The 72089-nt window shown below is 35.0% G+C and overlaps 3 protein-coding genes across 3 annotated transcripts; all 3 read left to right on the top strand.

Moving 5' to 3' along the window:
• Positions 1–22755: 22755 nt before the first annotated feature.
• On the top strand, positions 22756–23748 carry LOC106673980 (thrombin-like enzyme gloshedobin). Its single transcript, XM_014406391.1, has one exon. The coding sequence runs from the start codon at positions 22756–22758 to the stop codon at positions 23746–23748; it is 993 nt and encodes a 330-aa protein (XP_014261877.1).
• An 18286-nt stretch (positions 23749–42034) lies between these two features.
• On the top strand, positions 42035–43151 carry LOC106674037 (trypsin alpha-like). Its single transcript, XM_014406473.2, has one exon. The coding sequence runs from the start codon at positions 42115–42117 to the stop codon at positions 43108–43110; it is 996 nt and encodes a 331-aa protein (XP_014261959.1). The 5' UTR covers positions 42035–42114; the 3' UTR covers positions 43111–43151.
• Positions 43152–65414: 22263 nt separating this feature from the next.
• Positions 65415–66947, top strand: LOC106673979. Its single transcript, XM_014406390.2, has 4 exons — positions 65415–65821; positions 66319–66558; positions 66621–66823; positions 66890–66947. Exons 1-4 carry the CDS (start codon positions 65525–65527, stop codon positions 66945–66947), a joined length of 798 nt encoding a protein of 265 aa, XP_014261876.1. The 5' UTR covers positions 65415–65524.
• Positions 66948–72089: the final 5142 nt, after the last annotated feature.

Genomic DNA, 72089 nt, shown 5'->3' with positions numbered 1-72089 from the left:
AAGGTTCTAATAATTGTGTTGTAGATTTTGTTATAAATAATGTAAACATGTTAAAGTTAAAAACATAAAACCAGACTGATTGGGGAAGCTGCAATGAATGAGTGTTAAGCGGTGATCATATTTTTTTGCTGCAAACACGGCTTTTGGATGTCCGTTGTTTCTTCAGTCTTATCCAACCACTACTTACCTCGCGCAGTAGTCAATCGCTATGATTTTAGACTGGAAAACTTTGGTTTACCGTCAGTTCGGTCTTTGGATTTATCACAACACTCCAGCCCTCGTGCCGTTGTCGGTTTTGGAGCCGTCAGTGTACCACTAAGAGCTTGCCCTTAGCCGTCCGTGTTCCCTTGGCTCATTCTTCCCGTTTTCAGTACACATTCACGTTAATAAATACATTCAGACTCAACATACACTAAGAAACACAGATCGAGATTTCTGTAAGCATTATATACTGTTTCCTCAGAACTTAGCTTAACTAAGATTTTCCGCCTTTTCTTGTACAGTTTTTGTGCGGTCTACTTCGACTACAGCTGTAGCTTGGCTGTCTTCAACAGCAGAAGATTTGCCACCATCTTCCTTATTTTAAAGATCAGAAGATTTCTAATAAGGAATGCTGCTCTTAGGTTTCATTTATAGTTTCCTGCCCCCAAACATCGCTAAAATTTTGAGCCCTTTCGCTCAAGTTTTGCACTTCTTAATAACTCAAGGTAATAAAATTTACGTATTTTATCTTTTATCAAGTTGAGACGTTTAACCCGGTGGCAGAGGTTTATAAGTAAGCAGCCCAAACGCAAAGAGAATAAAGTACCTTTTTATTTTCAAAAAAATTACACGAAAAAGAAAATCCAGCATATTTGCACGACACCATCCCGGAAAAAAACAATTCCACGGTTGTATAAATATGTCAGAAATGTTAAAACCGGGTTTAAGTGAAACAAAGGGCACATGTCGGCCAACTCACACATCATGGATAATTAGATGTTTGCCGATAACCCCCAGGCACGCCAACCTTTTTTCCCCTCAACCAGATTCGTTCACGTATTTTCGCGTATTTTCTCAATCTTGATTCCACGGTATCAAAGAATTACATAAAAAATTTTCTTTATATTTACTAAAGTCCCAGTTTTCATGAAATGGCAGAACTTTCTTTGTTAGTTAATTGTTTTAAAAATACATTATACATGACTTACTATCATTACACATCACCTATATACATGATTTTGTTTTTATTATATTTTTACGAATGAATTTAATCTGGCGTCCAACAGGGGAGGACCTTGGACCTTTCCTTTACACGATATATCTGATGATAATTCCTATTCTCCCCCAAACCATACCAATACAAACTTCACTTTTGCTGAAAATACAGCATCCCTTTCCCGTATAAAGATTGAGTAACGGAATTCATAAACCTTTAAATCCATTTGCAGTCGACGTATTGTGCAGAAAGAGTAAAATTTAAAAAAAAGTATTCAAAAAGAACCAATACAGCATCAAACTTAGAGGGATTACACTACCACCTGTTTACTTTATTGGAAACTCGCTATCCTCTCTTGAACACTACAACTTGGAGTTTGACCTCTGCTGAATCACTACTCGACAGACGGTCCAAATTTCTACTAACCTACAAAATGTTGATATGCACCATGATTATAAAATTTATGTGAAATTATCGTGATAACGAGCTTTTGGTTCAACAACTACCAGCTTACCCTAAGTTCCTATTTGAAAGTTCTAAGAAAAATTGTTAACACTCCTTTCTGTGAATCATTCCTCACCCTACGCCGATATTTTAATATTTCTTTTGTCTTAAAATTAAAGAAAGCCAATTACAAAAATTTTCATCAATCCATTTGAAGATGTCTTGGTATAACAGTTCATTTCTACTACCATCCCGGATGAGGGGGCCGCGGTAGCCGAGTGGTTAAGGCGTCAGACTCTCGGCTAGTAGATCCCGCAGTCGTAGGTTTGATCCCCACCGTCGCCTCTGGACTTTTTCTGACGCCTAAGGCTACTCGTCCATTGGAACCGAACTAAGACGGCCGTACAACAGCCGAACTATTTGACCAAACGGACGACCAACAATACGGCCGAACGCCGTTGTCCACTGTAGCCGATTTTCGTCAGTTCACGACACAGCCCAAATGGATGTAGAAGATTTGTTGCTGCTCGAAAATTCTTAGTTTACATATAAATGGAATGAAAAAAATAAACAAAAATGTTGGAAGTTCCATTTCTAAAGCTATCGTTGACCACAACTTACGCTGGACATCTCTCCGATGATAGACTGGATCACGCATGTCCCAAGAGCCTGCTCCTCAATCGCACTTATCAATTTTTCGCAATCCATCGAAATGAAAACGAAACGAAAAGGTAAGCAAAAAGCAAAGAACGGCGTTAAACAATGGTGAGCGTTTGATGTCACGTGGTTGACAGTTTAAGTCGAAGTAACCATTCGGCCGAGTAGGACTGGAAAATCAAACTTTATTTGGATCGAAAAGTGCTTCGGCCGTAGACGGCCCAACACGACCGAGCGAATTGGTTCTAATGGACGCGTGCTCATTCGTTTCTTCGCTTTTGGATCATCCAGCCCTATTCGGCCGTGGAACCTACCTGGGGACCGGTGGCCGCAATTGAAAGAAATTGACACGGCACTCATCAATGGAATGGGCGGGATCGGATCTCAGCGACCCTGAATTTGGTCCCAACCCCCTTCAAAAATGAGTTTCTTCGATGGAAAAAATGAAAAAAAAAGACTAATATGTCATGTGATGCGCTATGAGACAAAGAAAATTGAAGAACACAATACAAATGGCAGTTTTTGTTTAGTAATAGTTATTATTTAAATATGATATATTACTCTATAAGGGGGCGACCACTGTAAGGTTCACCTCACTTGTTTAAGTTTGTTTGTTTTGTCCTTACTGTTTTTTGACTATGTAAATACTTTACAAGTAATGTAAAAACCAATAAAAAAGAAAAAATACAATGTGTTTAGCGACATTTTGTAATTAAAATATAAAATGTCTACTGTTTCAGTAAAATGTTATGAAGTTTAATTGTTTTAAAGGAAATTAAAGCTGCTAACAAAAAATTATACCAGTAAAATGGTAGTATTGCATACTTTATCGTTTCATTCATCAGATTTTTTTTGGGAAAAATTAAACATTGTAAAGTTATCAAAGCCTTCCTATTTTACGTTAATTTTGTAATTGGCCTGCCTTCCCCTGTTATATTCATTGAGAACATAAGGAGCGTCAATTCTGTTGCGACGGTTTAATTCTACGGCTTCAACCTGAAAAACTTCATTGAAATTTGAAACCTTTGTAAACAATTTCGTTAATTAACGAACCAATAAAAGAGGTAAAGTAAAGTAACTCCTGTAATATAGGAAGGCATGAATACACGTTGGGAGTCGCGGACGATGGCCAACTTCACAGTACATTTTTTCTCAATAAAACTACCAAATAATATATATAAAATATTAAACTAACCTTGCTCACTGTTACTTGTTACCTACTTTAAGGTAGTTGTAATGTACTACAAATTATTTTAAAAAAAGGACTATTAATTTTTTATAAACGTACAAAAATCTAGGAGATGGTTTGAGATGTAGGCAAAAAGGTCTAATTTCTGTATTAAAAAAAGTAATTAGGGGCTTACTCCCAATTAACCCGAAGAACACCGAGTCTCCGGTGATGTGTGAACGAAGTCTGGTGTGTGAATATAATTCATTAGTGCGAATGGAGGTGCACATCCCTAATTACCCAAGGGATATCGAGTAATTTAGTATCCAGACCGAACTAAACCCAGACTATCATTTTTTTAAATCTTGTTTCTGTACTTTCTATTTTTTATGTGTTATTTTAACCACAATTGAGGAGGTTCAGAGAGGATAAAAAAAGAGTTGGTGACTTTATATCATAAAACATCATAACTTGGCCAGAATCTCTCATTTCTCAAATTAAAAGAAGAATTTTGTAAAATATATTTTATTTTATATCATTTTTAATTTTAATTGAAATTCATTTTCATATGTATTTTAAAAGCTCAAATATTTTATATTTTAAAATAAATCTCAAATAAAAGAATATTCATTTGTTTTGATGTTTAATTTTATTATATAGTTTTTAATTGAAGTTTTAATGAATTTTCATATGGTCTTCAAAGAACCTAATTATTATTATTATTATTTTTTTTTTTTTTAATTCCAGTAAATAGGAATTTGACTTTACCTACTTATATTTCATATCATCTCCTAATTTTTATTGCTTTAACTAAAGGGTTAATGTTAATTTGAAATTAGACAGTATTAATTTGAAGTTAAAAAGTATTAAAAATAATTCAATTATTTACATTATTAAAAGTTAGTAGTAAATGCAAATTAAAAATGGTTATTATGACGGAAAAACTATTAGTTGAATTCTTCCCTGTTTTGAACCAATGTTTATTTAGACAGTTAATAGTTTACACACTCTGAAAGGGATTATTTTACGTATTTTTATTAAACAGTTTTTTCTATATTTCTTATTTTACAAAGTGTCTTGCTTAAAATAGAGGAAAAATGGAGCACGTTTAACATTTATTTTTTTATAACGGAAAAGGAAAATTGCAGCTCAAACTGCTGGAAAATTTGTAACATGGATGATGGTGTGATGACTCTTTAGGAGAAAGTACTTCAATAAGTACTGTGCTCGTTTCAGAAGCAGAAATTTTGATTTTGAAAGAAGCTGTTGATGATAACGAAATTCAAGTTTTGTCACAAATAACCCATACTCAATGGAACGACAATCAATGCATCTGAGAGAAGGATACATTTTTCGGGACGATTTCACATGTTGATTAGTTAGAATTGATTAGACATTGGACTACAATGCAGTCGGCTAATTTTAAAATATTGATAACTGGAGATGCACAGTGGACCCATTCTAATTTCCATACAGAAAAATCTATATTTACTGTGGAAAACACATCGAAGTGTTCAAGGCTCAAAAACCTGAGATGTTCTGCGAAATGGGAATTATAAAATTACCGCGACGATGATAACAGCAGGAGGAACAAAATATTTTATATATTGTTCATCAATTTTGTTTACAAATACTTAAAAATTGTTATTGAATTTATCATTGACAAACCCTCCGGACTTCTTTTACGACCCGGCAATACCGGACCATTTTTTCTAAATTTCTACACAGAAGATTAATTGGTTCTACCTGTGTTACAACAAAATTGTACCATTGTTGGCGATTCAATTTGTGCAAAATTGAGAATTCAACGTGGTGTAATCCAAGAGCAATATAGCCATTGCAATTACAACGATATGAAAATTAATATCTCTCAATTCCCAAAGCTTAGCATGTACGTGACAGAAATATCAACTCATTACGTTACATTCTGGAGCATTGATTACTCCGAGTGTATTTTCCAACGAAACTACTTTTTCAAATTTAATTACTGTCCTATAAACTAAACATTGTCATTCGTCTAAAAGAAAGTCTTTCTGGGGGGGGGGGAACGCACCATTCTCCAAATGGACTAGTAAATGTTTTAATTTATTAAGTTTTGAACAGAATTTTTTCACTATTTAAAAATGACTTTTAATCGGAAGTATTGCCACTTTTAGTTTTAATGACTGGTTCCATACTCCTGATAAAATGCGTTTGGCCAAAAATCCTGTGGTATGTTGACCCACTGATCCCAATACATCCGCCATAAGCATGTCAAGGGTTGTGGAGACCTAACACCCTGACCAAACTTTTGAGATTATCGTAAACATTTTCAAGTATGTGGACATGTGCGGTGTTCAGGTACTCAGAAACGTTGCGTTATAAGAGAAATTCATAAAACCCATGATCTTGTAAGATCGTCACCATACATCTTAAGTCAATCAAATTGGATTGGTACCAACTAGGTAGTTGCGGCCAAGGAAATGATAAACCAACCTGCAAATTTCACTGTTTCTAAGTGCAACACTGACTGAATCGTTCTCCAGGTCTTCTCCAGATCCTTTCATGGGGCTTTGTTCCATTTCCTCTAATACCCATGATTAATGATCTCTTGCAAACCTTAGTCTCTTTCTCTATATTGGTCTATGATGAAAAGAAGGCATTTCACGAGCTTTCTTGATCTAAGGTTTCACCCTCTTAGTCTTTTATCAGTTGGCTCTTAGGTGGATATCCTCTAAGTATAAACGATCAAGTTTTTAATGACAGAAGCCATACTAACTGAGTCTAACATTTACTTCGCAGAAATGTACGTATTTGATATGCGTTAAGTTATCTATATTGGTTCGAGCAAAAGGCCTAATTTTTCTCCCAAAATAAAATTAAGTTGACGACATTCAATAACTGTATAATCTTCGAGATTCTATCGAATATTCACTTACTTAAGGCCATTAAAAAGCATTAAAATGGCATGGGTGGCGCTCATACTGGTATCCAACACAAATTGGTTTGGCCAAACACGTTTCACCACGGGGGAAAGAATCAACTTTTCTTTTAAATTATACAGAATTAATCAAGTAGTTCAATGTCAAATTCAAATATGTCAATATAAATATTTATAGTCGGAAAAGGATATTTTCTGAAAAAAACCCAAGGCAAAAAGGAAAATTAGTTGGCTTAAAAAAATCAATATCTTAGCAAAGAATTTTGTAGGGCCATATGAAGACTTTGATTTAATTAAGCAGTGTGCAACAATACTTAACCAAGGGTAATAAGACATAGATCAATATGTGTGATTGTTGTTTGGTAATAACGTCAATAGAACATATTATGTACAAAATTCAATGAACAATGATAACAATATTTTTAATGAAGTAAGTTGCTATCTTCCATTTTATCTTCCATTTGACTATGGTGTGATCTTGTCCTCAAGAATGGGGGAATTCTAATGGGATCCCTGGATGCATGACAATGGGTTTTGTGCTAACGCAAAAAAAGCTGCTGAATTGGCTTTTGGATTGCTTGTATTTTAATTAACGGTCTTCTAAGGGATTGCTGATTATGATACCACCTAGATTTAGTTGCATTGAGGGAATTCTAGACTCCTGGAATTTTTTAATGGCACTTGAAATTAAGGAATAATGAATTTACGCAATGTAGCGCATGATTTCCTTTCTCTGTGAAGAAAGATAAATGACCGTTTATGACAAACACACACACACAAATTAACAGAGCAATGAAAACGAGAAAATTTAATACCCTTGGTTAAAAAGTAAAATCTGACTTATAGGAAATATAAAAACTCTGATCGTTCGTTTGTGGGTGAACATTGATTAATAATGATATGATTAATCGTCATTGTCCCTCATGGAACAAATAACATTACTTGAAAAATAAATAAAACAGAGGTTAAGATCAAATTATTATCATGTGATTGCTATCAACCTTAATATTACAATTATATAAAAAAGCGTTTATCGAATAATTCATTTTAATTTATTCTAATATTTGAATATTTTGATTGGCATTATTAATGTGGTTATTTTTTACAAATTATGAAAAATGGGCAGATGTGTTGGTTTTAAGAAATAGGAAAATGAGGCAGAGATTACAGTTATAATGCATTATGGACGTGTGAAAGATGGTCCACTTTACTAAGCAAAATGCATGAGTTCAATAGTGTAAGTAGATATTCATTTTTAAAAACCGTTTAAATCATTAGAAATATTTTTAAAGCCCTGATATACGGGCTATATTCCTCCAAACCAAGATAAAGAAAATGAGTGTTTTTTTTTTAATTTGTCATATCTCAGATCTTTTATGTAGAGTTTATATGGAGATTTATAAGTGTTGCGATACGTTTGATTGGAGAGTGTAATTTGAAAAGATTATGGTACATATGTAGACATTACTGAAAAATTATAATGTAATTTTTTTAAACAATTGTATTTGTAATGGTTTTATTCATATCATTTATTTACATCATCATTAAAATTCCATAAATGTCTGGCAATTTTATCTAACTGAATTATAGAAATAAAAAATATTTTCTTTTGAAATAACGTATATCTGAGTGTAGAAATTATTCACCAGCCAATACAAAATGGGTTGAAACAGTGAAAATTCCTTAGTAATAGCGTAATGCATGCAATATTAGTGTAAACAATCAATGTAATGATCAAAATTTTAAACATACGGCACAAAGAAAAAAAGTAAGGCATGTTAACAGGATATTACAATAAAGTTAAGAAAAGGAAACGACCAATTCTTTAATTTCTTCTCTTTCCTCCCACTCCGGAAATCTCTCCACCTTGTTCGAAAAACTTTTGCCGTTACAACAACAACCCGGCTTTCCGAGGAGGTGGAATACATTTTTACAAGTTAAGAAATGCACCGGCTAACATAATTAAAATGCCGGCACAGTTAGTTTACTTTATTCTTCTTGTTTTTTCTTTTCTTTTTTTTATGACAACAATGCGAGTTGCTGAACTGCCAACAAAAGCCCCAGGGCTCCTTTACAAGCTGGCTCACTATGTAAAAGGGCCTCTCTCTGCTCCCTTTCATTTGGTTATTGTTATTACAAAAATTTTAGAATAAGAAAATAAAAATGTCGCTTTCTGAAAAGTTCTCTTTTTTAACAAAATACTTATTCGAAGTATCTCTTTTTATGTACTGTAAAAATTATCAAATACGCTATTAAATATGTTACTTTTAAAAAAGTACTTTTACATTTGCATTTTTCAAAAATTCTATTAAATTTTAAAATCTATCATATGTGTCAGCTTTTTGACTTTCGAGATAATAGAAGGTAGTGTAACACAGCGGTCACTAATTATATTTTTGTACAGAACATTGCGCAAATAAAAAAAGGCAAAATTTGAATCCCTAAATATTTTAAACCACACCGCCCATCCTATTTCCAAACCACCGCCCTTTGCAGACGATACAGCGATCCTCGCAAGAAATCTTGATAACCTCTCCACTACTGGAGACTTGGTATAAATAAATAAAAATACCTGGAAAACTTTACTCACATAACCTTCCTTACTTGCAGTTCATTTCAAAAAATACCCCTCTCAATTTCAGACAAGGTACTGTATCTAGTACTAGATGGATTAGTGTGGGTATGTAGCATACTGCGCACTTTAAGAGCTATATCTATTATAGAGGTATTATACCGACAAACGTTGGACGTTGAATCCTGATATACGATTTAAACGACAAGATCTTATTAAACGTTAAAGAGCGATTTCACGACTTCTTTATAAACGCTCTAACTTACATCTCTTAAACATAACGCTCCTTTATCAAGTTGACACCATTGTCAAGCTGATATGGACTTACTGACTGGATGTAGGGTTGAGAAAAACATTCCAATGTCTAAAGAGCCGTCCCAATCATCGGAATGCTCCTTTTCATATGTCCAACGAAACTGTTCAAACAGACCTATTCTCGTGTCCAAGATGTATGTACTCCTCTTATAGCCAATTGCATACATACCTCCCAACTACCATAAAGTCAATTAAATGGAGAATACTTGGGGCTCATAAATACTGTCAATGGGTAGCTTCTTCTCTCTTGTTCATTTATTCTCTGTTACTTTTTAAATTTAAAATAGTTGTAATTACTGCAAATAAATAAAAAAAGTATTTTTAAAAACATAAATTAAGTATATTAGGAAATTAATTTGGTCAGTTTAATTTCAACCAAAATTTAATGATTCGTCAGATGTATTAAATTTCTGGTCGTATATTCCATGGATATCAATCGCTCCGTTTAATTAATGTTTTATCTTGAGATTGAAAGCGTGCCCTTATCTGAATTGGCCTAATGGGACTAGAAACTTGATTTGCATAGGAATAGACATTTCAGGAAACTGATTTGTTGGTATCATTACATCAACTGCAGGCTGACGATGAGGTAGCTCATCTACTATATCAGGGAGTCGATTTACATAAAATTCATAAATCTTTAGTTAAACATAATTCGAAGAAGGATCATACGAGCTCATAAGGAACGTCCTCTTCAAAAATAAATCCATGAATGGGACACTTATACACGTAGATTACATAAAAAAGACGGCCGAGATTCGGCTTATTTCTCCAAAAGAAATAAGAGCCGTATTCCTTAATTCCAGCACTGTATCCTTCGGCTATTGTGGATACTGGGGTTCAGCGGAAAGGGAAAAATTCGAGTTTTATTTCTGGGTTTTTAACGCTTCACCGGCCAACCGAGCCGACATTGTTATATATCTGGGATTAGGGCAGTGGTGGCATCGGCTGACCAAGCAGTACACGCACCCTCTGCAAGCAGAACCGTCTTTTTTCCGTTTCTTTTGTCACCGTGAAAACATAATCTCTGCTAGCCGATGAATCCTTTCTGATCGTTGACAACGTTTTCGGTCGTTACTATGTTAGAGCCCTTCAAATAACATCATTTATATATGAAAAAATATATATGTAATAACTGCCTACACATATTCTCTTTTATTTTTCAATTCTTTTTACACTTTTACGTCCTTTTTTCTATACATTACTTCTTAATCAAGACAAAAGATATTCTAAATTTATTTGGAGATCGTGAGATGCGGTCTGGTGTGATGTAGGTTTTAGAAAAACATTTTCTTTATCGAGCCAACGTTTCCATCTTTATTGAGATCATCTTCAGGGCCTGGGATTTATAAACATTGTTTCAATTTGACAAAATACATGTAGGATGTGAAAAAAATGAATTTAAACATATTCTAAATTTCCTTACTTTACTTTCAAAACAAGCAAATAATTTGCTTTTGCAAGTTTTTCTAGTAATAAGATGCTTCAAACGTGGGATCACAGATTTTCATATAATTTTTTTAATGATATTAGGTCAAAAATATTAGAACGTGTTCATGCGTTCATGCCCAGAAGCTAAGGAGAAAAGTTTTTCAATTAATTTTTGAAAATATGTTTTTCTTTCTTTGTTGTGTATGTATATCTGCAATTATCCTGTTGCTTTTAAGGTAGAGCATGATAAACAAGTTTCATTCATTCAACTTCCTTACAAAAATGTTATGGGGTAGAGCAAATATTTTATAATATTTATAAAAGTTATGCTGAGTGGGAATGTACGTGTGGTTAGCTATGATCACATAAGTTAACCTTTCCTCAGGGGATACCTGCTGTTCCCACTGTATATCACATTTCTTTCCCCTCTCGACTGTGGAATCCCTATTTTACTCTTCAGAAAACGCCAGCATACTTTATCACCGGGGAGCCTCGTTAAACGGGCTTCAAAGCCGGATGATGATGTGTAAGTGGACAGATGTCCCAAAACGCCCCTCACCGAACGGGATGACAAAAGCAGGTTTATCCCTAGGATTACCGCAGATCTGACCTCCTAACCCTCTGAACCGGCGGCCGGCCACCATTAAGAATCCCATTCCGGCCACTTGCCGCATGATTGATTTTACACAATCTCAAAAATTGATTTAAAAGCCTTTTCCACACAGTGATGTCGTCAAGCCCTCAAAGCAAAGCCGCTTACAGCCTGTTAAATATATTTAGTTTTTGTATGAATACGGTTTGAGTATGAGCAAGGCTATTTAAATAGATATCTATTTTAAGGGCGGTACAACCTTTGCTGGTCCTAGCAATTTATCAATCGTATTATTTATCCGAACTGAACTAAATAAAAATGTCAAATCATTAACTTTACCTTAATTATTATATACAGAAAACTAAATTTAAATTTTTATGGAGACGCTTAGGTTATAATCCGGTTAGACGTCATCAGTAAATTGGAACTAGCTGCTGGTTTTTTTTTTTTTTTTTTTTTTTTTTTTTTTTTTTTTTTTTTTTTTTTTTTTTTTTTTTTTTTGATGGCCCTGGACGAAGCCCTGAGGAACACCCTGCTTGCTTTGCTAGCAATGTAGAGATTGTTTATCTCCCTAATTGTCTAAGAGCTTTAAAGGAAGTACATTTGATAGTTTTCAGTGGCGATTATATAAAATACACAATTATTACCCAAAACACAAAATAAGGGTCAAGGTTGAAAACAGCCTGTAACCATTCAAATAGTCACTTCAAGTAATCGGAGTTAAAAAAGAAAGAACAATTTTATTTTGATATATTATTTTGAATTTATTTGATTTTCTTTACGTTTAGCAAATAATTAGAGAATTTCGTTTACTAACTTCATAGGTTGAATAAAATCTGTCAGTTGTTTTATCGAAGTAATTCTGGCCAGTCTTTTTCTCTTTGACCTCACTCGTGGTAAGTTATACGGTATGCCACTCCCATTATCCCATTATGGTGAAAAAGTAAATATATTTTTATTAATTAATCGATCTATTTATTAAAACTGGACTAAATAAATTTGTCCAACTATTAATATTTTAGATTGGTTAATATATACATTACTAGTTACCTTTATGCTTCACATACTGGTGTCCATATTACCTTATTAAAGTTCAAAGTGAAGACTTATAGCCCACGTGCGCAAGGAGCTAAGAAAAGAAGAAAAAAAGAAGTAATTATGGTATTTTAGGTAATATGTTTATCTGTTTTTGTTGTGTTCGTATATCTGCAATTATGATGTTGTTATTAAGGGAGAATATCTCGCAGAGCTTAAAAAAGCAAGTCTTGTCCTCTTCAGTCTTCTTACAGGGTGTGTTTGTCTTTGGAGGAAAACATGCTTTTGTAACAAAGATGTATTTCCCTTATTGGCACTCATTTATTTCAATTTTCTAATCTTTTGACCACCGACAGTTACTGTAATTTTGTGTAGGTGTTTCAATACTATTTTCTACTAACTAAGCTGCGGCATTATCCGCGAATGCCTGTTGGTCCTAGGACGCTTCCATCAGGAAGACCAACGTTTATTTCTAAAACTTTGGAGTTTTCGTCTTCTTGCGTTAATCGCAATAGTCTTTCTGAGAAATAGGAGGTGAGAGTTTTTTAAGTTAGAAGCAACGAAGCTTAAAAGATACGTCAATAAACTCAGCAGATTTGTTTCTCTTCTAAAGTTCTTATTTAAATATATTAATAATTCTGTTAACTTTTTGTTCTAAAACCAAATTTAAAGATTGGTATGAAACTATTTTTTGTATGAGAAGCTTCATTTGTATAGTAGTTTCTCAAAAATATTGCTCTATATGACGAAACTTCATTCGATGGTTAACCAGGGTTTACTATCATTGTACTACCAGGTTCCAGGAGTACGTTCTAACTTTATTGCCACAGTATAAATGGATTAGTTTGGGGGTAATTTTGTCAAAATTTCTTCTGTTTTGAGGTTCTTTTGAATAACCTTAATTAATTAAGTCTACCAGAGGCGTATTTTCGTTACACAGGGTATCATATTAGGTTTCATTTGGCTTTAATATTTGTTCTTAGTAATTTGCAAAAATATTCCCTTTATCGTTTTTTTTTCTCTCACCGTTCTGCTTGTTTTATTGGCGGTCTTTAAGTAACATGTCAGTCATTTTATTTGGTATTAGGTTTTTCATATTGACGCTGATTTTTTCTTCTCTCGGTTTTTTAAAGTCTCGTTTTAGATTGTGGGTAAGGTTGCTAAGTTTTGTTTTATCTGCTGGGTTTGCTAAATTTTCCTTTTATCATTAACTAGTTACCTGATTTTTGTTGGATATTAGTGCCATTTTTTCTTTCTTGTGTATCAACAAATTGAATTGTGTGTAAACATGAGAGAGAATAGGCAGATCAAAATGTTAGGTAATGACCAAATTATCGTCTGAGCCTTGACACCTCAGTGGAAAATATAAATTCTTCTTTATACAATTGATCGAGGTACTTAATGATAAATAATTCGTTTCTTTTAGCTTTCTGTCCCGCATGTTCGCTCTCGTCTAATGCCCTATTGTGTCGCCAATTGATTCCGTACCACAAAGTTAATATAAAATAATATGCCACCGGCTGAAGCCTGCTAAATGCCATTGTCTTACCCCATGACAAAGCGCAAAGCCACGAATCATGATTTCAAATTAAATTAAGTACCATCATAAACTGGCTAAAACCTGAATAAATTATAAATAAATAATTTTCCTGTCATAAAAACTTTAGAGAAAATTTATGTATAAACGTAAACATTTTATGTATAAAATGTAGCGTGTCGGGGTTAAAATTTTATGTTCGTTAATAATCGTCATAAAACGCCTTAGTTAATCTCAGTTTTGAACCAAGTTTTACCGACGTTCAATACAGACTGCGAGCCACGGAACCCATTACTCTACTATTGTCTTAACTTACGATCTGCAACTTTGTTTTGGGAAGACTTAACCCTACTTAATTTAGTAGCAGATGTTATGCTCATAATTCACTGCCTTGGGTCAAAAGTGGCCTTAATAGGTTTGTATAACAGAAGAGAATAGTTTATTTCAAAATGGCTTTTCTCATCCTAATTATTTCTACTCAGATTCTTAACGTACTACATTAATCTTAATTTATTTCCATAATTACTCATTTTTTCTTTATTATAAAGACATGTACAACCCAACATTTTACTTAATTTTGATTAAATAAAATACTTCTGAGTAGTTCTAAATGTTGGATATTTATTCAAGTATATCCAGCTTTTGTCATCTTTAATTATAAATTATTTATGTTAGCGTCTCCATGTGATCACCACATGTTTATTATGCCGGACTTTCTTCACTTCTTGACAGAACTAGCAACCGGTGTTTCATGTGATAAAAATAGTTTTTCATATCGTTAAGTCCAACGCGTAATTGAGGTCAGCAGGAAACGTTGCTGACGTACATATTTGCTATTCGTAAAATAAAACGTAATATTTTGTTTACTTTATTACTTTACCCTCTCAGTTTTATTACAATCCAAGAGTTGATTTAAACTGGCCATCGCGATTTGTGAACCTCATTAACACAGTATGACTTAACTTAATAAATTTAACACTATACATCTTGTAAGATATTCTCGTGTTGAACCGGTCGAGACGGAACAGTGATCAGTGAGGAACTGTGGAAAAAAGCTATATTTTATAACCATTTCCAACGATTATAAAATTATGCAATTACTTGTCAGATAAAATATGTTGCAGAAAAGTTGGAAGAAAAATTATAACAAATAAAATGTAAATAATTTTGAATGTATGAAAGCCAAAATAAAATTATGATGACGGCATTTAAAACGCAAACTTCATTAAATATTTATTCATAAATGTTTATTGTAAATACGCTTATCTATTCATTGTGATTACTTAACATACAGACTTCACTTACAGCGAGCTTATGTTTCCTTTAAAATGTGTTTCATTTATTTCAACCCTTATTCTGCATTTTTATATTTGTATCTATTAGGTTTCGTGGTCCGATTGACGATAAATTCTTCTCAATTAATTAATCTTTAATTAAGGTTTTGGTTGAGATAAAAAAAAGTCAGTGTCACGAGCGGGATTCGAACCCACGATCTTCGGCTAAATACGCCGCTGCTCTCCCACTTGAGCTATCGTGACTTCAGAAGTATTTAGCCGAAGGTTGTGGGTTCGAATCCTGCTCGTGACACAGACTTATTAGTTTATTATTGTGACTATTGGATTTTATGCCAGTCACTATAGGTACATAATTACTTTGTATGGATTACAGAAGTTAAATAAAGGAAAAACCAGTTGCAACGTTTTAAATCTACGATTCTGATGTAGAAGTTAGTTTTGGGCGATTACATGCAGGTCTTCAAATCCACATTGAAATTTCAGGTAGTTTGGAATGGAGGTTGACAGAAATTTATAATTTTAGTCTTCCCTCATTATTACTAACATATGCTTGCCCATTGCCAGTTTTATAATGTTCTTGATTTTAGGACAATCAATAGTTTTGTATTTTGTTTTGTAATTAAATGGCCATTAGATTAGTTTTGATTAATCAATAGTTCATTATAATCTTCAATTTCTTAATGAATATCGATTTGAGATGTTTTTAGTAGGAAGTAGCATCTACTTCGATTAAATAATTTTTGCCGAATTTATAAGTAAATATGTTATTGGTATTGTGATTTGGTAGTTTTGTTATTTGTATATAATTTTAATTTGTACAGTTTCTCAATTATGACATTGCCGGGTTGCCGCTTTGCTGCCTGGTCCATTTTTTGTCCCTATTATCTTGGTTTTTCCAATATTTCCTATTTTGGCCTGGATGTTGGTTCAGAATTTTTATGCAATTTGAATCGGTAGGCATATTTTAGTATTAATATCATCATACACCCAAGAAATGCTGGTGTCGTAATGTTCAGTTGGTTAAAATCATCACACATCTGAAAAGTTTCTACTTTTGTGTTTTCTGGAGAATGAAAACCTTCCAACTCTTATTCTTTTGTATCATGATACGGTAAAAAATATTGCACTAGATCATCCCTATGTGTGTAAGCTCAATTATTTCTTTTACCATCAATTATATTAACTCAGGCGATAAATCCGTTTCAGTGATATATCGGAAACAGACCATCTACTAAACAAACTTTCTTATATATGTCCGAGATGGGGTAAGACTATTGTCCAAACACATTTAAGCCGCCATCGCCCATTTCGCCGTTTGAAAGAAGAAGAGAAAAAAAATGAAAAGAAAACAATATCCTCTCGTCGGACATTCGGGCAGTAAACATCGTTGTTGTGTCTGCGAATACTAGCTTTTAGCTATATTTGCAGCTGATTTATCGACGAGGGCCCTCCGGAGGATGTTCGAGGGGGATTTACAGCGTTTTATTCATAGGCGGTACCACCCTGTCGGTCGCGGTTAATTTTATTGCCGGCTCACTGTTTTAAACCAAGGGTTCCGTTTTAAACTTTTGGCCAAGAAATGCGAGAAGTCACCGGTAATACTGGCATTCTAAAATGGGACAAGTACTAAAAATTGTGAAAATGCCATTATTATACTAATCACTTAAAAATATTCCCCATTGCCAAGTTATTTGCACATTAACTAAAATTTAAGACAAACAATTGTGCTACGAAAAATGTACAAGAAATCCAGCAATTATAAATATACAAAGAAAGGAAAATTACGCAAAGAATAATTTTAAACCACAAAAATATATAACTAAAGCAAAATATAAACTACACTGGGAGGCAAAAAGTGGCCACCCTTAATATTTTTAAATATCTCTTAATTATCTTACAACAATATTTGGCACGTTTTAAATGATTACAACTAAATAAAACACAGATAAAATCTCTCACACCCAATCATAGCCTTCGCGGAAGGGCGAAGTCGTATGTGGCCAGGATGCGTTCCCAGAACAACTGTCCTTATCCATTGCTACCAAGATACTTAAAGTTACTCAAGAAGGAATGGATCAGGTCGGCATCGTGTCATATCTTAGAGAGATTATCGTTTTATTCTTTCGAATGTACTCCGCAATCGGAATTGTACCGCTATTGGGATAACGCAACGACTTCACCAAGTTAGAAATGTTATTATCCAGAATTTCTGACAAAGTATAAAACAGCTCGGTTAAGTTTCGCAAGAAATTGCATGAAGTGGTCTGAAGATGATTGGTGTAAAATCTTGTTTTCGGATGTGTCAAAGTTTTTTTTGAGGTCTTCCGTGCGAGTCCTCAAATTACTACTATCAATCGTGATGGACAACAGTGAAACTGTCATTGCTGCAGCTGCGGTTACTGTTTTGTGCAGATCTGTCGTGTAGATGTGTCAAACACACTCTCAACACGACCCACAATAATGACACATCTACAATCTACTTTGTCCGAAAATGTTTTTCTAAACACTACGTCACACCAGACCGCATCTCACGATCTCCGAATAATCATCGACTAACGGTCACTGATCCCCGCACATATGTTGAGATTTTAAAGCGTTGCTTCATAGGAAGCCTTAGAAAGCTCAATAAACGCAAAATGGAAATTCTTTTCCAGCATCCTAAACATACCGCTCATGTGAACAACATGGCTTGACGAAAATAGGTTTAATTTGTTAGAATGGCCAACACAATCTCCGGATTTAAACCCTATAGAGAATCTCTGGGCTCAGTTGAAGAGATCTGTCACTGATGTGAATGCTTCAGCATGCAACGCACAGCAATTGTGGAAAAATGTTGTGACCAAGAGGAATCAAATATCACCACAATAATATGATAAGTTGTTACAAAGTATGCCAAGACGGATCATTAATCAACTGTTATCAACGCGATAGGGGCGCTATACCAAATATTAAAAGTTAACAACTTGTAAACTCATATTATTGATCAAATTGTTTTTGCTCTTCCTTAAATCAAAAAAATATTTTATACATTTTTTGTAATTAATATCTTTGTAACAATGGAGTTGTTTTAACTGATATAAAATGATAAAAACCTGTGATCTACCTCTAAGCATAGGCGATTTGATCAATTTAGTAAGTCCTTGTACATTCATAAACCTTTTAATAAATTTTTTTACTATTAAATAGAAGTTATAAACGAAATCCTTCTTCATATAGAATTAGAAGATTGAAAATGGAATACTGTTCAGTTATTCGATAATCCTTTTTGTGTGTATGTTTTTGAAGAATGTGATTTGACACGTGGCAGTGTACAAACCCGTTTGATAAATAGTCGGTCTTATTAATCAAATATTCAGCTGGCATCAATCACATCCCGGAATCTGACAGCCGATTCTTATAGACCCGGGATAGAAGGAGTTCCACGTCGACCCGCGCTCTCCGCAACTTTTTTCCTTTCTGGAACGGGAAAATTTCATAACGGCCTCTTTTTAATAATTCTTATTTTCAACTTACTTTCTCCACGCTTTCTTAACTTAATACGGAGTGAGCCAATTTCCTGAGTTTAACGTTTTTTCACAGATGGCGCGGCAATATATCCCAGGCCTCCCCTTTCCCCCCAAATCCTATATTTATTAGGGACTTTTCCCTTCCTATATATTACCGACTCTTGGTGACCCATATCTTATATTATATATCGTACATTGGAGGGTTTATTTATCGGCAAGAAGAGGGGGGAATCCTTTGCTAATTAGAGCATTTAACCTTCAGTATCTTTACCATTGCCACAACCAATCGTGTTGGACAAAATCCACGGTATTAATGGCCCTGAAGATAAAACTAAGCCATGGCAATTAAACGGCATCGGTGAACTTTTGATATTCTGAACGGGTTTCATTTCGCAGGGATATTCGCGATAACAGATTAACTGGTCTCGTATAAAGTGTGGACGTCGACAAACCAATTACTGCCTCTGGTCTAGTTAAATCTCTTTTTCGACATCCAATTTCATCCATTGCTTCAATATTTGATAAAACTCTTCAATATGATATCAAACTATTTGTCTTAATTTGTCTTGTAATAACGTTGTCTTATAGTGTCTTATAGATAAATAATTATATTAATAACAATATTAATTTGTTTACAATCATGCTCAGCCAATAGAACGTATGTTATAAAACTGAAATCCTATAAACCTAAACGTAATTTAGCTATATATTGAGTACGCCACGAAACATACGTTCCATATTATTTTTAAACTTTGACCTTATAATCATTGGGACCCGTTCTTTGCAGTGTCCATACCTTTTTTTTGTAGTCTGTTAATGATAACCATTTCTAAAATAACCATTTCTTCAGTAGCAATCTGTCGGTAAATTTATAAGGAAGCCTAACGGCCATGGGATTACCGATTTTAATGGAACTTATTTTATAATCAAAACGTATTAACCATGTTCCCGATGTTCTGCCAACAGTCCCTAGGAGGAAAAATTATTTTAACTAATTGAAAAACAGATTTTTGTCTTTGTTGTGCATGAATTTAAAGATATTTCAAAGAAACGGTTTTTAGGGGCGTGAAAAACGAATATCAAAGTGTTTCTTGATTTAAACTAATATATTTCAACTTAAACTGCAACAACACAAAAAGTACCTATCATTTGGGAAAATTCGAGGTACAGTAAACAAATTGTGACTGAGTGACGCGAAGAGCAAAATTAGTTAAATACTTTTTTTTTTAATCAAGACACGAAACTGATATTCGTTGTTCCTGCACTGAAAGTCCCTAAAACCAAATTTTGATGAAGATCAATTTTTTTTAAGTTACAAAATTGTTTATTACCAAATAATATATTGTAAATAGTCTCAAACATCATAGTAGATAAAAATGATAGTAGTATAGTACCGTCTTGCCTACACGTAATGACTTAAACCCCCCGCCCTCTATCTAGACATAGAACAGACGATATAAGATATATCAGGGGGTTTTTCAGGTTCATCAGGTTCGAATGCAGGGCTGTTGGATTTGAATCCCGGACTGTTACCTCACAGTGAGCACCGTGCCAACGTCTAAGCCTTTTTCGGCACCGATAAGGCTTTAAATGCTAACATTGTTGACATATCCTGAAAGAATAAAAAGTGTTACTGGTTTTAACCGTTGTAATAACGGTAAATTTCGACAAAATCCGGAGGGGTTATGAATTTTTTATACGGAACATCAGACCTCAGAGACGAAAACAAAAACAAAATATTGCCCCTGGCTAGCTCATCTGAAAAGTTTGTTTTCTAATTGATATATTCCAATAGAGCTTAAATATAAAACATTGTTCCAAAGGAGAAACACGAATATAAAATCGAACTTGGATCGCTTGGTTACCTACATATCTAAGATGGCCGACATAAAGAAGTTAAACAGAGAGTGTTGAAAAAAAGCCATTTCCAGATTTTTCAGAGTAGTAAACTGAAACGGATGAATTTTATTGAAAGGATCGTATAATCTAATTATTAAAGAAAATTACTCTTTTTTAACCTTAGGAGAGATATTTTCTTATAAATTTCATGAAGTGTGGATGGTGATTTCCAAATCGGATCCAGCGCCAATTTTATAAATCCTTTAATCTCGCTAATACACAAACCCTTAAGCCGGTTTATAAATCCGGGTCCCTCCGCGATTTCGACTCCAAATATAATAAAATCTTATTAGTATTACCAAGTTTTCCTCAAGTAGTCGGAAAATTTTTACTAATCAGCTCATCTCAAGAATGTCGGCCGGGAGGAGGAAGACTAATCAGAATTTAGCCGAGCTTCGCGCGCCCCGACAGTGGTTGAATCCTTATTAACACAATCGGCTTTGTGCCTTTTGAAAGGGCCCGCAAAGCTCCGCTGGGCCAGAGAGTGAGACGGGAATTAATTTTGTGAATCGGTGTGCGAGCGATGATAGTCGTCGAGGAAATTGAGGAACGGGTAGACAATGAAAACAGAGAACAATACAACCCTAACTCAATAACTAAATTATAAATCGCAATTTAAGATGTTTGTCTCTGGAAGAAACTCGGAGTTCGACTGTTAAATAATTTTTGTTCCAAATTATAGCTGAAAATTAACAATTTGATTTTCTTTTACAAGCAGGGCATAAGAGGGCGCAAATCTGTTAATAAATGTTTACCTTATTACATTTTGTAACCTTTTAAGAAACAAATACACTTTTCATGATGAACCGGCATTAGTGATTTTATTGACTTATTGGGTCCGTTTTCACTCGCGGGTTTGACAAACCGGTTCAGGATGAGTTTACCGACTTGCCGAGCAACACCCAGCAAGAAATAAATACATTTTTGTTTGACTTAGTTGTTGAAGTTAATAACTCAGCTGTAACATTTTATCAGTATTATTAATAAAATTATACGTAATAACTAATGATGGCTACAATCCAATGATACAATTTAGGAAAGGAGAAATTGTTTAAACAGAAGGCACAGGAAATTTAAAAAGCTCATAGTCAAGTACGGTTTTATTGTAGTTTTGCTTATTCATTCGAAAGTCTAATTTTTGACTAATTGTTGAAACATTTTAATTATAATTCGTAACAATGAGTGATTTTTCGTTAGGAGATTAAGTTCGTGTAAACGTGCATGGTTGCTCTTTTACTTTTTGTACAAATCGGAGCTTGACGAAGCTTTGAAACCTCAAAGCAATTAGTTTAATTGAGACATCCACGGATCTGATTTTCTGATTCCCAGCACTGGTCAAAACGCACGTATATTATCACTGATTAAAATCAATCGAACTCGCCGAAGGGGCAATCCGATGACACCCACGTTCCACAAATCCCTCGGCCCAAGCTAAATATAGAGACGACTCTGACGATATTTCAAGTTGAGACTTCGATGTGATTGACACCTCTGCCAAATGCCGGCCCACGGTCGTTACTTATAGACGAGGTTATCCGGATTACCACAGTTTTTTTGTCCTGCTATCAACGAATATCTGCGTCAAGATGTAAAGGGTTGAGTTTGAGCGGCATTTCTCACTCTTCACACTTTTTAAATTAAATAGGTGGACGTTTTATATGTTTTGTTGATTATTTGCATTTGCTTTCTCAGTGTCAGAAAATAGTAAAAACTGATTGCTTGAAAGTGAAGTAGTTAAGATACGTGGCACTTTCCACGAAACCTATAGCGATTTGTGGACCAGATCGTTTTCTCCCGAAACTTTGTGCAACTCATCTGTACGATTACGTTCGTTTAAGATACCTCAAAATCCGTTCCTTGTTGCTCTTTGCCCATTTTTAAGTTGTAATGAGCAAGAAAATCTTACAATGTCCAGAGAGCTTAAAACTAAAATTCTTACTTATATGAATTTAAAAGTCTTAAAGCCATAAGTGGCCAGAAACGTAAAGCAAATCACATTTTTGAAAGCCATTTTACACTACGTGTCAACGAATTTCGATAGCCAACACTGTTGGCCCAACAGCTGATTTCTCTTAGACAGATTAAAACTACATTTGATAAACGTAATGAAAAACGAATGGTAAAAAGGGTAATATTAAAAAAAAAGAATCACTCACGTGTTAAAACCATATTTTATATTTACAGTTATGTTAGCTAGCGTTAGTAGGTGTAATAGAATATCTCTTTTATTTTTGATCATTTATTTGTCTGTGAGAGTACAGAGCAAAGTAAAAGACGCAAAATTAATCGACGGACGTGATCCCACCAGAGATGAGGGTTCATTCATGGCGAGCTTGCTGCGTTACCCCGGCAGACAACTCATATGCGGTGCTGCATTTTACACCCCTACCCTGCTGATAACTGCCTGCAGCTGCATCAGCGATGCCGCATACGGAACAGAAGACGACTTTCCTGAGCAGTCTCTGGACAGTCTCCGAGTGTCAGCCGGCAGCAAGTACTACGTCGAAGTGGACGACAATTTTGTATTACTGGAAGTGGCGGAATTAATCGCTCATCCCCAATGTGAATATGATTTCTATGTGGACATGTGGAAAAAAGATTTAGGGATTGTCGTTGTTAAAAAGCCCGTGAACAGAAGCATTCCTTTGCAATACATCTCTTATCCTCATCCAGACCAATATTTGCACTCTCTGCTCAGCCTGTTTGAGGACGAAGGGTACTGGGTCGGCGGGAAGAAATCGTGCTACGTTTTCGGTTGGGGCTCCACGGGTTACATGAAGAACAGGAATGAGTTCGAGGCTTTCGATCCGATAGCGTACCTTCAAACTCGCGCTATGCAGATTATGTTTCCAGATGAGTGTCAGGAAGAATTGTGCCAAGTAAGCAATAAAGTTTGCAAATTTTGGCCAAGTTCGCAAAGGGCATTCTGCGCCATGGCCAAGGAACCGGGAAGAGGGTCTTTCTGCGACGGCGATGTCGGCTCACCATTCGTCTGTGACGGCATCCTGTACGGAATCGCGTCTTGGAACTATGAGTGCGGTACATCTGTTAAGGCTAACATAATTTATGAACTGGACATAATGTTCATCGACGCTTTTAAATATCTTTCTTCTTCTCTTTGCCACCAAACTGATTTCTTATTTCTGCTAATACTATTTGTTGCTACTATCATAGTTTGAATAAAATAAATTATTTGATCTGTGTTTCCGATTTTGTTTAAATAACCTGAATTTTGAATCACATGTCCAATATGTTTCATGTGTATAATTATAAGTAAGAAAAGGAATCTGAGTCAAAAACTTGTCACACTAATTTATACTTATTCTACGGCCAGCACTGCTCTAGTGTTACCAGAAGCCAGCGATGCTGCGAATTTCATACCGGATTACGGGCGAGGAGGTTTTGGGGACGCTAGCCGATTTGAGGCGACATGCAGGGTTCTTTGGATGAGAAGTGGGGCATGGCTTGAGCAGTAGCATTATGATGAGTTGAATGATTGGAGGGAAACTGAATGAATTCTTTATCGAAGGGAATGTCATCATTAAGGTATATAGATAATCGTTCTGAGGATTTTAAGTTGGAATGCTGGGGTTAGGTAAATATTCAATGCCTTGGTAATAGATAGCAGTAGTAGTGCTTTATATAGCCATGTTTGATTTCGTATATTTAGTTCTTGACGCTTGAATCTTACTATTTTACTTGCGTAAAAGTCGGTAGTTCCTTGCTGTTAACGTATAGCTGTTAGCAAGTCTGTTAGCATGGACGTAATTTGGGCGCATTTGGCCTCGTTCAGTATCATTTTCCACGTCTGACACTATTCTTCATTGAGCTCAAGATGTTTGTTGATCATTATGGAACGCCGGGAAGGATCAGTCGTGTCTCCGTGAATTGAATGCCCCACCTTACTTTGGCGCGTTAGAAGACTCACAGAAAAAAATTAATTGTAGTGCAATTTTTCACTTATTTTATAAAAAAAAGAGTGTTATTCATTGTCAAAAGTTTTCAGTTAATTTGTTGTAAAAATTTCATACACCAACGCTAGGTTTGTTGAAATGCGCATTATTTGGATATACGATTCGGTCCCTTTCCCACAAATAATAGAACGCAAAACTATTGACCAAATAATTTAATTTTCAAAGGAGAGTAGTTAGAACAAATAGTAGAAGGAACAGTTTGTAACAGGCTCGGATACAAGGGTAAGAAGAATGATACATTTTAATAGTTTCGAAAAACATTACGTCCAATTCGTAAATGACGTTAGTTTTAAATCTTCTGCCACAGTCGTGGTTCCAGGACACGATTCCTCGAAGCTGGCCGTCGCAGACGAAAAGTGAGCCGACGTCGCCGTAGCAGAAAGAACCTTTTGGCGGTTCCTTGACCACGGCGCAAAACGCCGAATGCATGGGAGGCTCAAAGATGCAAACTTTCTCGTTCACTGAACACAATTCAGCCTGGCAGTCTTGCATAGAAATTATCTTCATGGCGCGAGATTTAAGAAACGGCACTGGAAAAGAAGCCTTGAACCAATCCCCGTCCGTCTTGTAACTAGTGTAACCCCATCCGAAAATGTAACAATATTTCTCGCCGCTTAACCAACGCGATCTTAACTCATAAATGCTGTGCATAAAGTCGGAATGCTCGTGGTACGGCGGGTAAGAGATATAATTTACTGGGATGCTTTTGTTTACGGGTTTAGAAAGAGCGATAACGCCTAAATCTACTAGCCACATGTCTAAATAAGGATCATATGCACAATCGGGATGAACGAATGTTTCAATCACTACCAGCAACGCTGGACTACTCTCTAATGCAAGATTTTGTTTGCTGCCGGTGGCCACTCGAAACGATCCTGGCGGATGTTCGGGAAGGTCCTCATACTCTATGCCGTATTCCCCTTTGCAGACGCAACTGCAGGCAGTTGCCAGTAGGATAGGGGTGTAAAATGCAGCACCGCATAAGAACTCCCCATCTGGGTAGCTGAGCAAGCCTGCCATGAATAAGCCTTCATCGCCGATGACATCACGCCCGCCTATTATTTTTGCGTCTTTTACTTTGCACTGTACTCTCACTAATGAATAAATAAAAAATAAAAGAGTTATTCCATTATACCTACTAACTTGTACGGAACCTACCATAATTGGAATAAACAATTATTTAACACATGTTTAGCTGTTTTAAAAATAAACCGCAACTTTTTTATTTGCCCTATTTTCCCGTAGCATCGGCATTAAGTTTATCAAGGAACCTTTAAAAGAATAATTATTCAGTCTTATAAGGTTGATAATGCCTTGTTTGTATAACCGGTGATCTACCTCAAAAATCAAAGGAATCTTATTTGGTAAATAAATCACATTCAGAGGGACATGCTTCCTTAAAAATAAAAATTATATTTCATTAAGACATCAAGAATACGTTATAAAAAAAAAGAAATAAAAAAAATAAAGGGTGAACATTTGCTTACAAGCAACAATTTAACAATAATTAGATACCATAAGTATTAATAATAGGGCCCTACAGGGAGCGCGTAGGCATGCCATCCAATCTGAAGAAGGTACTCGAGCACTGCAGCGAGTTTCAGGGTCCCCTGTTCCGATTTTTACGGGAAATTGGGTTTTTTTATTGTATATAGTATGTCTCATGTGTTGTGTGTCTATATGTTTGTCTGAGTGCATGTATTTATNAAAAAAAAAAAAAAAAAAAAAAAAAAAAAAAAAAATAGGGCCTGAATGGCAAAATTGAAACAATCAATCTTGATTGTCAAAAAGGAAAAAATACCAAAAAATAAGACTATAAATGAAAATGGGCCACACAACAGAAATGATTTATATCGATAAAATTAAAGTGGATACAAATCTAATTGGACTGGTGTTCAGCTGGATTTTTTTCCTTTTAGCTTTCCTTCCAATGCCAAGGCTAGACTGAACTCCGTCCTCGCTTTCCTGGCTCTAACATAGAAGGGAGAGCCTGGAATAGAAATGATAAATGATGGAGTGAGTGTGGTATTTAATCCTTTTTAAAAAGATAGGTCCTACTCACAGTAATTTGTTTTGCAACGAACCGGATTTCGAGCCCTTTAGCTCATCATCAGGTTGAAGGACGACTTCTACAACCACGTCTCTCGACATGATTTGCAAAAGTGAACCCGCTGATACCCCCGCAAACGCGACGTTCCAATTAGCAGCTAGTTTTTTAATGGCGCTCAATTTGAACGTGCGAAACGCGGAAATTATAACACAAATAAATATGATAATAGTAAATACTGTAAGAAATTAATTGTAAATTAGTGATTAAAAATAAATGATAGAAAATTAGAAAGATACCTTAATATTATTAAATTACTATAAAAATAATAACAATTAAAATAATTAATTTAATTATTTGGGCGTTTAATATTATTTATGCACATATGTGGTCGATTTAGGCAAGTGTTCTTTTAGTCTCGTTTTTATTTCTCTACCGCTTGTCCTATATATTTAGTATCACAATCATTACAATTGAGTTGGTAAACCCCGCTTTTTGCCTACCTTGTCTTTGCCTACCTAAGTTGTCTACCTTATCTTTAGGTTTTGAGAGGATGTTTTTAAGTGAACCCGTACTTCTAAAAGCTATTCTAAAACCTTCTTGTTTAAAAATTTTACTAACTTTTTCCGATAATTCACCAATGTATGGCAAACAACGGAAATCTAATGATTCATTTGTGGTGGGGTAGTTGAGTCCTATTGTTGATTCGTTTAAAGTTAATTTTTTAGTCTTTTAACTAGCAACCTATCAATAAATATTTCTAGATACCCGTTGTTTCTTGCTAAGGTTTTAATAGTTTCTAATTCTTTTTTATAGTTAGCAGGTGTTAATGGAAGTTTTAACATGAAACCAGCAGCCTTTTGGGACCATGGGTGGGAAGAATCCGCTGGTATCATAGTGTCTATAGTTGTGGGTTTTCTATATACGTCTATTTCTATTAGGTTGTTTATTATGGACAATTTTAGGTCTAAAAAGTTGAAACAACCATCTTTGTTAATTTCCAATGTAACATTTATATTACGGTGTCGAGAATTAATTAGATGAAGGAATTCTATGAGATCCTCTAATATTCCCGACCATATGCATAAAATATTGTCTACATAGCGTAGATACAATAAGTGAAAAATTGCAGTACTGTAATTTTTTTTCTGTGAGTCTTCTAACGCCCCAAAGTAAGGTGGGGCAATCAATTCACGGAGACACGACTGATCCTTCCCGGCGTTCCATAATGATCAACAAACATCTTGAGCTCAATGAAGAATAGTGTCAGACGTGGAAAATGATACTGAACGAGGCCAAATGCGCCCAAATTACGTCCATGTTAACAGACTTGCTAACAGCTATACGTTAACAGCAAGGAACTACCGACTTTTACGCAAGTAAAATAGTAAGATTCAAGCGTCAAGAACTAAATATACGAAATCAAACATGGCTATATAAAGCACTACTACTGCTATCTATTACCAAGGCATTGAATATTTACCTAACCCCAGCATTCCAACTTAAAATCCTCAGAACGATTATCTATATACCTTAATGATGACATTCCCTTCGATAAAGAATTCATTCAGTTTCACTCCAATCATTCAACTCATCATAATGCTACTGCTCAAGCCATGCCCCACTTCTCATCCAAAGAACCCTGCATGTCGCCTCAAATCGGCTAGCGTCCCCAAAACCTCCTCGCCCGTAATCCGGTATGAAATTCGCAGCATCGCTGGCTTCTGGTAACACTAGAGCAGTGCTGGCCGTAGAATAAGTATAAATTAGTGTGACAAGTTTTTGACTCAGATTCCTTTTCTTACTTATAATTATACACATGAACATATTGGACATGTGATTCAAAATTCAGGTTATTTAAACAAAATCGGAAACACAGATCAAATAATTTATTTTATTCAAACTATGATAGTAGCAACAAATAATATTAGCAGAAATAAGAAATCAGTTCGGTGGCAAAGAGAAGAAGAAAGATATCTAAAAGCGTCGATGAACATTATGTCCAGTTCATAAATTATGTTAGCCTTAACAGATGTACCGCACTCATAGTTCCAAGACGCGATTCCGTACAGGATGCCGTCACAAACGAACGGTGAGCCGACATCGCCGGTACAGAAAGACCCTCTTCCCGGGTCCTTGGCCATGGCGCAGAATGCCCATTGCGAACTTGGCCAAAATTTGCAAACTTTACTATTTACTTGGCACAATTCTTCCTGACACTCATCTGGAAACATAATCTGCATAGCGCGAGTTTGAAGGAACGGCACCGAATCGAAAGCCATGAACCTATTCCTGTTGTTCATGTAACCGGTGAAGCCCCAACCGAAAACGTAGCACGATTTCTCCCCGTCGACCCAGTACCCTTCGTCCTCTAACATGCTGATCAGAGATTGGAAATATTGGTCCGGATGGGGATAAGAGATGTATTTCAATGTAATGCTTCTGTTCACGGGCTTTTTAACAACGACAATCCCTAAATCTCTTTTCCACATGTCCACATAGGCATCATATTCACATTGGGGATGAGTGATTAACTCCGCCACTTCCAGTAATGCAAAATTGTCGTCTAATTCGACGTTGTACTTGCTGCCGGCTGACACTCGGAGACCGTCCAGAGACTGCTCAGGAAAGTCGACTTCTGTTCCGTGTGCGGCATCGCTGATGCAGCTACAGGCAGTTATCAGCAGGGTAGGAGTGTAAAATGCAGCACCGCAAATGAGTTGTCCGTCAGGGTAACGCAGCAAACTCGCCATGAATGAGCCCTCATCGCTGGTCACATCACGTCCGTCGATTAATTTTTCGTCTTTTACTTTGCTCTGTACTCTCACAGACAAATAAATAATGATCGAATATAAAAGAGATATTCTATTACACCTACTAACGCAAGCTAACATAACTATAAATATAAAATATGGTTTTAACACGTGAGTGATTCTATTTATTTATTTATTTTTTTAATATTACCCTTTTTACCATTCGTTTTTCATTACGTTTATCAAATGTAGTTTTAATCTGTCTAAGAGAAATCAGCTGTTGTGCCAACAGTGTTGGCTATCGAGATTCGTTGACACGTACTGTATAACGGCTTTCAAAAATTGGATTTGCTTTACGTATCTGGCCACTTATGGCTTTAAGACTTATAAATTTGAAGTTTTTCGGAAGATCTACGGAAGAGGTCAACACAGAGAAAAAAGACTTCCTTTCAGTTTTCGCCGAGCTTTCGACAGTAAACATTATTTACAATCTAATAAGTTAGTAATTAAAAAATTACAACTATAAGTACAAGTGAAAACGTGGTCGAGAAGAGGTTACCTCGTAAAAGTCTAAAAAACTGTTAAATCACCTTTTGTTTTCAGATACATGCGATCACTGTGTGTTTCTGAAAACAAAAGGTGATTTAATAGTTTTTTAGACTTTTACGAGGTAACCTCTTCTCGACCACGTTTTCACTTGTACTTATAGCTGTAATTTTTTAATTATTAACTTATTAAATTGTAAATAATGTTTAGATGCTGAGCACCAAAAAACGTAATGTACTTCGGTGCCAACGACACCATGTTTTCTTTTTATGTCCCCATTAAGGTTAAAGTAAGATATTTCAAATTTTCAATTTTTGTGCAGTTGTTTTTTTCATGTTTTTAATTGTGTTTTTATATGATAATAAAACCGGCCCTGAAGATGACAGTATAAAAACTGTCGAAAGCTCGGCGAAAACTGAAAGGAAGTCTTTTTTCTCTGTGTTGACCTCTTCCGTAGGTCCTCCGAAAAACTTCATGTTTTCAACAGGTCGATAACCCAGCTCATCGTTACTTTTAAATTCGTATAAGTAAGAATTTAAGTTTTAAACTCTCTAAACATTCTAAGATTTTCCTGCTCATTACAACTTAAAAATGGGCGAAGAACAACAAGGAACGGATTGTTTTTTTTTTTTTTGCATTGAGTAGGTGCATACGGCCAGTGTCCCGTGTTGCCAGCGACATCACCCGCCCAACCCGCGCGAGCCGACCAAAGCCACCTCCAGGAAGAGACCTAGAGCGCGCCCCTTTGGACTTATTTTTTTACATTTGGGAACTTCGCCCTCTCTTACGGGTGCATTGGGAGGATAGATAAAAACCACTCACATCTCTTTACAGCGCTGTGGAAAAGTCCACATCTTCCCCGCCCTGAGCACTCCACTCCTGCACTCGGCGGCCGAGCGGGCAGGCTTCCAGGACATCGATTATTGTTTGAATAATCTATACAACTACTCCGCTATCTTGCAAGAACTTAAAAAATAAGTCTGCATATAACACCATTGCCTGATGCTAACAAGGTTTCATTACTGAACGGCTTAATCACTTCCCTCTGCTGGAAGATCCATTTTAAACGGTTCTCGCTTTCTGTCTCGTATGCAGGAGAGAAAAAGACAATATGCCTCATGTTTTCAGGCTCATCTCATGTGGAGCAATTTGGCGACGGCCTTCGATGCAAGTGAAATCCACATATACCGTGATTTGTTATTAAGCGTGTGAGGCAGAAAAAAATTTTTTGCTCCGTACTCTGTCGAAAACCATAGAACCATTTCCGGGAACAATGATCGATAAAATGACCCTGCTGAACCACTGTTGTACCAAATGCTCCAGGCTTTATTACTCAGGGAACGTTTGGTATCAGACTTTGGCAATTTGATGTCAATAAAATGTGTGATGTATCTTAAACGAACGTAATCGTACAGATGAGTTACACAAAGTTTTTGGGAGAAAACGATCTGGTACACAATCGCTACAGAGACTCGTGGAATTGGAATGTTTTCTATTTAAAAAAAAAAAATTAAATTTTTTTAATCTAATATACAAAGTATATTAGATAAGAAAAATAATAAAAAATAAAAAGTACGGTTCACTTAAAAATAAAAATACCTATAAAGATCCAAAACCTCCATTTAAATTTTACCCAAGGGTTATAAACTTAACAAACATGGTACTAAGTAAAGAAGAAAACAATTTATTAAACAAAGGCTTAAAATTTGCCCCTAAAACAGAATTGGATACAACAAAACTACTATCCTTTGGTTTATCGGTGGATTGTAGTAACATAAATACAAATATAAAATATAAATGTGCTGAAATAATTAAACAAAACTTGGTAAACCTAAACGACAAAAAAGTAAACATACCACGTACAATTAGCTCTATTGATAAAAAATTAAAAAGTCAATAACGTTATTTTAAAAGCCGATAAAGGAAATAGTATAGTTATCATTGAACATCAAAATTACGTTTCTAAAGTTGAAGAATTCCTAAATAATAATGAGTGTAAAGAAATAGAAAAAGATCCCACCTTAAAACTAAAAACTCGAGTTCAAACAGCCATAAAAAATAGTGATTTTTTATTCTCAATGACCAATGCGCAGGTAAAAAGCTAATACCAATGAACCCGAAACCCCCAATGTTATACGGTACAGTCAAAATTCATAAGGAAAACAAACCTATAAGACCAGTAGTATCCTTTTATAATTCCCCATGCCATAAACTTGCAAGTACAATTGATAAAATAATTAAAACTCACACCAATTTCAAACCTACATTCGGTATTAACGATTCTTTAGAATTGATAAAAGAATTAAATAACATCAATATACCCAACAACTGTGTTTTAGTATCATTTGACGTTACTAATTTATTCACAAATATCCCCGTTGAAGAATGTACTAAACTCATAAAGCAAAAACTTACCGTGAATTCTATTAACGAATTTGTAAAAAATGATATAATAGACCTCTTAAATATATGCCTACTATCTAATTATTGTAACTTCAATAATACATTTTACGAAATGAAAAGGTTACTAATGGGGTCTCCATTATCCCTACTTTGTGCTGAAATATCCATGGATAATTTCGCAACAAATCTTTTCAAATCAAAGAACAAATTAATTAAAAATGTTCATTTCTGGAAACGCTATGTAGACGATATTTTATGCATATGGTCGGGAACATTAGAGGATCTGTGGTCTTCAAACATACAATGTTATTATATCAACGCCTGTGATATTTATGTACCAAAAGAATATATTTATTAAGTAATTGTTACTGGTTTTAAAAAATGCCTATGTATGTAAGAGGCTGTTAAGAAGAGGTTTTATTTATTTATTATATATGTATATAGTTTGTTTGTATACATATCGTGTAATGTGCAATGTGTTTACGATTTCACTTTGTATCTATCCCCTGAAGAAGGCAATAAAACTTGTCGAAAGCTTGGGCGTTGATATAATAACATTGTATGTTTGAAGACCACAACCCGAATCCCAATCAATATCGTATGAAGGCTGGTTGATCGCACAACAAACATTAGAGGATCTCAAAGAATTCCACCATCTAACTAATTCTCGACACCGCAATATAAATTCTACATTGGAAATTAACAAAGATGGTTGTTTCAACTTTTTAGACCTAAAATTGTCCATAATAAACAACCTAATAGAAATATTTATTGATAGGTTGTTAGTTAAAAGAATAAAAAATTAACTTTAAACGAATCAACAATAGGACTCAACCACCCCACCACAAATGAATCAATAGATTTCCGTTGTTTGCCATACATTGGTGAATTATCGGAAAAAGTTAGTAAAATTTTTAAACAAGAAGGTTTTAGAATAGCTTTTAGAAGTACGGGTTCACTTAAAAACATCCTCTCAAAACCTAAAGATAAGGTAGACAACTTAGGTAGGCAAAGACAAGGTAGGCAAAAAGCGGGGTTTACCAACTCAATTGTAATGATTGTGATACTAAATATATAGGACAAGCGGTAGAGAAATAAAAACGAGAATAAAAGAACACTTGCCTAAATCGACCACATATGTGCATAAATAATATTAAACGCCCAAATAATTAAATTAATTATTTTAATTGTTATTATTTTTATAGTAATTTAATAATATTAAGGTATCTTTCTAATTTTCTATCGTTTATTTTTAATCACTAATTTACAATTAATTTCTTACAGTATTTACTATTATCATATTTATTTGTGTTATAATTTCCGCGTGTAGCACGTTCAAATTGAACGCCATTAAAAAACTAGCTGCTAATTGGAACGTCGCGTTTGCGGGGGTATCAGCGGGTTCACTTTTGCAAATCATGTCGAGAGATGTTCATCTAGTTCAAACTTGATGATGAGCTAAAGGGCTCGAAATCCGGTTCGTTGCAAAGCAAATTACTGTATAGGAACTATCTTTTTAAAAAGGAGCCTGGACATATGTTTATGACATACGTTTTTGAAAAATAGTTTAAATTCCTTTAGACATTGTGAATTTTAATCCAGAAAATAATTAGATTTTATGTCACATTTGGTTCTTTTCACAAAAGACATTCTGTACGTTTTCATCGTTTTTCAAACTTTCTGGCATATACATGTAGAAAAATCCCACCCTACATCACGGCATCATTTGGAAGTACAGCAATTTACTAGAGAAAACATTTTACACATTACAATAAAAAAATCATTTTAAAGTTTATGATCAATTAGCAGGATATTTTATCTGCGAAGCACTTTTATTGGAAGATCACACCAGACACAAAAGTGCTAAACATAATGTAATATTTTTTTTTGAAGGTTGGGATAAAGGGCAGAAAGACAACTGTTTTGATTCTATTTTAATTATCCAAAATGATTAAAAATATAACAGGTCTTAGCTTGTCTTGAGGATGCCAATAAATTTGATGAAACGTAGTTATTCTTTTCTTTTACTTTCGACATCTACCTGACCGAGCATCTTAACTTTCAAAAGAGGATGAATTTGTCATCTATTCAATATAATGTAATAATATTATTTCGACATCGACTTCCTCACCGCGATTACTGCTATCCATGACAAGTTCTCTGTTCATTCTTTCGTTGTGCACTTGTTAGAGGGATACCATGAAGTTGGAATATCTCAGTAAATCGGTGGTTGCTCTCTTTGTATCCGGACACATGAGTCTGGAGTGTAAGGTTTTTATTTAATTCAATTTGTTTACAAAGAATGTTCCGATGAAAAATTAGTGTCACAAGCGGGACTCGAACCCACGATCTCCGGATTAATACCAGGGTGCTCCACCACTCCAGTTATCGTGACTTCCATCTCCGAGACCAACTCTTCATCTCAACCGACAACTATTTCATTTCCCTCTTTTTAACCAATATTGTTATCGTATAATTCCACTCCAACGTAGGATTTACCAATGGGGAACATTATTGATATATCACCCAATTAAAATTATTATTATTAGTTATACTAACGAGTAATAGATTTAATTTTTAGACAAAGTGTGATATGATTAGGAGTTGCTGACACGGGGACCGAAGTCAACATAGCTCAAGTCGTAGCGCAGAGAGTACCGCTCGTGACGCTAATTACTCATCTCAACCTTGTTTGCATAAAAAGTGAATATACTAAAACGTGATTACATGAAAGTTGCAACGTCGTTGGGCGTTGGCTGAGAAGCTTTTACGCAACAAGAGCTCGGTCAATAGATCTTACTCGTAAAAACGGGGTCATCCTTGTCGGACGAAGAATAGGCCATGCCAGGTTGACATAAGAAGGGACAGACCAATCCCACTCAAGCTAGCAAGGCTAGGAAAAACGAACTGAACCGACAACTTACTGGTTTATCATCTCGCAGACTAGACAGAGAAATCATAAATGAATTCATTTGTTCAGTCATTAAGGGGTATAATCCAAATATTTGTTGCGTTTAGTGAATTATCACAAGTTCATACGTCGATAAAGAGAAAATATAAGACATTTTATACTTTGTTGATTTTATGATAATGTAATGATCAAAATGCTTTTATCTTTGTTCGAAACTCTTTTCTAAACTTGTTACCTTCCTAGGAACTGTAGGAAAGGAATTATTTTATGGGAGCATCCGCAGTGAAGTTTTCCTTACGAAAGATGAAAGTTTTCTTTCTCAGAAGGAAGGGGAGACGGGGAAAAGCCTAATGTGAATCCTATTGTAGATGGGGGCAGGGGAATGGCAATAATATCTGTTCTCGAGTTTTCTCCTGATGATTGATATAGAACTGATGCGATCCTCGGCGTGATCTGGGCGAAAACTGAATAAAACATATCCAGAACACCTCCGTTCATCCTTCCATATCCGCATTTCGTAATAACGACGTTTTGCCGTCTCATTCCGAAAAAGAATCGTTTTTAAATATATATGCGAACGCTATTATATTTGCAATAATAATCGTTGGGAAATAACATTTGACATTCATGTTTATAGATGTTGTAATAGAAAAAAATAGTCTATTCCCTATTAATTAACAATATTTACATAGTGCTTAAAAGCAATTTTTAGCTTATACTAGTACCTCCTGTCTTATTAGTGAATATCCATTTTATTCGACATTTTAAGAAGGGAAAATTATTCAAAAAACAAATTTAAAAATATTATGTTGAGCCCTCTTATTCAACAATACTGAGCTCACCCCTGTTTGCACCCTTTTTGGACGATTTACCAATATGTTGAAATCGGGTTTAAAAATTAGTTGCTCAATAATCCAAATTTTGATATAAGCAGACGTTATATAAATGCCGTCTGTCTCAAAAGTCATATCGTTTGCAGTGGAATTTAGTGGTAAATATGGACAAGTCTAAGATTTTTGTGTTTCGAAGAAGAAGTAAGCGTGCTGCTAAGGACCTATGGTTTTTTTTAATAATGAAAATTCAAATTGTAAAAGGTACAAGTATCTCGGCATTTCCTAGTCCCTACGCTTGTCTTTAAACCATCTCATTAGGTATCCATTAAAAAACTAAAAAACAGAATTTCGCATGATTTTATTTCGCAAAATATATGATCCCCTTCCCTCGAAATTGAAGCTATTTTACGCGAAATATCCTTTTAAATTTGAGCAACTGCAAAAACTCAGCGCTTCTATATAAGACAATTATTTACATTCCTTAAAAAACTCCCAACTACATGTTGATCCTAGAGACCAAAGTAGATCAGTCGTATTGTTTATACTCGAACTCTGTTTCAATTATACTTTAAAACTTATGAAATTCTGTGACTACCGCCTTCCAAAAATGGTTGCCCTTGAAGACATCGGTTGTGATGCACCGTGATTCAAATTTTGGAATAATTAGGAATCATTGCAATATTAGATACATTAATAATAAAAAATTGTGGTGCTATTCATAAGAGCCCTGTGGGACTTTGGGGATAACAACCCCTGTCTGGGCAGCATGGCACAAAGAGCAGATGGACAACGAAGAGGCCGATAAATTGGCCAAGGTTACGATGAACTAGATTATCGACCTGCTGGATACAAGAAGTCTTTTCAGAGGATCTTCGGAAGAGGTCAAAACAGAGAAAACTTCCTTACGGTTTTCGCCGAGCTTTCTCGACCACGTTTTTTAACTTTATTTTTACTGTAATTTTAGCTATAATTTTTAATTGTTAATGTATTCCATTTAAATCAATATTTAGCTGAGCCGAAAAAAAACATAATGTACTTCTGTGCCCAAAACACCATGTTGTTTAATTTCCTATTAAGGTTTTAAAGTAAGATATCCAATTATTGTTGTAATTATTGTTTTTTTATGTTTTAATTGTTTGTTTATATGATAATAAAACAGGCCCTGAAGATGACAGTATAAAACTGTCGAAAGCTCGGCGAAAACCGTAAGGAAGTTTTCTCTGTTTTGACCTCTTCCGAAGATCCTCTGAAAAGACTTCTTGGCCAAGGTTAGTTCGAAGGCTTATTGGCCCGGAGTACTATTGCAGCATAATGTAGAAAACGAAGATCCATCGGCAACGGATTAAAAATAACTCCTCGGCTCCGTGGGATTGTATCCAGGCCAGGGGCATTACAAGACAATCGCAAAAAATAACAGCAGAACTACTAATCCTAGGATGGGTTAAGACTAGATAATAGAACTGCAATGCAAGCTTTGAACATGTATAGACTTGGATCAATAAAAAAATAATAAAAAAAACTGAGCTGTTTTTGCCACGAAGATGAGGAAACAGCAGAATATGTCCTCCGGCGAAGTCCAATGTAGACTGGTATACCTAGTTCTGGGAGAGAACAAGTCAAGACTTGAAAGAGGCTTTAACAAAGATTTGGATCTAATAAAAAGCCTTCAGCGTAACGAAGAGTTCTAGATAATAATTATCTTTTTTCTTAAAATCCACGGTTCCTAGAAATTATTTTCCAAAGCTTGAAAAATCCCAAGTTCTCCGTGTTGAAATTTTTCATTTAATTTTCTATTACATGGATGTTTCGGGCTTATGGCCCATCATCAGAACCGAAACATAGAAAACCTCATTCAGATAGCAATTGTACCATGCGGTTTTTCATGTTTAGGTCTGATGATGGGCGGAAAGCCCGAAGCGCCATGCAATAGGCAAAATTAAATAAAAGATTTAAACCACGGAGAACTTGGGATTTTGCAACGTTTGGATAATAATAGATAATAATTGCGATTGCACAATGTACCAATACTGGTCGTATTGTGAAAGGTCGTAAAGAGACGGACTCTTTTTGACCTTATTCCTTAATACTCAACTCAATGGGAACTGGGGTGCCGAAAGATATTTAGTTTTTGTAACCATTGGCAAAAACGTTGGGGAACGTTTTTTATTTATGTTTTTGACTTATTATAACCAAAAAGTGTAATTAAAATCTGTGAACACACGTGAGTAGCCTCTTCTTGTAAGACCCATACAATATATATAACATATATCATAAGACTTTTTATTTCAGCATTAAAAGTTTGGCATTTTTATGCACTTTATTTGATGCAGTAAATATCGCAAGTACAGCAAAAACGCCGAATTGTCTCGTTTTTCTTGTCCCAAGAATTTGGCCAATGGGTACCCTTGTCACAGTTCTATGGTAACGGGCCTAGATTGTTTACACTAGTAGCACAAGGGGTTTTTTCATACATATGGATGAGGCCGACTGGCACAATGACCCGATGCGTCATTTCTCCTCATCGATCCGTCCCATGGCTCAACAAAGGATTTGACTTGATTAGAGACAGTCTGTCGACCTTCAGTTACAGTCGCGGAAGAACGGGGGACGACATAGTTTCATATTCGATGGGGAAAACGACCCCATTAAGCTCTGCCCAATTCAGATATTGAATAGTTTCACAGAAATCAGCTTTAATATTGGGTAATGAGCCGAATTTCTGCAGTTTCGTTATATAATAAATTAATATGGCTTTTGGATTTATCGTATCGCACCCAATCGTCGCGATTCTTCTAAGATTTTCATTTAACCCGTTTTAACGTCAATACTCAGATTTCACTAATTGTAAGAAATGCACTTATTAATACATATAACTAATAAATAAATGATTTAGCTCGTATATTAACAGCTATCTCATAAATTATAATGTTCAAATCAGAAAAAAAAACTAATTGGATATATTAAGAGTGTAAATGATTATAACATCATTATTTGTTCATATAATATTATAAATTTTGTATTGTTGATACTTTTGGAAAAGCAATCTTAACGATTCGTTTAAATTCATTCCTTTTTACTGCCACTTTTCTCTTATGCTACACACATTGAAGATTATCTGAGGACCTCGCGTTTATTAAATTGTATCATCAAGTAAAAAAACACAACTATTTCTTTATAATGTTGGTGGCGAGCGTAAGCGTTTTCTTCTAACAAAACAATTCCATTAACAAAAATGTAAAATGTCAAAAAACTAAATAAGCCATGATTACAACTTCTGCTTGGTATGACACCCAGAGACAGAAAGCTGAAAAGTTTAAACTGCCTTCGTGTCTTAGTATGTTCTCAGCGGAAATGTTGGGCATATAGAAAGCTTTAGACAGTGTCTCAATAATAAACTCGGTCGCTCGTAATTATTGCATATTATGAGACTCGAAGTGTTATAGAAAGCCTGGAAAATTTTGATATCAAGGCGGCGCACATTATCTAATTGTTTTAGTTAAACCATTGTTCTGCCTTGTAACGTCAACAAACGCGCGAGTCTTCCTTTGTTGGGTGAGAGAACATATGAGCATACCTGGCAATGAAAAGGCGGATAACAGAAGCAGAAGGTGGTAATGAATGATGAAGAGAATTCAAATATATTTATAATAATATACAACATATTCCTATCGGACTCCAAAAATTAGTGTCAAAGTGAATTCGACGTAAATGGTTTCAAAGCTGCCAAATCTGTAGGAAAAGAAGCCATAGTTCGACAAAATAAGCTTAACCAAAAATAGTGTACTATAAAGAACAGACAGATTTAACATTTCTTCCGTTTGGTCATGCTAAGAGGGACAGTGCATTATAATGTGCTCAAGATCTTCGGTATTGCAACAGGTACACAAATCAGAGTAACGTTGATTTATTCTGAGCTGGAATGTTCCACACAACTCAAGGTTGGTACGGAATGTGTGGTGTTTAGTGACCGTTAGACAATGATTATTTGGAGATCGTGAGATGCGGTATGGTGAGACGTAGGTTTCAGAATTTTTTTTTTATCGTGCCAATGTTTCGATTTTTATTGAGATCATCTTCAGGGCCTTGTGTTGTCTGCATTTCTGCAAAAAGGTTCTCTGATTGATAGCCGATGCAGGTTTCTTCTCATTGTTGGCGATGTCAATGAGAAGAAACTTGCATCGGCTATCAATCAGAGAACCTTTTTGCAGAAATGCAGACAACACAAGGCCCTGAAGATGATCTCAATAAAAATCGAAACATTGGCACGATAAAAAAAAAATTCTGAAACCTACGTCTCACCATACCGCATCTCACGATCTCCAAATAATCATTGTCTAACGGTCACTAAACACCACACATTCCGTACCAACCTTGAGTTGTGTGGAACATTCCAGCTCAGAATAAATCAACGTTGCTCTGATTTGTTTACCTGTTGCAATACCGAAGATCTTGAGCACATTATAATGCACTGTCCCTCTTAGCATGACCAAACGGAAAAATGTTAAATCTGATCCAAGTTTCACGTTGCGAGAATAAATCAATTATAATTATTTATTAACTTATATGGAACAATTTTGGGTTCTGTATTAAAATAGAAATATAAACATTTAAATTTTGTTAATTAAATTATTTATTTATTTGGTTATTATAGTTGTTATGATTTATTTATTTACGTAGGTATTCATAGATATGTATGTTAACGCTCATTTTCTGGGAGCTTGCACCCCCGCAGCCAATTGCTAAAGCATTAAAAAACAAAAATTAGCTTCCATACATGAAAAATTTAATTGAATATTTTGTATTGAATTTTTTATTTACAACTATATAATTATTATACATTAATATATTAAAAACATTTTGAATTTGAAATCACCTACAAGTCGAAGTTAAAAACAAAATCGGAAGAAAGATTAAACTTCTCCATCTTCCCCTCCTCCAGAAACTCCAGAAACAAAAACTTGCGAAGGGAACAAAAGGATTTGGAAATAAAATTAACCCAATTTAATAAAAAAACGACGAAAATGGAAATAAAAAATGAATTATAGCATCATTGGATACAAATAATAATGAGTTTAGTTAGTACGAAAATAACATTAACTATTTATAAGGATTTGAAAGAAATTGAAATGAAGCTATACGAAATAGGAGAGTAACAATCCCGCCTATGCAATCATAAAAAGAATTTCTAACGCAAATCATACAAACCAGTATCAAACTTCACCCCAAATTACAATACATTCCATTGCGACATTTTAAACCAAAGGGGAAACCACCATCATTTCAACAGAAACTATAATAGGAATTTTCAAATTCAAAACTATTACATTAGGAAACCAAATCACAAGATAAAAAAATTCAATTCAAATTATAAAAATTACAAATTTCAATGTTATCACACCGGGAACAATCAGATTAGATATCCACTCCCTAGGCAATCATGAATAGAAACCAATATTATCAACGAAATAAAAATCGTAGATTTAGAATCAAGCGAACAATGCATTTGCATCCTTTGATAAAAACATAGAACTCATTGTGCAGCTTTGAAAATTTTTTACACTTTCTGTGCCAACAGCCAAAGCAGTGTAAAGTAACTATTGAAAAATCTACCATTTATAATTTTAAATATTGGAAAAAATGTGGCTGAAGCATAATTTTGCATTACAGTGAGTAGATAATAATCAATAAAATAACAACATAAATTTTTGGGCAGTTTTAACCTATTCAATAAAAATAATTGTTTTGACATCATTTTTGATATTTGTAAATTCTCCAGAAAAAAATATCTTTCGTATGAATGATGCTGCGAGGTCGCTGTTTTCTAATATAACTGACATGAAACTATATAATAAATAAAATAAGTTGTGACCAAAGTCTACTAATTTAAAATTCATTCGTTTCTTAATTGTTTTGTTTAATACTAAAAAATTATGTTGCGAGATATATCTTGATTTATATAAGATGCTGTGAGGGATGTAAATTTGCTTCGATTGACATAATTTTAATTTTCAACTTAGCAATAGAGTGTAAATAAATAAATAACACGTGTTAAATTATGTTCTCGTAAATATACCAAGTATGTCATTTTATGCTATTTATTTTAACAGTGTTACGAAAATTGTTGTTTTGGTTTTAGCTTTAAGTAGTACATTTTTGAATTTAGAATGCAGACCTAACGACGTAAAATTAATCGGTGGAAGGAATGTAGCTGGAAATGAGGGCCTGTTCATGGGCAGTCTGCAGCGAAGCTCCGACGGACAACATGTGTGCGGCGCTGCGTTTTACTCGTCCTTCCGGCTCATAACCGCATGCAGTTGCATTTACGAAGGTGCGATAAGCACAGTGGCCAGATATACCAGTCGAATTCCCTCAGATTACCAAGTGACCGCCGGCAGTAGGTACAATGTGAAAGTGGACAATGAGTTCATAGTGGTCAAAGTAGCCTCTTTGCAAGTTCATCCGGGATGCAACGTGGACGAGGACACGAACATGTGGGTGAACGACATCGGCGTCATAGGACTCGAAGAGCATCTGGATCAGAGCAGCGCACTCAAATTTATTCAGTACTCTTCTTCCCAAGCCGACTACTATGAAGACCTACTCCGATTGACCGAAGACACGTCCTACTGGCTGAAAGGCGATAAGCAATGCTATGTTTTTGGATGGGGACACAGCACTTACGATACAGTTGGCAAGGCATTACCCATCAGCCCAAAATCGTATCTTCAAACTCGAGCTTTGCAGTTCCTGGCTCCTGACGAGTGTCAACAACTGCTGTGTCAGGTCAGCGACGAAAGCTGCAGGTTCTTGCCGGAACAGAACAACGCGTTCTGTGCTCAATCCGTCGAGCCAGGCGAAGGAGCTTTCTGCTACGGCGACATGGGGTCTCCTTTCGTCTGCGATGATATACTGTACGGCATCGCGTCGTGGAATTACGAATGTGGCATAACTCATAAGGTTAACGTTATTTTTAAACTCGACATTCCGTTTATGGATGGGTTTAAATCATCAAGTCAGAAATCCAACACCGCTACGTCTGCATTGCTGATTATATTGTTTCTAAGAATATATTGATAAATTTTGAAAATGTCGACAACGTATTTTCTATTTGAAAACATCAAACACGTGTTCAAAAGTCAACTTTCACTTTTTTATTTGAATTTTTAAACAATTCTTATGAATTATTTAATTACAAAAATGCCTAACTATATTTTTAATTGTTTTTTGTTTCACTTTATAATAAAAAAGCATTCTACTCTGATCTGAGACGATCAAACTGCATGCCCATTACCTTGCAGACATCAACAAAATATCGTTTAACTTTTTATAATATTAAACAATAATAAAATAATCAAAATAAAATTATTTACGTAGAAACACAATAAATCTAATAAAATAAATTCAATAAAAGGACACGGTTAAAAATAACGCTTATACAAAACACTGAATCATGTAGCATATAGAGGTAAAAATTTAATACATAAATAATACTTCATAACGATTAAAAGTAAAGTTGTTATTTTATTAATGTCTAGTTATTTGATTTAACGAACCCCTTTGCAAAATCTTACTTAATGTTTAATATAGACGTAGAAAATCAGTCTAATGTTTAACCTACACTGCCTCTTACAAAATTCACTTGGATCTTTGGGACAAAATATCCGCAAGTTTTGAAATATCGTTTGGCAGTTAAATTGGTTTAGTTCACAGACAAGGTATGAAAACAGTTTTGTTAATGTCGCGATAATGCAAATCGGAAGGAGGTGATGTTGGAGCCAGTTGCAACTTGACCTGGTAACATGTTCAACATTAGCCCATGTTACTGATTAGGAGCCATTGTCGGTGGTCATCAATCATCGCCACGGACGTGTTCGCCGTATCACAACGACAGATGGCTGGCTACTTACCGTTTGCAATTTCACAGCAGATTTATGTAAATGTTATTAATTTTCTTTATAAAAGGGCAATGGTTTGATAATATTTATGATTATCGATAGAAATCATAGTCATCTACGCTATTTATGCCTGGAACTTTTAAGAATTATAAATATTAAACAACTGTCTTGACGTACGTTTAGTTAATGGTACAAAATCACTTGTTGTACAATATGTAAATCGTTTAGATATTAAAAAAAAAACTATTTATGATCAGCGTTATCCAACAGGTTTGGACTAAATGAAGAATGGCTTAAGAATGAAGAAAGAATGAAGAAATCAACAATTAGGTCGTATAAAAGCAATATAATGAATAATTATGTTTCCTATTCAGAGGTTTCATAAAAACACAAATAGAAAAATTCTACCAAAATTTAGATTTTAATGCGTATAAAGATAAAAAAACATTGATTGGTTTTAATTCTATAAACTTTTTGAAACAGTAATTTATTTGAGGATATATTTATATATTTACAAATATTTACATATATGGTCGCATTGAAGGGGGCAAATAATCACAAATGTTTTCTTATTGCACTTCACTTCAATAGTAGACAAAATTCCCCGCCAGAAAGGAGGTCGTGGGGCTATTTCCGACGGCTTATAGATTCTAGAGATGGTAAACCTCAGGGTGTGAAAGTGGTGGATTAAATTTGAAAAAGGACTCCACCTTTTTAAGAAGAGAGCACTGCGACCAATATTTCTCTATTGGCCAACTCCATTGTTTTCTAGAGCTAGATGTTTAACTCTTCATTAAGGTGAAGGATTGTCCAAAATTCCAAATCTTGTATCCTTCAGACCCTGACTTTTTCTCTCCAAGGAATAGGAATCTCAGCCTACATAAACATTTGCGTCAACAGAGGACAGCCTACAGTCGGTAGATTTTTGCCACTTACAGTTGTCTTGAGTCCAACTATTATTATTCTAGTCCTACCACGTTGAAAATTCAGCCGTTCTGAGTCCTTCTGATAGTTCCTGCGATGGGCTTTGATTTACTTTTTCGTATGCCTCTGCAGCATTCCCAGTGAACCGAGGACTTTTTTTAAAAACCTATAGTTAGACTGATCCACGTGTTTGGTAGTATGGTATTTCACAAAATGGTTCATGGTGATTAGGTGTCTTCATCAAACACTCTTTGGCCGATTTATTGGTCCTTTCGTCGCCCCTCTGCTCTTGTACCCCGGTACAAAAACATGGGTAATTTTGTTGTGACAGAGACAGGGTAGTCTCAGAACTGTACTTAGGATCCTGAAAGCCCTTAGCTGTAATGGATTCGCCCACCAAACCACCGATCGGAAAGTTAGATAGTTTTACATACTGATCACTGGCATCTGAGCAAACACCTACACAACATAGATATATTTATTGATGACTCCGTTACACAATGATCAGAAGAAACTGTCACCCTTTTCATCTTAAAATGGAAAGCAACCGCTCGAAAGGAACATAGTCTCTAGTACCAAGGAGACCGAAAAAACATAATTGCAACAATGACAGTAGAAACATGAATGTTGAGAAAATGCAAAGTAACGAACAGTCATCAAATTGGGATATACGAATATTGTCGTGGTAGCTTGTGCGAGGAGATTTACTTCGGCGTACAAACGTGGCATTCATTTTCCTTTGTCTACACCACACTATACAGGAGAGGTATGCCTTAACAGATCATCCATAGCAATTGTTGGATCGAAATCATCGGCTAATACTCTTGTTTAATCGCCAAGGCATACCACGGAATGTGTAGTTGGGACATCTGATGTATAAAGGATTGGTCTGACCACCCTGCGGTATTCCTGATGCCAGAGAGCACTACTTGGAATAATATGATATTAGGCCCGAATAAACAGCTCTGAAATATAAGAGTGAACGATTAAGTGTAGCATTTTAGAAGGACATGGTTTAATTTTTTTAAGGAGAACCTTGTTCCATATCCTGTCAAACTTGCTCCACGTCAAGAACTTATTCTTTGTGTTCAAGAAAAAAATATATGCGGTCTGTAACGCAAACCACTTACTGGACGGTTGAATGATGAGAGCGAAAGCTAAACGGATGGTTCAAATCATATTACCATGCTGAAAAGTGTTCAAAAGTGATGTTGCTATGTCTATTTTTGTGTCGGTATTGAAGGTTTTTATTTTAATTTATATCATTACGGTATAAGTTAGATATGTGCAAAAAGGCGTCTGGCAGACCAAAACAACGTTGATATGAAGCTTCTTTCTTTTAGATCACTAAATATTTTTTTCTACTTTAATCACTTGAGATTCACGCAAATCTGTCTACGAAGAGGAGCAGGTTGTAGAATTTCATTTTTCGTAGAAAGTATTGGATGAAGAGTAGTCCTTTGTTGAGACAGGTTGGGAAATTGGAAAGTGTTATAAAAGAGATAAGAACTTTTTATCGCCAATAATAACCTTTTATTACTTATGGTGTTAATTGTAGCCTTAAATCACGGTAGCGCCCTAGCTTTCGAACGATTTAACCCCATCGGGGTGATCTTGCTCTTCCCAGGACGTGCTAGAATGTGAAATCTATAATGAAAAACGTAGGAATAATGGGGATGTTGAAATTGTTAATAAAAACAAACTTTTGTAAAGATATACAATAAACCTTTAATTTGTAAAGGAGGAATTGATAAAAAAATCAATTTTTAAAAGAATTTTAATAATAATGCAATGTGTACCGTTAAATTATACAAAATGAAAAATATATACTTTTCAATAAGAAAAACAGTTAAGCTCTCCTCAATGACACATATGGTAGAAAAATTACTTTTTCAGCTTTTACTCTTTACCTTAACGTTGACAGAAATTTGGATGTTATCTTTGATTTCTATATAAAAAATTATATAAACCATCTTGATAAAATTTTCTGTAAAACAAATAATTACAAGGTGAATTTTTTTTTCAAAACTTTACCGGTATGTAAATGGATGACCAAAAATAAAAAACTTATATATCTTTTTGATACACTAATTACTTAAAGTATCTACCAAACAGATCTTTGAGCCATTAAAAAGGAGTTCATATTTATATTCTTTTTCTTGGAATTCTGACATATTTCAAATAGGACACAAAGTAGTTTGCTGTTATTCGAGTAAGACGAGCTTGCCCCTCGGCAAATAATGGTGCTATACGGTCGGTTGAACTTTCTTCAAGCTGTCTCCAAAGACATTCGCTCTTTTATAAAAAAAGAGAGAGAAAAAACGGCTTTAACAAGGTAATTAAAATTCAGATTAGATTATGCGCTGAGGCTGCATTAATGCACTGTCGAGTGGCCGGATGATCCCCCTTTTACAGCCGCTAGTCTGACTCTTATCGCCTATTGAGTTTGTTCAACGACCGTGAAGCGACAGATGAAGATCCTTCGGACGGGCCTTTGCAAATGTCATTACGGATTTTGTCAACTCATAACTGCCGACGATCCCTTACTGGGGGCCCAGTCTATTGCCCTAGGTCAGGTTCCTCGACAAATGCCATTCGCCGACATTGTATCTTTTGTCGTGGGCCGATTCTATAGTGGTGATCAACGCTGATAGAATTAAGCTGTATAGATAAAAATCACGGAATATACGTTAAATATGAATCGATTGATCGTTAAAATGCAAGAGAATTGTGAGGTTTTGTGAAGAGAGGATGGTTTTATCAAAAGCCTGCCGCTAAAGTTTTAATTAATATATTTTTTATTATTCGAGAGAGAGACAGAGAGAGAGAGAGAGATGGAGAGATAGTGGAGAGGGAGGGAAGGAGAGAGGTAGAGAGAGAGAGTGAGAGAGAGAGAGAGAGAGAAAGAGAGAGATGGAGAGAGAGGCGAGAGAGAGAAAGAGAGAGAGAATTTATTCTTGCTTGAAATTCAAGAAAGAAGAAAAAAATTTTGTTTATGAGCTAATAGCCGGCTTTAGAGCTAACAAAAAATAGACAGTAATGGTATGCTGTATATTTTGATCCCTGCCCTCCATTTCATTCGGTCATGCCGGGAAACAGGGTTGTCCAATCTCTTCCGGCATCCCGTCATGACTTTACCATAAAAATGTCCAAAGTTTAATTATGCGGTATCGATTTTATCATTAAAGGTTCAGGAAGGGTGAGGAGGCAATAGCCCCGAGCCGGTGTTTAGTGTTATTGGCTGGCAAATCCGTTCGCCCTCTCATTTAGAGATATTGTTCAATGTTTACCGACTCGGCGGAAACCTTCGGCCAACTGTAAATATATCTTCGCCAACATAAACACTCTCCCGTATCAAATTCCTAAATCTCCTCGGGCTCTCTTGTCAGCCCGCTCTTAAAAACACGGGCTGCTTGGCAAATATTTTGACTTCTGATGAATATCTGGACTTGTACGTTTGCCATGTTTGCAGTGCAAAAATTCAAAATTTTTCGTTCAACGAAACGGATTTCACTTTTTTTAAATTAGGATTACTACTTACCAAATAAAATGAAAGTAATAATTGTTTGGAGTTGGTGGTATTGCTTGGTCTAGTAGTTAAACTTATCGAAACTTGTCACTTTTTACGTGGTCAGTTCTTTCTTTTGTCTTCATCTTCTTACTGGCCACGTTTGACTTTGTCTTTTACATTTTTTCAATCATTTTATTATGGCCTTCAAAAGACTCATCAATAAACTAAAAGGGATGCTACCAAGCAATATGTCCATATTATCAGTTCCTACCTGACAGTTTAGAGTCAAACAAGAAGATCAATATTCAAAATTAAAAATAATAAATGTAGGAGTACCACAAGATAGCAAATTAGGTCCACTCCTTTACTCGTTATACACCAGTGATTTTCCGAAAATAGATGGAGAAAAAATTGCAAGTTTGCAGATGACACCACCATCAACCATCCAGCCAACCAATATCCTTCAAAATGCCTATAAGAAGATAAACGAATGGACAAAAAATGGAAAATCAAGCTAAATCATCTTAAATCAGTTCATCTAGTCTTTACAAACAAAAAGTAGACCATGTTCCATCGTTCACAATCGATGGAATTACTATACCATACAGCGATACAGCTAAATATATGGGAATAACCTTAGATTCCAAGCTGAGATGGAAAGTACACGTTAAGAAAAAAAAGGACAGAAATAGGTTTATGGTATAGACAACTATCATGGTTGATAGGACGTGGCTCCAACCTTTCTATACAAAATAAAATATTATACAAACAAGACCTACAGCCTATGTGGGCATATGGTATTCAATTATGGAGCTGTACCAAATACAGCAATATCAAAATCATACAAACACTCCAAAATAAAATCTTACACAACATGGTGAATGCACCTTGGTACGTAAGGAATAAGGAATATAGGGATCTTAAGATCCCTGAGGTCACGGCGGAAATACAAAGATTTGCCGCCAAACACCAGTCTCGCCTTAGCCAGCACGAGAATGTAGAAGCGACCAGACTCCTACCTAACCAAAATAGATTAAAAAGAACGAAGTCATATGCACTAGTGTAGATAAAATTAGTGATTAGTGAAATGTAAATCCTATTGTACCAATGGGTTTATAAGAAAGTAAACATTTATTTATTATATATATATTATTGTAAAATTAATGGTTGGTCTAATAAGACCAATTTTAATAAATAAATGTAATTATTATAAAAAATTAGTGTGGCCTTGCCATGCATGACACCTAATATTTTTCATTTTCTATTTACATGATCCGGGATCCAGGTGAATACGACATTGCGAATTCGACTAGCTCTGCATGCCTTGTCATAGTCTTCCTCGTCCTTGTTTTCCCCTGTAATGATGGTATTTTAACTTTTTAAATTTATTTTAAATGAAAGAATCATGCTAAAATTGATTCAATATTGTAATTTGCGTTTGAGGATCACTGTGGCCGAGTGGTTAAATCGTGCCTTGCTACCGATAGCGTTAAGTTGGTTTGAATCCCAGCCTCTCAGTAGTTTGACCTTTTGTCTACAACGCCGGATGGATAGTTGGACGTTAAGTCCCCTGTATCATAGGAATTACTTTACTTTTTCCTGTTTTTAATTTTATATAATCTGTTCATAGGCAGGGTGATTTCTATTATTACTGACATATTTAAAAAAATATAAAAAGTATTAAGAAAAATTAATTATAATAAAAATAATACAACAACGAATAATAATAATAATCCATTTACGTTTTCGTGGTCAATTGACCATGTTACTTCTTTCAATCGACTGACAGCGGGATCCCGCTCGTGACGCTGACTTTTTTATCTCAACCAAGACCTTACATAGAAAGAATAATTAATTGATGGAAATAATAATAATAATACAATGTTATTGAAAGAAGAATCTCGGCCAAAGAGAAATATAAAAATGGAAAAAACAACACCAATTAATCTTGGTACTGTTGTGTGAAAAGAAAGAAAAAATAAATGAATTCAAACAAATAAATGAAAAGTATGTTGAATAGTATATACGTTATTCTTCTGAATGAATTGTCTCCGTTTTTTTTTCCAGACATCGAAAACTAAGGCAAGTAGGTTGGTAAGAAAAGAATTTTTCCTAATAGTGTCATAAAGAGAGCAAAATTAAAGGAAATGCTGCAATGATGGTAATTCCTTCGACAAATTTAGCGTGGTATGCGTCCAACTTGTGTTTGCCGCCAATATCAAACTTATCATTCAACATATATAAAATAAAAATGACAACATTTCGACGCACCTGCGCGTTTCATATTAAATTACTAAACTAATCCATTATGCTTATCTACACTATTTTGATCTGCCAGTCGGGAATCATTTCATTATTTTTAGTTGTTCCTGTATTGTACTAACTTTATTAGTGGTTTTGTGTAGTTTTCTTGATTTGGTCACAATTATTCTGCCGTGAAAACTTTAATAGAAATGTCGGCGTTTGTTTAGATTAAATCACTGTCTGTTTTGGTAGGTTGTTCGGTATTGAATATACAAAACAAACGTGCGAATGAAGAACAAAATACTTCGAACATAACATTGCTTCCCGTATACTCGGTCGTCCTAAAAAGGACAATGAAGATCTTTAACATCCGCACCTAGCCTATTCGGCCTTATCGGACGTTTTGATTCTCAAGATGAGAGCTGACGCACCTCCGCATACGACAGAAGGGTGTTACTGCCGCAGCGTTGGTGTAGAGGCAGCTCAGCCCCGAGGGGCCAAGACAATCTCGCTCTCCGCTTGCCCATTCCGAGTGGTCGGGTCCGCATTAAGCATGGAACCGTATACCGCGTGCAAATGGCTATCTAAGCCGAAACATCGAACATAACAACCGAAAATTAAGAGAAACAAAGAAAATTGTCGGAAGATGACACAAAATCAACAACGGAACCTAGCCCAAAAATTCCATGATTCGCCAACAATAAAAAAAAGTTTAAATTGCTTGCCAAAAAAGTGAACATACTTGAAAACATACTTTTAGAGCGATATTCAATGATATTCACAGAGAATGGAGTGTGATAACTGAATGGAACAAACAAAGTAAATCTTAATCACATACATTGTAAGCAGTCTTACAAATGAATATTTACGAAAGGAACAATTTAATTAATTCAGTCAAAATTTATAATATGACGATGCATCATACAACGATCCAATTTTCTCCCCGGGGTCACTAGTGGCCATAGAATCACTTCCTTCCACTTCGACCTAAAAGACCTATTTTGAAATTGACCTTCTTTATTTCTATTGAGAACATTCCGTGTATTACTTCGTTAATTTCTCTAGGTGCTAATATTGCCTAATCCAAAGACGCTGTATAGATCCTGGTTAATGCTACGGAGTCATGAAGGTCCGAGGTCTCTGCTTTTATACCGACAAGTTTCTGTTTCATGTTACTCATTTTTTGAGATGGAAATTGAATGAGCAAGAGTTAGTACAAAAGCCTAAGCACAGGCCTTCTATTTTTTTTAATTCTTGGGTACAGAGAGGTGGTGTGGTGAAATCAATCGGTGTCGTTTTTCCCTTCTCCATCCATTTGTTCAGTTCCGGAGCGGGGCTGCGTCGGTCTTTCGGCTCGATCACGGACATGAGTTTGATTCCTATTATTTCTGATCACGTTATAATAAATAATAATGACGTAATACTAAACATAAACAATTTTATTAAATTAAACCTCTTGAAATACATATTTGGTGCTTTCTAACGGCCTAGCTTGGAGCACGCTAGTAACAAAAAAAGCAACAAAATAAAACCCAATTCGGAAGGTTTAAACTGCGAGTCACACTATTAAGCTCTCTCGCTGAGGAAATGGATTTAAAGAAATGTGGAGCTTTTTAAATTGGACATTTATCTTAGGGGAGGAGTGCGAACTGGCGGGGGTGAGTCCAATACGCGTACTATCTCCCAACCCAGCTCTCGCCCGTTTTCACTCTTTTAATTTCCTAGTTACCTTAGTTGGAGTTAAATTGCGTTTCACCCTCGATAGTCTCCGATGCTCTTCTTGGTTTAATCAATTAGGGTCCTGAAACAAAGGAGTTATTTCGACGAGACATCCGTGCCTCTAAAGGAATTTCAACGGGCTGAAAAATTCCATCGCATTTCCCTCTTTTTTTCTCGCTCAAAGAATTTATAATTTGTCTTTTTCAGTTAACATTTATCTAGATTAATAAATAAAATTTCTACACCTTGATAAATACCACGCGATATTTATAAAATTGGAGCATTATCACTCCTCACCTGGGATTTGTGTGCACATTTGCAGTTCGATTTTTTAAATAGTTGGAATTGAATCTATGTTTGATTTATTGTGAAATAATGTTATTTCTATGCCTGTTCCGGTTCGTCTTGTGATCATAGTAGGATGTAGAGTTTTTATTTGATATGTTGGTACGCTTTATGTTGTACAATTATGCCATCGTTCTATTGTTTAGGTTAATAAATTCGGTTGACATGTTGGGTTTAATACATTCATAGAAAAACGACCGGCTAATCGTCATTTATTTCAAACTTTGTATATCCATTTTCATCGTTATATTAATTATAACATTTTTATTTTAATGAAAACCAAATTAACGAGATCATAAATTAATGAGTTTTAATAAAAAATTATTTAATTATGATAGTATGAAAGAAAATTCACGAAAATCCCGGAAAATCCTTTAGTGATAGATTAAAATGTAACTAAAAGTTTATTACCTGGTTTTGTTCTTAAAATTGCATATTGCCTCATAATCCCCTCTGGCCTAGTGGAAGACATTAAGTCTGCTAAGAATTCAGAAAATAAGCGATCGGATTTCGTCTTATGAAACCGAATGACATTCTTCAACAAGAGCGGTTTGAGACTGTTTAACACTTTTTGGAGGAGTCTCATTATCATGTCTCATATGTGAACCATAGGATTCATGAAAGAAGACGTACTTGCCCATATTCACTACATTCTCCATGTAATGGGTAAGTTTTCCCCGATAAACGGAGCGAATGTGACCACAGCTTGTAGAAGAACATCCAATATACCTAGCTGTCAAAGTTTCTTTTATATAAGAGTTCAATACGGGAATGGATATTGATTCCAATCCATAAGCTGGCTGCCCTTGAAAAGGCAGCTCCCGCATGGCACATGAAGCAAAGCTTCTCCACATACTGTTCTGGCCATATGAATGCGACAAACCGTCACTCAACTGTGAAGAGAACAGCCGCATTGTTCAAGCGTCCAAGCAAGAGATGTTTTGTTGTTTGTCTTCTTTCTATTCGATGCCTGTTCATTAATAGAGAACATGACGCGGGACGGCTAGATTATTCTTAGGAATCTCACCTTTATATTAGGGATCATTTGAAGTTGACTGTCTATGAAGAAAGCCGTTAAATATCGTTCCCGTAATGCGGTAAGAGCAATAAACTTTCCCAAGTGTCATACATCTCGGTCGACCCCTCTTCGATCGGCATTTCCGTTCGTCCTAAACCGCTGAAGGCCACGGTGGTTGGTAGACGTCGTTGGCCAAAGCAACTGCCCGGACTAGATCTTTTCGACCTTTTACCATGTTTTTAAGAAGAAAATAATAATTAGTTCCTCAAATTCATAGTTTCACCAAAGAAAAATATTTAAAAAACCAATTAACTCAATCGACAAGTTAGCTCTAGAAAGGATGAAATTGAACTGAATTTCTTTATTTTTAATCTAAAGGATGTAAAAGATTTAGTAACACTCTATAGAGGAAAAAACAATTTATTAATGCTGTGTGTACGTTTCAAGTCAACTAGATATTATTAATCTTTATACCTAGTTATTAAGAAAAATAAAAAGTACAAGCGTCCGCCGTTTTTTCTTTGACTGTGTTAATTAACTGTTAATTGCTTGCTGTCTTGAACAAATGAAATTCGTGTGTGATAAATATTTTTTTAAATTTATTGCATGATTCCTTTTTTATATTACATGCTTATAACAAGTGTGTTCGTAATACATCAAATAATTACGTTTTTATTTATAGCATATGGTGCGTGTGTGTAGATTGCAATGATTTTTTTTACTTATTCTAATTGTGTCTTAACTTAGCATCACAGTAAATTACAGTCTATAGAGTCAAGGAACTTTAGAAAGTGTTCACTGTAAACTTTCGTAAGCATATCCCACGTTGGTGGCCATGCGCCTCCCGTTATCACGTACCGCTCAAACTCTGATCTGCGTATGAAATAAAGCACAGTAGAACAGTATGAGATCCCATGTCTGTTCCTCTGGATTACTGCAATGATATTTTGGGTCCTCTGTAATTTTGAACCGATGAAGGTATACTCGGTTTTTCCCGTGCCCAGTAAGTCTTGGGTCAACATATAATGGTGTTTAAAAGTTTGCTCGGACAGGCATCGTTGTGAAGAACGTTCTGATGTGAAGCACTTTTGTTGTCGCCGACCATTGTTTTTCCCATCTATCTTTGCTTTCTTGTCCCGTCTTGGAGTGTATATAGTTAATTGGCACACTATAAAAGCTAATTTCTAGCTATCACCTTGGCTAGTGTGTCAGCTGCTTCGTTTCCAGTGAATCAACAGTGAACTTTTATGCGCTGGATGCTTATAGACCAACCGTCGGTATTTTCTAGGTGGAAAGCCAATTGCCTGATTTCTTCAACAAGAAGCGGGTGGTTTTGACTGTCCTGAATTAAGATCAGGGATACTTGGCTATCTGTCCATAATGTGGCTGTTATTTTATCAGGGTTTGGATTGTATCCCACAAGCCACGTTAAAACTTTGAGAATAGCCAGAAAGGGGGCGTCGGTGGCCGCAAGGTTTAGTCGTTGACACGGCGCTCATCACTGTAAGGTAAAGGTCCCGGGTTCGAATCCAGCGGCCCTGCATTCGAACCCGACATACTTACAAATGGGCTTTTTTTCAAAAACACCGGCACCCTGAGGGTTTATATGACCTCTGCTGTTGCGAACCCTCGTTAAAAAAAAAAAAAAAATAGCCAGAAGTTCGGCTTGATTGTTGGAAACGTTAAGCCGTTTTTCTATACAACGAAGATGAGCTTGTCTTTGTTGTTAAAGGTTTTGGAATTAACGGCTTATGCTCAAAGTAAAACTTTAGCTGAATTATTAAATCAATTTATCAATTCACGACCGCCACGGAAATATATTGATGGTTGTTACTTTTTTTTATCTTCCAATAGACTAAATCAATTTTTCTATTTTTCCTATTTTCATTTCGAACGCAAAATGTATGCAGTGTAGGCTAATCTTATCCAAAACTGTACCCATTATTGTTGATTTTATTTAACAAAATAACCCTCTTACCTGGGCAAATTAAAGCGTCCCTTGCGAATTGAAATGAATTCTAATTGAATTAAGACAAAGCTTTCTCAGTATTAGAGGGGGATGACCTTATCGTCGGTGGGGCCCTTCAAGAGTCAGGGGGCGCCTCTTTGAATCTTTAAGTAATTAATAAAGGGGTTGGAAAAGATAATTAGGGGTGGCCGCTGATCGGCTCGGCAACAAAACAGATTTAGAAGAAAGGTTTTGACCCTGGGATAAATGCAGCGGAATTAATTGCCGGCAGGAGTTTTCCGCGCTGTTTAATTGCCCCCTGCCGGTACTTCAAAACTGATAAATATTTATCTGGAGCCATTGAATAGATATGCATCGCTGATATTACAAAAGGGCAACATAACGATTGTAAAGGTTAAATAACAACTGATTTTTTACCTATTAATTTTTTTGACTCGTACAAAGGCGCTTTAAGTCGTGTTAAGACCATTTTCATTTAATTCTTAAATTATTTAAGATAGAAAATTGCAAGATTGGAAATCGAATCTCGCAAATGTAAGAAACGGACAGTCGAAACAATTTCGAAAACTGCGATTTTCGATCCCACGTTGTTAACGAAAAGTAAACATAAAAACTACATTATGGAATTGTTGTTTGGTTGTTTTCCATCAATTTGAAATTGGAACTCTCACATATTACTGTATAACAAATTGGTTAAAATCGTAGATTGTAATAAATTTTTGTTTTTAGTTTATAATAAAAAGGTACCACATTACATTATGTATATGGGGGAGTGTTACAAAAATGTAGATAAATGTCGGAAAACTCAACTCGTTCTACACAAAGGTCATTTTAAAGGTGTTTTTCCAGAGAAAACCACTTTTTTTTGTTTTTTGTTTTTTAGATAAAAGCACAATTATATCTATTTTTACACTTTTCCCCCACATTTGGCGACATTTTTGGAATCAGTGTTAAATTTTCTGAGGCTAATTCATTTTCATTGTTGGCAAGTTTCTTTTTCAGGCCGCCATCACAGCACAAATTAGTAGAGAAAATTGAGAAAAATTTTCTTACAAAAAACGTGGCTTTCTCGAAAAAAACTTTAAAACGGCATATGTCAGGAATGGGTTGAGATAGAAATGTGTGGTTGGCGGCATTTTACTACATTTTTGTCTAGTTTTAACGCCTTGACTATTGTCCATCTATTTTTGTATATGTGACGCGAAATAACATTTAATTTTATTATTGTATATATCGCGTAATGCTTAGGTAAATCGTAACTTGTTTAAAAGAAATCGATAAAGGTTAGATTTAGATTATTTACAATATAAAAATTTAAATACCCAGACCTTCCTTATCCTATCAGTCCAGAGTCAAAAGAGGCGTGACAAATAATAATTTATAACTTACTAATTAGTCGGGATCTAATTAGAAGGTGGAACGAGTCGAGCACGAGTTGAGTTCGGAGGGATGTTGACAAAGAGTCATTGGGAGAACAAGGGGCTCTGGAGGGTCTCCAACAAAAAACATGGCGAATTCACCTCTTCTGATTAGGGTCCTTTTCCTCTCCTTTGCATTTCTAGGGCCTCCAAACTTAAAGTAAGGAGCGTGAGAGTTAGAATGTGAGAGAAGAATATTTATTTATTATATGTAAGGGTTGTACCGAAGGAAGTTAGATAAATATCTGTCTGTTCTAGGCTAATCGCGATTCCGCTGGGAATACAACCTGAGGTGGTTTACTTAGACAGATTAGCTTGACCAGTTTAATGGAATCGATGTTTATTCCTCGCGAATCCTTAATGGTTTCAATTTCTAATCAGTCCATGTTCAAGGATGGGCTTCATTAATAAACGGAGGCCGAAGTCCATTCGCAGTTGCTCCCCCGCCAACGTAATTGTAGAAATATTTCAGGAGACGCCAACTTTAGTTTCAACCCAGGTTAAATTATTTAAAGGCGAACTAAACTGAAAACACCTCAGTTCAAACCGCACAACTTTAATGTATCAATGTTAATGGGTTCGATCCTGTTCCCGGATTATCGCTCCATTTTGGAAACAAAACTTGAACTTTTAGAGATAGGCAGACAATAAATCTTGCATTTATTTACGCTACTGTGTCTTCTTTATGTAAAAACGTTTGTAAATTCTTATTTTAATTAATCTGCTTGAAATTAAAAACGATGACAAACTATTCTTATCGCTATAGAAGCATGAAACTAAAGAAAACATAAACATTAGATCTATATTTGTTCTTTTTGTGTTGCCAATAATTTCTTGTAGTGTGTACAATATCACACAAAGCAATGTTCAAAAGGGAGGCTACGTTCGTGGGATCACTGAAACGTTATTTGATGATACTAGGTCGAAAATTAATAGAGACGAAGCGTTAGAAGCGTTTAGCCAATAGGCCCTAGGAGCTGAGAAAATCCATTTTTAAAATAATGTGCACAATCGTATATAATGACAATAAACGTATAAAATGACAAGTAAATTAATTAAAAAATAAAATTATTTTTGAAAAACCAATTCGGATTTGGTTTGAGCACTTTTAAATATGAATTTCAAGCTCTTTCATAACTTTAGTATGAATTAATTCTGGTAAGCGATAAATACGAATTCAACAAAAACACTTTTTTTATATCTCTGTTTTCTTATTCCAGTAACACCATTGCGCGCTGTTTAGAGAGTTCGAAATCCCTGTAACGTTTTCGGTGGAAGTCCATTCTCGCTAATAAATACATGTACTACAATAAATATATTCATCCACTTCTTACACTAACTATATACCATTAAACACAGTAGGGGTGACACTGCGGTATTTTAAATTCCACTCCCATCATTCCTCACTAAAACTTCAGAGTGTCTTAACTAAACTTAAGTCAGTGTGAACCAGTCTATTTTGTGCAATGTCCCACTTAGACTTTTTCAAATGCCTTCTAGTCCAACTCTTAACCGTAACGTACATATTCTATGTACATAATAGTAATATTAAAATGCCCATTGATTAAAGTTAAAAATTATCGGGAAGATCACTATGGTGTAATTGACAAAACGCAAATCAAACGTGATATGATCACATCAGTAAGAATCATTTTTTTAATCGCGGTCGTTTGTAGACACTAAAGAGTTTGTTGGTACACGACATCTGACATTCAAGTATAAAGTACTTTTAAAAGGGCATCTGATAGATCTAAATTATTCTTCGTCGAAAAATAGTTTTCTTTTCGCACTTTAACAGGTGCATTAAAATATTTGCCATACATTAATGAATGTCTAGCTAAATTACGAAATAGCCAATTTCAGTGAAATTGTACATGTGATAAACTTTCTTTTCTCGAAAAGAAAAACAAACATCCATAGATTTGGTTGAAATTTCCAAATTTATCAAAATATCAGATAAGATGCAGTTTTCCTCATGTAAATCATAATCTTAGAAAGTAATACGATTCTCGAAATGCATTTAGTTCTATTATTTTTTTTTCACCGGATAAATCAGTTATATTAGTCCGCATAATACTGATTAATATTATTTCATGTAAAATATTGCGATGTTTCGTCAATTTGAAAATCATCACTTGCATTGCTCTCGATTATCAAGTTTTGTACGATTAAAAAGGTCGGTTTCTTAAATTTTTAATTTTTTTTTGGGTTCATAAATTTCATCTAACATTAAAATTATGATACAAAATGATACGGGTTATAAATTGTACCGTATTGTTTGTATATAAAAATCGAAACGCCAGATCTTATTTTCTATTCATTGCTTTATAGATTTGGAGTAAACTGGAGAAGTGTTGACATTGAAAAGCTAGAATTGATAAAATATTATATAAGATTATAAGATTACATTTATTGTGTTATTTAATGTATATAAAAATTGTATTTTTAAGTGTTTTCTTATTCCTAAAAATGCAAATAGCTCGCATATTAATATTTATGCTAATTTTCCCAAAGATTTAAAAAAACATTGGTTTTTCATTATTCTAGAATTAGGACCTTTAAAAACTAAATGAATATAAACTGACAATTTAATATATANTTATTTATTCGACACTTTAATAAAATAAATAAAATAAATGACGAAAAAGCGAGACTTTACAAAGATTTTAACAAACAATAATTTAAATTACTGCAGCGATGACGATAAAGCCAGCCTTACTTGAAGTGACGATAAAATAAAATGCCAACAGTAATTGAAAAATAGCGTGAAATGCTTGAGCAAAGGAATAACCTGAGGTCCAACAAATAAATTCAGCTATTCCATGGCGAACAGAAGCTACTATATTCAATGATTTTTCAATTAAATAACGAATGAGAATTGGTACATAGTTGACTCAAAATCTAAAAAGTTTTGAGCTCTGCAGTCTCTCTCTCTCTCTCTCTCTCTCTCTCTCTCTCTCTCTCTTCTCTCTCCCTCTCTCACTCACTCACTCACTCACTCACTCACTCACTCAACTCAACTGATACGGCGGTGGTCAATTGGCCAGCGTAACAGCATAACTGATTGCGGTTGGAAGAGGAAACTCCATGTATCCGGCACAGCCGACTCCCTGACCAGTCTTTAATCCAATTCGACGACTGAAGTGACTAGGAAGACACCGTAAGACACAAAGTTGCATGCTTTGCACCTAATACCTTCTCTTCCTAGCGTTCCATCAGCATCATCACCATACCTCTAAAACAAAAGAGAGTACAATTGCTAGAAACTATCAACAACAGATATATTTTGCATTATTAAAAAATACCAAAGTGATAGTTCACATATTATGTATCAGATTCATTCAGTGAGCTCCATGTAATGCAGTATTGTTCTAAAAAAACATAATAGATCAATTGAATATAAAATAATTAGATAGACGATCAACCCTTGATTTTTTTGATTTTTAAAATGTCGAACGACTTTCAGAACACAATTATTGACTCGGGTCAACAAATAGCAGTCAGTTATTATTACTAGAATGTCCCTCGTCGTAGTCATGATTAGAGGAGGAACCTGATTTACCCTTGGGGTTGGGTAGAATTGCATGCCAAAATCCGCCAGTATGTCCTGGTTAGGCAAACATTTCCAATAATACAACTATCAGGTGCGTGCCCCGCCGACTAATTGAGCCGGCGGTTATTGATGACAATGCAGTCGGTAGTAAATAACTCTAAATTTGTCCAATGTTCCGAGAGAGCCGACTAATGGCGGCCGGGAGGCTCGTTACAATCGTAAAACCGTCAATTTACATTGATAACCCCCCTCAAGAGCGACGTTTAAAATGAAAATATACAAATATATTCACAGCGACGTGGATATATCATTTGAATATCGCCCAAAAAAATAACAATAAAATAAATAACAGTAATACACCTAACTGTTCCTTCAATTAAAACAAATAATCGCTCTTTTCCAAAATTGACATTTTCCTAAGCAATTATTTAACTTTTATTTACATCATTCTGGTTATCTAAGACTGGGATAAAATTCTTACAATCAGAATTTAGTTTGTTTTTACGTTACATCAATAGAAATAAAGCTGTGTATCAATTTAGTTAACAACCTATTTAAAAGCACGAATAATAATGATATCAACATAATCATATTCACGTCGTAATAAAGTTCGCCCATGCTTAGCTAAATAAATATCAACTCACATAAATACACTAAAATTACATTGACCAAGTAATTACAATCCGACTGAGATTTATTATACTGTATATATTCCGACAAGACAATGTGATTTAAAGTTTTTACTTGTACATTTAGCTTAATAATTAGTATAAATCCTTAGTCGTAAATCATCTATTAACTGTGTAAACATATTGATATTATGTCATTGTTATCTTGTTGAGTATGTTAAAGGGTAAGTGAAATTTGGGGGAGAAAAAAAGAGGGTGTGAAATAGACAGAAAAATAAATAAAAGAGATAGAGAGACATATAGAGAGAGAGTGAGAGAGCAAGAAAGAGAAACAGACATGCTGACAGAGAGAGAGATAGTTGGATATATATATATATATATATATATAGAGAGAGAGAGAGAGGAGAGAGAGAATGAGAGGACACAAAACTGATAGATAGACAGGTTGATAGGTAAATAGATAGATAAAAAGATGGATAGATAGATATAGACAGAAAGTTAGATAGATAGATTAGGAGAGCGGGAGAGTGAAGAAAAGGAGGTAGAGAAACAAGCAGACAGACGGGTGGATAAACATAACTTGTGAGAGGAAGAATGAGACGAAGAGAGAGAAAAAGAAAGGAAAAGTAATAGAAAGAAAGAGAGAAAAATAGGGAGGCAGTGAAAGAAAAAAAATAGAGAGAGAGAGAGAGAGAGGAGATAGAGATACGTCTTAAACGTCTTTGATGTCTTAACCCTGGGATCTTTCGTATTGAGGGAATGATTGATAATTTAATTATTGGTTTTTTAATATGATTCCGGGAATATGTAACATAGTATAATAAAATAGTAGTTGATGACCATGTGTGTATTATTACCAGGCCTCGTACAAATGCAATCAAATATTGTATATTACAATAAAAATATATAATTTGCTGTAAGCACGCGCATTGCTGAGTGCCGAGAGAAAACGTGATATTTTATTGACAAATCCAAATATTTTCAAAATGATCTCAGTTTAAATGAGATTTTACTAACGACTACTTTTTATTGACTATTTAGTTTCAAGATATTTTTCAACTTAAAAACATGCACTGGAGGTCATTTGTTTGAAATAAAACATGCATTAGTGCTGATTTTTTTAAAAGTCGTATTACACTTTTTGAAGTATGAATGAATGTGGCCGGTTTAATTTTTTTAACTTTTCAATCGGAACATTATTATATTTCTTACTCTTCTTACAGCATCCTAGTATGGCTCGGCCATATGGATCGAATTGTTTGCGATGAAATGCAGGCTTTTAATTTCCGCGGTGATTCCAGTCACGTGGCACTGGGATTTCATTAGTGCTAGGCCCTTTATCAAGAGATAACAAGGAAAAAATTATACCGACAGGGACGGGCGAATTGATTGGTAAGTGAGGTCTCATTTGAATACACTATGCCCTCCCGGTCTTCGACCTAACAAGACATCCCACTATACATATTTATCAGCGTGTCCCAGGGACACAAAGCCAACTCTCGTTTTTCAATAATTTTCATCCTCTGGAAGATATTTTATGTTTATCAATTTTAAAAGCGAAACGCTTTGGATAATGATTTTCACCTGGATTTGCATCCAGTTGAATAAACCTTAAGTTAACTGAGTTACTATACTGTTGATACATGTTATAGAATTAATTAATTTGACCTACATATTTATTGATGATGATAGCATTCAGCAAGGGTCATGTAATTAGAATTGCATGTACAATTGCAAGATTTGAATTATAACGTATGACCACATAAATTTTATACGTGTTGTGGCATATATATGGATGTCCTGTGAACAGACGTCAATACTTCGGGAGGTAAATGAATCCATGTTAAATTGGAATGAAAGATCTTTATTGTTAAAAGTGTAATTCTCCGTTGTAGCTAAGGAGGTCAGTTTTCACGTTAATTCATAACTTTATTATTTAAAGTCCTTCGTATCTCATAAAGTGTTAATCCTCCTTAAATTCGTTTACACCAATGGACCGAGCTATTGGAAAGCCTGTGTGAATCATTTGTCTTTTTATTCTTTACGATCAATTACAGGAATTATCCCAAATAGTGAAGACAATTATGTATTATACTATTTATGATTATTTACATTTGAAATATACACAATTCCTTTTAAAATAAATAATCAACCCGAATATTTCTATGTCACACTTACTACAAATCTCATTATAACTTCCCTGAAGATGAATGAGACTTCCATACCTAGCGTACACTGTCCGGTGAATATTTGGATAAAATGGTTGATGATTTTTCAGTGCAGGCAAAGAAACAGTTACATAGACCCAACACGATGGATCGAACTTCCAATGAAAAGAGACCGCATGTATCCAACGAGAGCTCATACTGGATTCGACCCATTGAGACCCATTTTACATGAAATACAAACAATATCAAGAATCAACGCTGGGCACATTGGATACGGACTTGACCACGAGCCCAAGAATACCAAACCAAGGCACAATCCACCAAGCCTCAATAGGCCGAAGTAGAGGCATTTAATGGCAGAAATATTCCTAAGTCCTGAACATTTCTCATAAGAAAAGCCAAATTTTTGAAAGACCGAGAAATAATGAAATCAATATGAGGTAATAAAGGAACATTTATTATCGAAAATTACACCAGGGTCAGTAATGGTCAAAACTTTCTCCAATTTACAGCTGTCCAAAAACAATATGAAAACTGATAAGGAGTTATTTTTTTAACCAACAGCAAACCCCATATAAAATCACTAAAGAAGACAAGGTTTTACAAGTAACCTAAGTTTCTGACTAAAGTTTATGCTTTTGATTATGGGTTTTGGTCTGCGAGTCGGTGAACTCATGTTGAACCTGTGCCGGTTCAAGTTCAAATTTAAGTTGTTAAATAGTGTTAATGGATTGTTCCAAAAATATTTTGAAAATAATGTAGATGACAGTACGAGAAAGAAAGAGAAAGAAATTACAGAGATGAAAATATCACTGGAATATTTTATACAAATAAAGCACTGAAGGGTTAAGCTTTTTTTCTAAATATATATAAATAACCACACAGGAGTTTTATACGGTTTTCATGCAATTTTCTCTGGCGGATTATACGTTTCAATAAACTATTTGCGTTATATATTATTAAATAAAATTCCTCTCTTATCGTCGGTCGTATGCATCGGCACTGTTTACACTGGCATTCATTTTTAATGTCGTGGATGAAAATCCTAACGAACTGTAACAAATTTTACCTTGAAGTATTCATTTAAATATAACCCGTGAAAATTTCAGTGAAAACAAATTTCGATGAATATCTGAACAGTTCATTTTTTAAATTTATTTTTTTAATATTTGAGTGTTTGTTAAGTGAATTTTATTTTTTTCCATTATGAACAGTCGTAAACTTTGGATTTTGAGAATATAAAATGTCTACTACAAGAAAAAAGAAGACTTTTTTCCATTTCGTCAAATCAACACCCAATTAATAAATCATCAGATCATCCCTTTGAATCGGACAAAGGGTTTCTAAAGAGGAATAATTCATTGGATCAGAGAGAAAATAATAAAAGACATCAAGAAAAAAGGCGAAACGGCCATTTGCAAAGGGGTAGATGAGAGATAAGAATCCGAAGGGGGAAAACTGACTTTTAAAATACTGTCTCGAGATAAAACCAAAACACATCCCGCCTGTAGAAATACGAAAGACCAGGGATTACTTTGGATAATGGTTTTAATCAGGGTCTTCGGAATTTGAAAACTTTTCCCACAAGTTATCCGGGTCGAAGAATAAAATGTTGCAAGACGCATTTGACGTTTTCCTTGTTTTTACTTGGCTGCTATAAGCTCAGAATCACTTTCTGCTTGAATAAACTTTGTTTAAATATATTTTTATTATTCGGGATTAATATCTATCATAAATTATTTTATATAAACCAAAACTTCACTTCCTTCTTTAATAAGGAACTAATAACAGTCTACTCCAGCATAACAAGAATAGTGAACAAAAAAAAAGGTAAATCGCTAATAAATTCTTTTGTAATTTTGCATTTAGATTATTTAATCAATGACCACATTGGCCGATATATTTTTCAAAAAGGCCCAAGCACATAATAAATGATATAATTAGCTAGCTGGCAAAAAAAGTTTGCAACTACCCTGTTCATCCCAGAATCGCTAACTTTCTGACATTGAAGGGGTTTAATTAAATGTTTTCCCACCCCCATGAGTTCATCTAAGGAATTATGCAATAATCCCCGAGTGTATTTCGAGGCAGAAATATGGCTCAGCTCTTCGACGACGGCTTCTTTTCCGAGCAGGAGAAATTATTCTACATGACGGGCTTCAGCATGAGGTCGAAGTCAAGAAATTTCCAAGCCTGGTTGAAGACTTTCGTAAGCATGTTAGTCGTATGCATCACGCCGGTGCAGCTTTTATTGGAAGCGGTTTTTTCCGAAGGGCTGATATACAGCACGGAATCCCTCGTCACGGCAATCATTATTTTCAACTCTGCTACGAAAATCATTTCTATATTTATCAAGGAAGACCTAATCATTTCTACTTACCGCCTTGTTAACGTAAGTGCACTTAATCAGTCGCGTTTTAGCGTTTGACCATCTTCAACGTATCTGTGCAATTCTGGCTCAAAAAAAAGTTCGTTCATAAAATATCAAAACACTTTTCCTACAGTATAAGGTTTTTTTCTTGACTTTATCAATTAAACTGTTTGTGAATTTTGTGTGTTAAAAATCACTGGAATATGCACTTATCTAATTTTGTCAACATTTGAATTATCCAGTTTTGCCCCAATGGTGCAAACATATATACTATTTTTATTATTTCATATGACAAAATTGTAAGTTTATCTTCCTGATTTCTTTCTCATTACTTATTGATGGTAAAAAAACAGCTTAATGTTACAAAAAATTTGTAAATTTAAAATCGTATTCTCTTGAGGTTAATCTTACCCGAAAAACTTGGTTTGCAAGCTACAATGGTTAATCTTAAAATAAAATATCACCTGTAATAACGACATGATATCTATTCAGTATTTTCGAAAATTTCATAATTTCAGGATCGAGTTGTTAAGGAAAAATCAGTCAAATGGAAGAACGCCATTCTCACCGAAAGCCGTCAACAAGTTGAAAAGATTCAGAAGTTTTTTCTTGTCAATTTTGGCGTATGCGTCTTCGCTGCTCTGTTAAACAGTGCTATAACGAGATATTTCAATCCAGAAGGCGGTCTGCCTCTGCGGCAATGGTTTCCATTCGACACCAGCACAAGCACAGGTTTCATTGCAGGTTTTTGCTATCAGGTCGTGATGAAAATAAGGAAAAGTTCCAACAACGTTTGACTAATGGGATGAAACCATTACAGATATTCACGACATTGTACGGAGTTATTATTTTCACATTCAACTATATGACATTCTGTGGCTTGGTACTCCACACCAGTGCGTTGATGAAGATCCTTGAAATCGATCTTGTGAACCTTGTTAAAGATTGCAAAGTCGATGATATTCAGGTTGATTTGAAAGATAAAATGAGAAATATCATTGACAGCCATATGACCATCATGAGGTTATCTCTCCATTCATTGATATGAACAAATATGATCGTTCTTTTGGAATATAAAATTATTTTCAGATTGGTGAAATCGATAAACGAAGTATTTGGAAATATAAAGATCGGAGAGGGAGAGTGAGAGAGAGAGTGAGTGAGTGAGAGAGAGGTGGAGAGAGAGATTAAATGTCTTAGTTAATCATGCAAAGTTAGGGTCTCGTTGACCTTTAAACAATTTATGCAGACTCTTTTGAGTTTTGAGAGAGAGAGAGCGAGTGAGAGGGATTAAGGGAAAAACATGTAGATAGATAAAGCAATGAACAGAAAGAAAGAAAAATAGACAGATGAAGAGTGAAATTGATCTTAAATATGCCGTTGAGTCTTAGTTTTACAAGAACATTTTAACAAAGAGAATAAAAAGCCAAATGTAATATGCTCAGCGATGTCAATTTTTACATAAAATTTACGGATCTTTACACCTGCAAACCTAGTCTCAAAAAGAAAATTTCCTAATAATATGTCCATATAAAAAGCATTTGAGTCAAACAATTTGATACACTATCAACTAGTGAAACCGCACACACTGCACATCACTGAATTTTTGTCAGTATTGTAAAACGGTTCTGACCCCTCATGCATGACACCCAATTGATAGTGGGTCGTTAAGCCGTTCGTACGTTTTACACGATATTGCGGTTGCCTAAAAAATTGTTGCGCGGCGAATGTAAGTGCGCACTGTTATGATACTTCGCTTTGGTCAGTTTATACTGATTCATTATTGTGCAGCATGGAATAATTTTGACGTACATGTTGAGATAGACATTGGAATAATGTTAAATATTACAAATGAATTTCAATTAATCATAATATTTTATTACAGAGACCTCTGACAGATCCGAAACAAGGGTTCTTCATTCCTTTTCTCCTTTGCACCACCATCGTACCTTTTGCGATCTGTTGGTGTGGCGAGTTGCTCAAAACAAACGTGAGTACGCCTAAAAAAAGTTCGAGGTGAAATAAGGAAAATAATTCCGCTCGTTTTGTTCACCTTTTAATTGAACAACAATTACAAGGATAGAATGGCAGCCGGTGTATCGTGTTTCTCTCGGCAACCATTAAAGGTAGTTCTCGTATTATTTGGCCGAACTCGCTGTTCCTGTGTTCCCCGGGGAACTCATTAAGAAAGTAGGTCCGATGAAACTAATAAGCCAAATTAATATCAGACGATGGTGAAGTTGTTCTTTTACCCCCTCTCGTCATTTTACTAAAATCTGAACTGATATTGTATTATTTGTAAAAATTATTCAACCATTAATAAAGCTAAATTTTTAAAGAGACGATGTCTTGAAATATCGACTATAACTATGTAAGTGTTATGCTTTGTCAAAAAAATCGTTTCAAGGCTCGCATTTTGTACTAAATGTATTTTTATCGTTATACAGGGTGTCCTTGTTAGATGACACGACTGAATTTCTCTTGAACCAATGACACCACAAAAAAATACGTGTTTAATATTTTTAGTCGCATTTCAAATTGTTACCTTTTTTGGAGAAAAATTATGCAGGGTTCCTTAGTCCCAGTTCAACATCAAACTTTCAAAAACGACCCTATACATTTTGACACCTCATTTTAAATGAATTTTTACGCTGAAAACAATGGTGCAATCAGATTTTAAATTGATCAAAAAAGGACAAAGTTATGGTAAAAAGAAACCGGCAGCGTAATTTTGACGAGGAATTGAATATTTTACTGTTATTCGCGAAATTCCGAATTCCTTTATCCGAAATGTTGGAAGGAATTTAGGTGCTTCAAAAAATTGAATTACAGATGTACTCCGGGCATTGTATCACTCTCATCGTGGGGGGGGGGGCATCGGGACTCTGATTATGACAGTTCCTTGCATAAATGTCGATTTAGGAGGCTGAAGAAAACGTTCTTTTATACACCCTATGGACTGATGAATTCAAGTTCACTGCTAATGTAACTAAAAAACAATACGCCAATCATAAACCAGCAACCTCAATTGAAGAACTGCGGCAAAGGATAGAAAATGCTTGTCAATCCATCTCCCCTGACTCTATCGCTCTGAGAACCGGTGAAGAGTGGTTAAAAGGAGCAAATCTTCGCATCTTTACGCAACGCAGGCAGTTCGAACATGAAGAGTGATTAATAAATCGCAAACCAAATGTCTGGTTTTTCAAACTTTTTGCCATAACTTAGTCATTAGGGGTGTCGGTGGCCGCAACGTTTAGGCGTTGAGAGAGAGAGAGAGAGAGAGAGAGAGAGAGAGAGAGAGAGAGAGAGAGAGAGAGAGTGAGAGAGAGAGAGAGAGTGAGAGTGAGAAACTGCGTAACTCAAAATTCACTCAGCGTGAATTCAATTTTAAAGAACAAGTTCCCCACGGACCTTTCTGGAGGGCGTCGGTAGCCGCTACACCGGTATTGGCACGGCGCTCATCGCTGTAAGGTAAACGTCCAACGGCTTTCCATTCGAACCCAACAAATGGGTTTTTTTCAAAAATACCGGCTCCCGAGGGTTCACATAAGAGATTAAACAACTACAAGCGTAGTTGAAATAACTTCATAAAAAAATCGTAGTCATTTTTAGACCAATTTAAAATCCGATGGCACGACTGTTTTAAGCGTAAAAATTCCATTAATATGATGTCTCAGTATTGTAGGGTCGTATTTGAAATTTTGAAGTTGAACTGGAGAAGGTAACCTGTACAATTTTTCTCAAAAAAGGTAAACATTTAAACTAAACTTTTTTTTGTAAACTAAACTAACTTTTTTTATAGTGTCATTGGTCCAAGAGAAATTCAGCCGGGCCATCTAAAAAGGACATCCAGTATTAATGAGATCAGAAATTCATGAGTTTGATTAAAAATTATATAGAGTAAAGTCATCAAGTATTGACACTAAAAAAATTTAAATTCACTAATTTCGTGGTCCGCTTGACCAATTAATATATTACAATTAATTAAAGTTTTTAGTTAAGATAAAATAGTCAATGGCACGAGCGGGATTCGAACCCACAATCTTCGCCTAGATACGCCGCTGCTCTACCACTTGAGCTATCGTGACCTCGATCCACTCGGACACCAACTTCCCATGTCTAGGCGTATCCAGCCGAAGATTGTGGGTTCGAATCCCGCTCGTGCCATTAACTTCTTTATCTCAACTAAAAACCTAAATTAATTGTAATAATTTTTAAGTTTTTTGCCAATAACTTTTTATTAGTAATATAAAATAGTCTAACGTGTCTTTTTATCATTGCCCATAAATGTTCTATGGGATTCAGGTAAGCAGAACGTACTGGCCAATTCATTGTGGTAATCCCTAATTGTGGGGGGGTGACGACTCGAGCGACATGCGGTCGAGCCGTATCATGCATTAGCACGAAATTAGGGATGGCTAGGGTAAAAAATGCAGGGTTACTGTAGTGGGGGAAAAATCAGCACGACGTTGACCCAAATGAATGGAGTGAATGGGGCCATAGCTTCCACAAACTTCCTCAATGCAACTTAGTTCAGTCAAAGATTCATTCTTAATTTCATTCCGGTACGGGCATGTACGTTCATTCTACCCCATACCACAAATGATTATTTTTTTAAAGACCGCAACTCATGCATGGCACAAGAAGCAAAGTGTTCTACACGTCTTCTCCTCATACTGTTCAGGTCATCTGATTGTCACAAATAAAACTGGCTCATTCAACTATGAAGAAAACAGTCCCCATTATTCCATTGTCCAAGCGAGATGCTGATTTGAGAATAGTCGCCTTTCTACTCGATGTTCTCCAATAGTAGAGGACATGATGCGGGACGTCTAAAGAGTAGGCTAATCTCATGAAATATTCGAATGACTGTCTTAAAGCTCAACCTTACATGACAGTCCGTTTGGGGTTGTCTATATATCAAGGAAGCTGAAAGAGCAATAAAACGATCGTCATTAACCGTCGTACACCGCGTTCGTTGAAAACCACCAAAGAAAACAATTTAAAATCGACAAGTTTGCTTTGGAAAGGATGGAATTCAACTGATGGTCTCATTTTTTAATTCAATTGTCCAGTTTTTCTCTTTGATGGTATTACATGTTCAATTGATATTTTATAAACTACCTAAAGCTTTTCTAAATAAGTTTCAAAGTCAAAACATAACTGAATTTACCTAACAGCGATGTTCAGAAAATTATCAAACTTCAGTCAGGAATTATACAGCCAAATATTGAACTTTCTTTCGTTGACACAGTGAGACCAAGTTTATATTTATGTTCGGTTATTTAATTTTTACAATCGTCAACTTAGGAATGACTAGGTTGTTATATACATGTGTTTTATTATCGATTGCCAACTTTTAATAAAAATATTTATTCCATTGAATTTGAAAGGGCTTTACGTCTGATACTTCAGAATGACAGGGACAGATGACCTTTAATTTAATATTAATATATTCTACACTATACTACCTTTGAAAATAGTTGGTATTTCAAAATCAAAATGATATTTAACTATTTTTTTATGATCATCATTGCGCCAAAATCTGCTAACATTTTTATATTTATAGTAATCTTTAAGCTATTTTGACACTTTATATTCATAAAATAATTGATGGAAATGCAAAATAAGGCATTCAATAGCTTCTTTTTCAGAGTTTGCAATTAAGCACGGCCTTGTATGAATCTCATTGGGAGGATATGGTTCCAAAAGTAAGGTCCGACATGCTTTTTGTCCTGAGGCAGACATCAAAGCCGCTCGTCCTGTCGGCAAGAGATACATTTCCCATGGACATGCAGACATTTCTTAAGGTTAAAACTAACATAATTTGACATCTAAACAAGAAATTGATTTATTTTTTCCTTGTCTGCAGACGCTTCAGACAGCTTATTCATATCTAGCCATGTTAAGAACTGTCGATAATTAAACCAGGATGAGGAAGTAGTGGAAAAATAACTGTAATTTTTTGTTTCAAAAAATCTGTGATAACTGTTTCAAAAGTTTAATTATTTTAAATATTAATTTAAAAATTCTAGCCTTATGTGAAAAGCTGAATTTTAAAACCTGCACGAACCTGCTTTGCGTAAAACAAACACGAACACACTGCTTTGTTTAAACTGCATTAACGCTTTTTTCAAATTAAGCAAGCTTGGAATTCTAATAAAATAACTTGAAATACGTAAATATGAAAAATTTACTGCGTAGAATCTTAATCAATAAAAAACTGACCATAAATAAAATGGAAAGATTAGTTGTAAAAAGTATAACTAAATTTTTGTTGTAACCTTAT

This window comes from Cimex lectularius, unplaced genomic scaffold (genome assembly GCF_000648675.2).
Source record: "Cimex lectularius strain Harlan isolate CLEC.00 unplaced genomic scaffold, Clec_2.1 scaffold168, whole genome shotgun sequence".
NCBI classification, from domain to species: domain Eukaryota; kingdom Metazoa; phylum Arthropoda; class Insecta; order Hemiptera; family Cimicidae; genus Cimex; species Cimex lectularius.
The sequence above is the reverse complement of the archived record's forward strand: the minus strand, read 5'-3'. Positions and strand labels throughout refer to the sequence as shown.

Coding starts and splice junctions, on each gene's coding strand:
- LOC106673980 (XM_014406391.1), top strand. CDS start 22,756: ATGTTAGCTAGCGTTAGTAGGTGTAATAGAATATCTCTTTTATTTTTG.
- LOC106673979 (XM_014406390.2), top strand. CDS start 65,525: ATGGCTCAGCTCTTCGACGACGGCTTCTTTTCCGAGCAGGAGAAATTA. Junction 65,822..66,318: donor CTACTTACCGCCTTGTTAAC/GTAAGTGCACTT, acceptor TCATAATTTCAG/GATCGAGTTGTTAAGGAAAA. Junction 66,824..66,889: donor AGCCATATGACCATCATGAG/GTTATCTCTCCA, acceptor AATTATTTTCAG/ATTGGTGAAATCGATAAACG.
- LOC106674037 (XM_014406473.2), top strand. CDS start 42,115: ATGTCATTTTATGCTATTTATTTTAACAGTGTTACGAAAATTGTTGTT.